The sequence below is a fragment of the Sprattus sprattus genome, assembly GCF_963457725.1.
Source record: "Sprattus sprattus genome assembly, chromosome: 13".
NCBI classification, from domain to species: domain Eukaryota; kingdom Metazoa; phylum Chordata; class Actinopteri; order Clupeiformes; family Clupeidae; genus Sprattus; species Sprattus sprattus.
Window position 1 is genome coordinate 4,550,166 of NC_137911.1, and position 72,089 is coordinate 4,622,254.

The 72,089-nt window shown below is 43.6% G+C and overlaps 3 protein-coding genes across 4 annotated transcripts in view; 1 reads left to right on the forward strand and 2 right to left on the reverse strand.

Moving 5' to 3' along the window:
* Positions 1-674: 674 nt before the first annotated feature.
* prkd3 (protein kinase D3) lies at positions 675-53,960 on the reverse strand. Of its 2 annotated transcripts, none has more exons than XM_080850142.1 (19): positions 53,829-53,960; positions 52,292-53,053; positions 25,774-25,912; positions 16,662-16,793; positions 13,675-13,838; positions 12,073-12,262; positions 11,834-11,911; positions 11,395-11,578; positions 10,938-11,061; positions 10,525-10,602; positions 6,285-6,570; positions 4,510-4,562; positions 4,104-4,176; positions 3,296-3,402; positions 2,932-3,093; positions 1,952-2,050; positions 1,584-1,851; positions 1,100-1,185; positions 675-873 (listed from the first exon to the last, which is right to left on the reverse strand). In XM_080850142.1, exons 2-19 carry the CDS (start codon positions 52,583-52,585, stop codon positions 700-702), a joined length of 2,691 nt encoding a protein of 896 aa, XP_080706268.1. In that variant the 5' UTR covers positions 52,586-53,053; positions 53,829-53,960; the 3' UTR covers positions 675-699. The 2 variants fall into 2 exon arrangements, with proteins under 2 accessions (XP_080706268.1, XP_080706267.1); XM_080850141.1 differs by having other exon boundaries at positions 12,073-12,265.
* An 853-nt stretch (positions 53,961-54,813) lies between these two features.
* On the reverse strand, positions 54,814-62,015 carry mocs3 (molybdenum cofactor synthesis 3). The gene is made up of 13 exons (XM_080850652.1): positions 61,851-62,015; positions 61,539-61,674; positions 61,347-61,439; positions 60,995-61,115; positions 60,687-60,761; positions 60,372-60,489; positions 59,713-59,821; positions 59,496-59,558; positions 59,219-59,382; positions 57,243-57,290; positions 56,661-56,757; positions 56,223-56,330; positions 54,814-55,020 (listed from the first exon to the last, which is right to left on the reverse strand). The coding sequence occupies exons 1-13, from the start codon at positions 61,938-61,940 to the stop codon at positions 54,863-54,865; spliced, it is 1,380 nt and encodes a 459-aa protein (XP_080706778.1). The 5' UTR covers positions 61,941-62,015; the 3' UTR covers positions 54,814-54,862.
* Positions 62,016-62,471: 456 nt separating this feature from the next.
* qpct (glutaminyl-peptide cyclotransferase) overlaps positions 62,472-72,089 on the forward strand; it is a 19,000-nt gene continuing 9,382 nt past the window's right edge. The window contains exons 1-3 of the mRNA XM_080849853.1: positions 62,472-62,584; positions 65,996-66,142; positions 66,345-66,626. Coding sequence (XP_080705979.1) covers positions 62,495-62,584; positions 65,996-66,142; positions 66,345-66,626 — 519 coding nt within the window. The 5' untranslated portion in view covers positions 62,472-62,494. The remainder of the gene's footprint in view (positions 62,585-65,995; positions 66,143-66,344; positions 66,627-72,089) is intronic.

Here is a 72,089-nt window from a genome sequence, read left to right on the forward strand (position 1 = left end):
ATCCAAAGGCAAGGAATGTATGTTTAAATATAAAAATATAGATATATTACAAAAGAGAGGATGAGAAAAACAGAAAGTGTCTTTATAAGTCTGTCCACTGGGGCCGTCATTTCCCCATATTCATTTGCAGCACCTCCTCAGATCCTGGCAACCAAGACCACATGTCTGTTGAGAACAGTGCTCTGAGTCCTGCCTGCGCTGCTCCAAGACCACATGTCTGTTGAGAACAGTGCTCTGCTTCCTGCCCTGCTCCAAGACCACATGTCTGTTGAGAACAGTGCTCTGCCTCCTGCCCTGTTCCAAGACCACATGTCTGTTGAGAACAGTGCTCTGCCTCCTGCGCTGCTCTAAGACCACATGTCTGTTGAGAACAGTGCTCTGCTTCCTGCCCTGCTCCAAGACCACATGTCTGTTGAGAACAGTGCTCTGCCTCCTGCCCTGCTCCAAGACCACATGTCTGTTGAGAACAGTGCTCTGCTTCCTGCCCTGCTCCAGTCCCATGGGCCGACAGTAGCCAACAGAAGGCTATGTTCTCCTGGAGTCCCCTCACGAGCAGAGAAATCTGCAGTCACCCCTCATACTTCCACACACACACACACACACACACACACACACACACACACACACACACACACACACACACACACACACACACACACACACACACACACACACACACACACACAGTCCTCCAGGCCACTAGGGGTCCTCATCCATGTCATCTAGGTTGGGAGCCATGATGAAGTGTTTGGGGTAAAGAAGGCTGTGCAGGTTGGAGTACTCCTCCCATCGTGCGTCATCGCTCTCGTGGGTTATATAGCGCTCACCTCTCCGCGTCTCAAACTCCCTCAGGTCTAACCAGGTCTGATAGTCCTGAGAGGGACCACAGCAAGAGAGAGGGAGAGAGAGAGAGAAAGAGAGAGAGAGAGAGAGAGAGAGAGAGAAAGAGAGGAGACGTTACAGTGACATTCTGTTTGAGGTTAACTCTCTATACTGTATATAACTAGATGAGACACGTGTGTGTGTGTGTGTGTGTGTGTGTGTGTGTGTGTGTGTGTGTGTGTGTGTGGGGGGGGGTAATGGGGAGGTGGTTGCATACCTGCAGCCATGGGTGACTGAGAGACTTGTCCACACTGTAGCGCTTCCTCATCTTCACCTGGAGAAGGTTGTTGATGAGATCTGTAGCTGTTGGATTAACACATGGAAGTTTAGAAGAGCTGTAGCTAAGGGATGTGAGAATATCAGCATGTTTGTTGACAAAGGTCATCAGAGGTAAGACCTATGTGTGAGGAGGTCAACCAGAGGATGACTCATAGATACTTGTCAAAAACAAAGGTCAGGAAGCCACATATGTGCACATCCACTGTAAACCCCAGACGAGTGGGTGGGGAGACTAATCTCATTCTGACCAAATCCCCTGCCATTCAAGGTGAGTAAAATCAGAACTGAAGCACCAGAGCTCTGTCATGACAACACTTCCATGACCCATCAGTTTAGCTGAGCCTGACTTTTAGAGGTTTTCTATTCACACACTGTCATCACTTCCTTCTTGAACTTCCAAACCCTCCTCCACACACACAAACCTTCAGGGGAGATCTCCTTCCAGGGCGTCGGGGGATACATAAACGCCGCGTTCTGGATCTGGTCGTTGATGTCCTCGTCCTCATTAAACGGGAAGGTTCCGCTCAGGCTCACGTAGACGATGACGCCCACGGACCACATGTCCAGCGAGCGGTTGTAGCCTTTACTCCTCAGAACTTCAGGGGCCAGATACGCTGGTGTTCCAACAACCGACCTCCGAAACGACTTCTCCCCGATGATGCGCGCGAACCCAAAGTCACAAAGCTTCACCTGTGAGAAGGCACACATTCAGATGTTTTACTTACTCAAAGGCCCTTTCAAAAGGAGCCTTCAAATCTTAAAACCCCTGACAGAGGGTGAGGACGCGTACCTGAGGGAACGGTTCTGCTGAGGCCAGAAGAACATTTTCAGGTTTCAGGTCACAGTGAACAATGTTCTTGAAATGAAGATGCCTCAGGGCCACCAGGATCTGTCGGAGTAAGCAGAGCAAGCCCACGCTGAGTTCTCAAATGTTTCATGCATATGCACACGCCGCATCCCAGACCCGACAGAATAATAAGCCGTTTACTGCTGATTTACCCCCATCCATAAACAGCCACAATCAGAAGCACGAGCCTTGCCTTTTAAGAAGAGCTCTCTGGGCAACACGGATAATCAATAACATCTCCTTGATAGTGATGGATCTGCCTGTGTCTACAGCCCACGGGCCACATCAGAGGTCTGTCTGTGGCCACTAATTGCAAGCTGCAGATACCGGCCTAATGGACAAGCTCCTGTTCTCTTCCCCCACCCCTCCAGGGCCTTCGGCTTCGGGGGCCCCTCAGCTCCAATCAGCCCACAAACCCTGCCTCTGGACTGGGGGCTCTAATTCAGTAGGAGGGGCCCAACCATGATAGGATCCAGACTACTGTCCCAGTAAATAAAAAGCCTGCTGCACAGACCGCGAGAATAAACACAAGCACATCTACCAGTGGCTAGCGTGAGGCCCACAGAAAGAGAGAGAGAGTGAGGAAGAGTACAGGGGGAGATGGAAGAAATAGAATATCAAATGATGGAAGAGATAAAGGAGATGCCCATACACATGATGTTCCAGTGCAGTCCTATCAACCCACTGAATACTATACAGAATACTATACATGAAAACAAATTCCACTTTGTTATATAAATATAAATATATTTCAATAAAGCTTTGATAATGTATTTATAATTTTTTCTATTTATGTAATTATTTATAGTGCTTTCATCATCTGCACATGGACAGAGCTGGTTGGTATACAGTATGTTCCGAAGTTCATTGTTTTGCCGAGAGAGAAAAAAATCCCTAGATAGAAAGCAAGGGAAAGAACAGACCTGTGTGACAAGGAATTTGGTGACGCGCTCAGGGAGTTTGCTCTTCTCGCTGGACAGAATCATTTCCAGCATGTCGCCGTGGAGCTTCTCCATGACAACGAAGACTCTCTCTGGTGTCTCAAACATGCACTCCAGGTTGACAATTCCAGGATGATGCAAGTTCTAACAGAAAGACACAAGTCATGGTTTAAAAGCACGCAACCATTTGACGAAACATTGTTCTTTACAGTCTACCCTTTATCAGATACCCAGAACCTTCAGTCAGACATAATTATCATCTTTGGATATATAACTGCTCCCATTTAGCATCTTGTATATTGTGAGGCCAAATGTGTGGAACAACAGGCTTCCTTTCTTTGCTCACCTGTAGAATGGCCACCTCATTCCTCAGCTGGCTCTCCTGTTTGGTGGGGAATCTCATCTTGTCAATCACTTTGATGGCCACGTCCCTCCCTGTTTTCCTGTGTTTCCCTGAGAGAGACACAATGCTTTCATTCACCGTTCTTGACTCGAACTTTTACTAACTCATCATTTCGAGATCTTACATACATGTTAAGGTTAAAACTACCAATTTTAAGAGTATTTGATGATGTTTATTGTTTGCACCAATGCACCACAGACATTTCCTGGTAGGTGTAAACCTACTTGGCAGTAAAAACCTTTCTGATTCTGATTCTAATGAAACAATTTGAATTCACATTGGCACCGTATCCATACACTGAATGCTGTGAAAAAAATATCTAGGGAGATTTATAAAAGATCTACAGCCCTTCACTTCCCTTCAAATGTATTTCTAGCTCCTCCTAAGTCCTGACCCATTGCAGTAAGTCTAGTGCAGTAGAGTGGTCAGTGGGGATGACCAGCCTGCTTGAGGATATGATGGAGCTCGCTGTAGTCTCTGTGCTTAGGGAAGTGACACTGACGTGGTGGAGTAGGTTGTGGTTAATGTGAGCAGGGAAACTAAGAAGTGAAAGTAAAAAGTCCAGTGTTTACTGGTGTGTGTTGATTGCAGAGAGCAACATATACAAAGTGGTCACTGCCTTCTCAGTATAACAGGTACTGTATATATACCCTGGCAAGTATCAGGTATTGGGGTTTTCATTTCACAAACTTGACCCTATGAGAAATTATTCTTATAACCAATTATCAAGAAAAGAGCAATCAGACCATACCTCCATAAACAACTCCAAACTGCCCTGATCCCAGCACTTCATCTGCAAAGATTTGGTAGACTGAGCTGATATCCTAGAGAGAAGCAAAGATATGGAATGGCTTCTTTTAAGAAAGACTTTAGACAATAAATGTATGCTCTTAAAAACAAGTATTTCATTGTTGTTTTTGTGTGGACAAATGGATGCGCTAAAGTCCTTAATTGTTTTTGAATGCTGCACACTAGCATCTTCGGCAACAGCAGTATTACATACAAGTTGTACCCAGTACTTAGACTGGATTAAATGCATTTGTCAACTTTAAAGAACACAGAAGTTGTACAGAAAAAGAAAAGAAAAAAAAACATGACAGCTAAGCCAGTGCTGGGAAGTTGTGCAACTCTGCCAGTAAAAAATGCCACAGACTCACCACATTCTCCTGGATTTCACTGTTCGACACGGAGATGCTGATGGACAGCTCCTCTGTTGGAAACATAAAGGCAATATAGGCCATTAGTCTACCTCAGATGGCACCTCGGAACTCTATGGCCCTGCTCAACTAACCCATGCCTTCAAGAGCACTGCACCTCAGGACTCTACCGCTCAACTAACCCATGCCTTCAAGAGCACTGCACCTCAGGACTCTACCGCTCAACTAACCCATGCCTTCAAGAGCACTGCACCTCAGGACTCTACCGCTCAACTAACCCATGCCTTCAAGAGCACTGCACCTCAGGACTCTACCGCTCAACTAACCCATGCCCTCAAGAGCACTGCACCTCAGGCCCTGCTCAACTAACCCCTGCCCTCAAGAGCACTGCACCTCAGGACTCTACTGCTCAACTAACCCATGCCCTCAAGAGCACTGCACCTCAGGACTCTACTGCTCAACTAACCCATGCCATCAAGAGCACTGCACCTCAGGCCCTGCTCAACTAACCCCTGCCCTCAAGAGCACTGCACCTCAGGACTCTACTGCTCAACTAACCCATGCCCTCAAGAGCACTGCACCTCAGGACTCTACTGCTCAACTAACCCCTGCCCTCAAGAGCACTGCACCTCAGGCCCTGCTCAACTAACCCCTGCCATCAAGAGCACTGCACCTCAGGACTCTACTGCTCAACTAACCCATGCCCTCAAGAGCACTGCACCTCAGGCCCTGCTCAACTAACCCATGCCATCAAGAGCACTGCACCTCAGGACTCTATGGCCCTGCTCAACTAACCCATGCCATCAAGAGCACTGCACCTCAGGACTCTATGGCCCTGCTCAACTAACCTCAAGAGCACTGCACGTGGCTCTGCATGGGGAGAAGGCTATTCAACATCCCTATATTCAACATCCCTATTCCCTGAGTCTTCTGTCATGAGTCTTCTATGAGTTTTATGTCATGCATTCTTAATTAAGCTTGTTAACATGATGACTAAAAGCATAGACACTGGGTGCATGGATTCACCTGGGGTGATACATTTCCAAACCATAATGTCATACTCTAGTTCACCCCAAATGTGAAGAATTGTATTATCCTCAGAACGATATTGAAATACTGTGATCCATAATGTAATCATATTGAGAAGACATACATGCATGTTTTACTATGAAGCATATTTCCACACCCACAAGCAGGTTGTATAGTTCTGTCATTACAGGAGACTAAGTTCACAAAAGAGTCTCACTAAGCATCAACCTCTAAAATTGATGAAAAGTAATAGGGTAGAATTGTCTACACGCCACATAGGCTTTAAGGATGATGAGACGAATAGGGTGGAATATTTAATCAGACTGGCAAAAGGATATCTTGAGTCCTGCTTAATTGAGAAAACCTAAGTCATGGGATAAACTGTGCATCTGCACCGACTGGAACATACAACAAGAAGTTAAAGTCTTTCCTTTGTCAATGTTGACATTCATGAAACTGAACAATTGGTTTATTATGAGTTGTTAATTGGCTTGTGTCAACCATCTTTTTCAATGTATTCAATCTTCTTGCATGGGAAGGACAGACAGGCACACCATAAAAATAGATGCAGTGTTATCATCCATGATGTTCACAACACAGCAATATAACGTTGTAAATATGTCACAGATTGGAAGACTGTGTGACCTATTCAACTTTTGACTGATGGCTAGTCATGTCTACGCTATTTTTCCAGCAGCAATATCATAAGATTTGACATTTGAATGTCTCCATTGACTGGTACTCACTGTGGTCTTTGCCCTGTCCAGCAGCAGTGCACACACTAGGCTGTGGTGTGACGGGCATCAGAGCCTGCCTGATGGCCTTCTCCCAGCCCTGGGCTACTTCCAGGCCCACGCCGGATGCAGCGAGCACAGGGTTATGGACGTAAAGGTGAGGGCCCACTGTGTTCTCCCCCACGTAGTAGACCATGGTGGCCGTGATGATCTCAAAGCAGTGGGGGCTCTCACCCAGAGCCAGGCTGCTGAAGTCCTTCACAGACTCCACCTGAAGGATCTCGGACAGTGGAATCTCCTGTGGGCCGGCAGCAGAGAAGGATCAGTCAGTCCGATAACAGCTCATAGTTGAGGAGCAGTCAATTGCTAATTAATAAAAAAAAATTTTTTTAAATCGCCTGGTTCGGTGCCAAGTGCCGACTCTTAGTAATTCCTTACTAGGTATTCAGAGAGTTCCTTTAGGATCCCCATCCATTGTTAGTAAGTCCACAGAAGTGTGAATAATGTCATTTAACTGTACATTTCTTCTGGTGTCAATACAGGTCTCTTCTACTACAAGCTCCAACCTACACACTGTAGGCTACCTCAGCTTGATCACACAGAGAGGTAAACCCCTGCTCAACTGTCACAGTTCCCTCCAAACTTCAAAATGAGGCAGGCCAGCCATCTGGGCAGCCCTTTTAAAAGTCCGCCCTCTGCCTCAACCTCACTCTCAGTCTCAAAGGAAAAAAACTGAACTGAAGGAGTTGGCTTCCACCAATAGGGGCCTGTGTACTGCCTGTGGTCTGCCCAGAGTATCGAATGAAGTGCTTGTGGTGAGCAGGCCACACCACGTGACTCAACCCACTGAAGAGCCTCATGATTACAAGGCAGCACACCAAAGCCTTTATGTATGTGTGTGTGTGTGTGTGTGTGCATGTGTGTGTGTGTGCATGCGTGTGTGTGTGTGAGCGTGCACAAGTCAGCCTGGCACTAGCCACTGAGACACAGTGACTACTGTAATGGGGGTGGCCACTGGACAATGAGGGGGTGGAGGCCCGGGAGTCGTTAGCTGGAGACAGACTTGAAGCCCCTCATACCCCATCAGAGGCAAACACAAACCACAAGTGCAGGGGTCTTATTTTCAAAAGGGAGGGCCATATGACCTCCAAATGAAGGAGACAGAACCCATGCGTTGCCATGCTGCTTGTCACACGACGGTAAGGAGTTCCATGGTTGCATGCATGCGGTGGTCATGGAACACATGCCATGAAAGGAGACCATCCAAGAGATGGTTCAGTAAAGTTAAACTCTTCAGTAGTGGCAGAAGCCTAAAACTAATTTGGTAGGATTATCAAGTCATTTGAAAGCTATCTGGCTTCAGTAAGGATATCTCAAGAGGGTCATAATAAATTCAGAATGGCATTTTTCTTTTCCCAATAGAAGGCAAAGAGTCAAATGTAGAAATTGTGAAAAGACAAAAAGGGATATAATGCAAGCATTGAGTAAGAAAAATCAAAAGCAAAATGTAAAAAAAAAAAATCTAATCAAAAGCACCGAATGTGGAACACCAAGAAACCTTATTTCAGGTGAATCTGACATCTTACTTAGAGTAAGTCGTTTGTGGAAATAGAGCCACAAACAACTCAAATGGGTAATTTTGGCCTGTGCTACAGCTAGCCACATGAAAATAACAAAGCTTACATTTTTAAAACACACAGCTGTCAGAAGCTGCCTGCCACCATAGTGTATGAAATAAGTGTAAATTAATTCAATATTATATTTTAGAAAGACTACATAGCTAAGTTGTTATGACAAGTTAGCTGATTCGCTATCGTGTTGGAAACCTACAGTCTTCACATAATCAACCAGTCACTGCCTCAAACATGGGGGCACTGTAGAGGTTTCAGTGGTGTTGCTTTAATTACATAATTATAACAGGATTATTGTTATATAACATTATTTGTTATATGAACTTAAAATCATTTAACGCCAACCCACTTCAAATTTAACCTCTCCAAGGAGCTTCATTGCTGATAAAAGAAAATTCTTCAATGTCCAATTATCCATTAAGAACAACCTGCACAGTCAAGTCAAGACCGCCTAGAAGTACATCATAATAAAAGTGTACAGGGGCATTCAATTCAATGTTGCATCATAGTGAAGTAAATTACCATGAATAGAAAAGAATGGATTTGTAATTACCCTTATAGGTTACTATTTAAACCTTGTAAATTAAGTGAACCTTACACAATTGAAATGATTCATATGAAGGGGACGGCTTTAATCAGCAAGTGGAGTGGAACAGCGATTGAAAGGTTAAATTCTGTGGAGGTGTGGGGACTAATGTAAATAAACAGGAGATCAATAGTGAGAAGGGTAGGAAAGATCGACCAGTAGATCCTGAAGCACGTTCTCCATCAGCAAACAAGACACTGCTCTGACCATTAACCTCACATTATACAGACAACTTATACTTCACTGAGACAAAGACTTACAATTGACAACAAACTGAATTTTTAGTGAACGATACAATTCATCTGCAGAGTTTAGTTAAGCAGTCACTTCTGACTGTTCAGATGTTTTCTAACCAAAGAGGGAGGGACAGCAGCACCACATAACAAGCACTTTATAGTGAAGGGAGGGCTGAACAGGGACAACACCCAGCCGGGAGAGAGACAGGCCTGTTCAAGCACGTCTACTGCCATTATTCCAAATCATTGAAGACCACCAGACCATTAGGGAAGCTGAACAGAAACAGTCAACACACAAAAAAATCCTCAATTTCAACATACATACACTGTCTGGAGCAAGTAGGAAGGCAGCTCAGTTGGCAAAAGTACCAGAGCTTCTCAAGCTAAATCAAGTTCCAAGCTGCACATAAAACGCCATATAAAATACCCCGAAACACACCCAGCCATGGCACCCAGATCTGTATAAAAGTAAGGGGTTTCCTGCGCAGGGTTTTACGGCTGGGAAAATGGAGGGTGTGTCATACTATTCCCGTAGTGAGAGTGGGGTTTTTGAATTGTAAAGGAACCACTTCTTCAAAGAGCAATGTTCTCTCTTTACCATTCTATCTGCATCCGTCCGATAACATGTTTTGGTGCTCGTGGCGCCGGCTGCGTTGTATGCCATAAAGATTCAAAGTAAACACTTTTTTATGTCCACAGCTAACACTCACAGCTAACACTCACAGTAGCTAAGACTATACAGAGCACTCAGAGGAGCTACTGTACCTGCGTGTCATTTCTGTAACCAGAATCTGAGGAGGCTGGAGAGCTGAAACCCACACACACGGGCAATCACAGAACACACAAAACACACCCACGGATATACCCCCCCCCCCCCCCCCCCCCCCACACACACACACAGGCAATCACAGAACACACAAAACACACCCACGGACATACACCCACCCCCCCACACACACACACGTACACATACAGAGAGAGAGAGAGAGAGAGAGAGAGAGAGAGAGAGAGAGAGAGAGAGAGAGAGAGAGAGAGAGAGAGAGAGATACACTGTATCATTGTAAGACCACATTTGGAAGCTGTTACCCATGTGAAGACCAAGGGGGAGGTCCACACTGCGCTCCAGATGCAGCTCTCTCATTTCTCCCAAAGCAGATCCCCATCGGATAACCAAAGCTTTCTTCCCGACATGATAATGTCTGCTTTTCTCTGCCTTGAATATTCCAGGCTTTCACATGTCACTCATCCCTATGCTGTCTTTTCACCAAATACACCCAGCTTAATAGAATACCATGTAGCCAAATCATGAATCCTCTACTGTGTACACAGTGCACAGGCCTGGCCTTTAGTGTGACCACATGGCAAACGTAAGGGAAGATTCACTGATGAAAATAGTCTACTGAATCTAAAAAAAATGTGTGGTCATGTGTTTGTATATGTAAATACTTTCAATATCATTTGACTAGCTAACTGCGTGTAGGCCACAGTGGACTTTCCACACAGAACGCACATTTACATGTGAATTCACAGGTTGACATCTTCATCTCTGACATAATGTCATGAAGAAAATCACAAGTGATCACTATCGCACCCAACCTTTCTGACAGGGCTGAGATCAAACTGCAAGCTTTATGAACGCAAAAGTGGAGGCGGGGATTTCACAGTCCTAGTCACCAACCTCAAACACACACACACACACACACACACACACACACACACACATACACAGGGACACGAGCCAAATACAAGCCAAACATTCAGTTCACCCACATTAGTGTAAGTGATCTACTCAGTCTTACCTTATAGAACTTAGCCCCGGAGTCATTCTGAAATAAGGTCAGACTCTTGCTGTCCAGCCTCCAGTAGTGCCTCTTCCTCTGCACAATGCGACAGAATGAGACAGAATGAGTGTGTTTGTCCAAGAGGAACTGAGGCTAGACAAACTGTAGGCACCAACACAATCTCAATCTGCAACAACACATTATTTCAAATCACATTAACACAATAACAGTATCTCAATCTGGGACAGACTATTTCAAATCACATTAACACATTTACACTTTTTTTCACAGTGACTTTCAAGATGTTTCCATTTTCTACATTTATATGTGTATATATATATATATATTAGTTGTCTGAGTTCACCCTTCAAAGAAGAACTAAAACAGCCAGCCCTGAACCCCCCCATGTGTGTCAGGTGCGGTGTTCTCACCAGGTTATCTCTGCTGGTGTAGTGCACCATCCAGCCCTCTCGCACCATGGTGGAGCTCCTCCTCTTGGTGTGCTTGATGGACTGCACCACGCGCATCAGAGGGATGTTGGTGCTGGTGGACGTGCTGAGAGGTCACAGGAAAGAGCCCTCTGTAGCGGAGCTGTTGCTCTGCCTTCATAGTCTCTCCTCTACATGCTACTCTGCTGGGGCTGTATATGTTACTAGCTACTAGATACTACGCTGAAAAGGGAAGTGGGTACACTGAAAGTTGTAGTGTAAGCACTTTTGGCGGTTTTTGTGAGTTTTCAAGTTGTGATAAAACAGCAATGCATATTCCCTGCCTAAAAATGCCAAACTGCAAGAGTATTTTGTGCACATTTATATGTGTATGTGTATATGTGTGTCCCATCTATGGATGGGACCTCATAAGCTCCCTTTAATGCCATAGAGCAGGTACCTGATGGTCTTCACAGGCTCCTCAGCCTTCCTGCGGTCCAGGTCTGGAGAGTCCATGAAGAAGATCTTGTCCTCTGGCGTGGACGGCTCCTCAGAATCATCCAGCCCTCGGCTGCTGTCACTGTTCACATCACTGCTGTCCACCTCCATGGTGGTGTCTGAGTCTGGACCGGGACTGGCTGGTTCTGATAATAGAGAACAATCCGTGTAAGTTTTTATGTGTGTGTGTGTGTGCGTGTATGTGTTTGTTTGTGTGTGTGTGTGTGTGTGTGTGTGCGCGTGTGCCTGTGCCTTGTGCGTGTGCCTGTGCATGTCCGTTTCTGTTTGTGTATGTGTGTCTATTTGTGCAAATAACAATAAATGAACCCATATTCATGTGACTGACTTATAAAGAATGAGGACAAGTGAAGTGTAACACTTCTAATGTTAGTCTGCAGTACCTCCATTGAAGATGACTTCACCCAGGCAATCTTTTGGCACCTTTGACGCACATCGTTTGTGGCAATTGAATTTACAGTCTGTATGGGAGAAGTTTGTGAGATGTTAGAATGAAGTAGTTCAGAGGGGTTATCAGAGCTGTGTCATTTGTCAGGCCTCAAACTACTGAAAACATAACGAAAGAGAACTAATAAGAAAACTCATCAAGAGAAAAGAAAGAAGAGAACAGTATAGTGTTCACCTTTACATTGCATTCCCTGGCGGAAGATCCCTTTGAGCAGGCGTTTGCAGAACTGGCAGATGGTGGGGCGTGTGTACGTGTGGATGACGAAGGTGTGTGGCACCTTGACCCGCCCCAGAACCATCTTCTCCATCCAGATTGGCCGTCCGCTCCAGGAGGGGATGCGCTTCCCAGCTTCCTGATGGGGGCGCTGCTGAGAGAACACAGTCCACAGAAAGAGCCCTTCAGCCAGATCACACTGACACTCCTTCATCTACTGCACGTCTCCATCCACAGAGAAGTAGAGTCAGAGAGTTAGTGAGTAAGTTAGACTAGGCGTGGCACATTTGGATGAATGCACGGAACCAGGAGTTTCTGTTCCAACTCGATGCAGGGAAAGACAAATGAGGCCCATTACATTGACAGTGGCCAGACATGTTCTGTGGTAAGAAGCTGTGTAGCAAGCAGGATCACTTATAGGCAGCCAGTCATTATAACTAAGTAAACTCCTTCAGGGTCAAATTATGATGTTCTAATGTTCTCCTAATCTGCCTTGCCATTCTGATCCCTTGTGCTGTGCATTATCTCTGACTTATCGGTGCCTACGAGCTACTGCTGCCTGCAATTTGTCTCCCTTTCATGGTCAAAGGAAGCGTAGAGAGCTACAGATAGCATCTCAAAACTCATGTAGAGTAGTTTTTTTCAAGACGAAATTCAATGTTCTTTCCCAGTGAAACTATTTCAGACATGTTAGCAGAGTTTCAGGTGTCACATCTAAGTCACTCAAGCTGTGCTTTTCTGATGACTGTTTAGCGTGTAACTCATAACCATAAACCATAAAACATAATTTGTCTCCTTTAAAAAAAAAAAGAAAGAGCTGGCCACACACACACGGGAGGGAATCAACAGAGACCTGATTCGATTGACTTAATTCCATTTCCAATGACCTTTCATTATAGGCCAACACAAAAGAACATGTACTGTCTCTGGCTTATGCAAAAATGGTTATGCAAGCTCCGAAAAGGGAAGACGACACATTCTGCCCAATGTTAAGCTCCTTTGTCAAAACCAAGCTCAAAAATATCTACCTGGCAAAAGCTTCCAATTAATATATTTGGATGCAAAGCAAGGTCTTAAAAGCATCAAATTGAGATGAGTGTGTGCTGAGGCAGACTGCAGCCCATGGACTCTTCAATTAAGAATAGTATAATGGGGTCCGCAGAAAGCCAAAGCCTTTCTCCAAAACCCTATTTTTAGAATGAGATGTCAGTTCCGTTATAAGGATTGGTGCATGTCTTACCCTGTACATATGCACATACTTGGCTGCCTTTCACTCAGTTCTGTTCTCTTTGGCACTGCTCTGACTTTGCCTTTGTGTGCTCGAGTGTGGGGCTTGATACCATCAGCAATTTGAATCTGCCACAACATGCCACGTTGTACTTATATGCACTTTCAATGTCTTTGCCAAACGTCTTTGAGTACTGAGGCCTCCTCTACCCTATGTACTGATCACATAATGGCATCCTTTAAGCATTCAAACATTTATACGTATTCACTAGTTGTGCATCTTTGTGCACTATAAGAACTAGCCTAATCTGGGGCCACCTGTATGTAGAGCCTTACCTCCTCCTGGAGCACCTCAGCATGCTCTGCTGGGAGGGGCCGTGGGATGGACAGGGAGAGGGACGCGCCTGGCAGGGACACGTTGGACAGTCGTCTCTTCCTCACCCCACTGCAGTTGTTGGGGATTTTAAAAGCACATCGCTTATGGTAGTTCAAACCACAACCTGAGGACAAACAGAGAACTCTTGTTACATGGTGGGAAAGCATGCTTCAACACTGCCCTCACCATTGTGCAATTGAGTTCAATACATCTGCCTTCACAGGCTGTGGCGTTAGTACCCTTCATGACCACTAGAGGGCTCTGCTGAAATACAACGTTTGGCCAAACATATGGAAAATGCAAACGAGATACCTTGTACGCTGCCAAAAAAAGGAAAAAATACGACTTAGCCAGGAAGAAAAGAGATCCAAGCCTGAGCGCTCTACTCTTTCAACCCTTCTCACCACCCCGATAGAAATACAGGCTGCCATCTTTAGGATACAGCCATAAATGGATTTACAAGCTAGTCCTTCGATACGAGCAACAGTCAATAATCTACTCTTCAGACTCCCCATAAGACCTGGAGACTTGAATGAGGGTCATGCACATCCCTCTTGCACGAGAGCATGTCATCTCCCTGTGTGTGGCCTCTGAGAGTGGACGCCCACGGTAGCTAAGCACCCTCCCTTTGAAGGGCTGGCCCAGCCACTGGCATAAGCGCCCTTGGCTCCATTCAAATTCCACAGATTTTGGGCTTCAAAGCTGGCTCTTCCGTGCAGAAGGAAGTCCAGAAGGACATAGAGACAGACATCCTGCTGCACGCTGAAGCCGACCGCTCCACCTGCCTCAGGGCTGGGCCACAGAGACGGCCAGGGCCACAGAGACGGCCAGGGCCACAGACACATACAGGGCCACAGACACATACAGGGCCACAGACACATACAGGGCCACAGAGACATACAGGGCCACAGACACATACAGGGCCACAGAGACGGCCAGGGCCACAGACACATACAGGGCCACAGACACATACAGGGCCACAGACACATACAGGGCCACAGAGACGGCCAGGGCCACAGAGACGGCCTGTGTAGTTCCGTGCCAGGGTCTGGGGAACACTTGTCACCTTCGCCTTGCCTCCTTGATGTGCACATGATGTAAACAAGCCCTGCTGTTATGTTGTGCCGCTGAGCATACAGTATACATTTCCATCTGTCCGAGCATACCTCCAAGCATGTGCTAGGGGAAGTCTGTCCTGATTGTGTGTCCTAGTGCTAGGGGAGGTCTGTCCTGAGTGTGTGTGTGTGTGTGTGTGTGTGTGTGTCCCAGTGCTAGGGGAAGTCTGTCCTGAGTGTGTCCCAGTGCTAGGGGAAGTCTGTCCTGAGTGTGTAAGTGTGTCCCAGTGCTAGGGGAAGTCTGTCCTGAGTGTGTGTGTGTGTGTGTCCCAGTGCTAGGGGAAGTCTGTCCTGAGTGTGTGTGTGTGTGTGTCCCAGTGCTAGGGGAAGTCTGTCCTGAGTGTGTGTGTGTGTCCCAGTGCTAGGGGAAGTCTGTCCTGAGTGTGTAAGTGTGTCCCAGTGCTAGGGGAAGTCTGTCCTGAGTGTGTAAGTGTGTCCCAGTGCTAGGGGAAGTCTGTCCTGAGTGTGTCCCAGTGCTAGGGGAAGTCTGTCCTGAGTGTGTCCCAGTGCTAGGGGAAGTCTGTCCTGAGTGTGTCCCAGTGCTAGGGGAAGTCTGTCCTGAGTGTGTCCCAGTGCTAGGGGAAGTCTGTCCTGAGTGTGTCCCAGTGCTAGGGGAAGTCTGTCCTGAGTGTGTCCCAGTGCTAGGGGAAGTCTGTCCTGAGTGTGTCCCAGTGCTAGGGGAAGTCTGTCCTGAGTGTGTCCCAGTGCTAGGGGAAGTCTGTCCTGAGTGTGTCCCAGTGCTAGGGGAAGTCTGTCCTGAGTGTGTAAGTGTGTCCCAGTGCTAGGGGAAGTCTGTCCTGAGTGTGTCCCAGTGCTAGGGGAAGTCTGTCCTGAGTGTGTGTGGGTGTTGGTATTTGTCACTACCCACTAGACATCCAGTAGTGTTCATGTCTGCGTGGTGTCGCTCTTCTCTATGAATGCATGTTGTCTTCATAGAGCTCAGGCCAAACTTCTTTTAAGGAAGAAAATGCCGTGCCATACCATGGTTATATTTTTGGTAATTAATTTCATGTTGTTGCTGATAGGATGCTCACATGTTTGTTATTTAGCTATCCCAAAATGTTTCCTTTCATCTGAGATTTTCTATTGTCTAATTCAATACATTCTTGAGTTTTAATATTTGACTGATAGGACCTGCCTCATTACACAATCAATCCATATTTTTCTTTCAGGCAAGATTCAACCATGAGTCATCTCCTGGCATTTGGCACAAAAGTCCTCTGAGCGCAGAGCATTGTAATGATGGGTCTTGCACCAAGAGTGAAACGGACTCATCTTTGACAGTATGTCAAAGTCGGCTGTCTTACCACACACAATGCATTATGGAAATGTTGACGTCAAAAATTAAATAACATCCTGAACATTTGGTACACTGATGTGGACATTTTTACAGACGGTATTTTTCTGTTATTTCCTCACACCTACTATTCAAGACATTTCGTAGGCTGGGCGACATGATTTGCTACTGCCAGCTAAAAAAGGAAAAGGTCTGTAAATATGAATATGTATGTAAAAAAATGGCATATGGCCCTTCAACATGCAAGGTAGGGCATATATAAAACTACTTTTCTACATAACTGTATTTGAGATGGGCCATAACTGGGTGCGTGAACATAGAAATGAACATTACATTTGACATACTTTCCAATATGGGTGGTCCCTGATTTCCCTGATCCCTGGAGTATACATGTAGCATTGGGGCTGTCGTTGTAAAATGTATAAATCAAGTAAAACTAATTTACATAAAACGTAACATTATTTCTCAATTATAACTCAACGTGTGTGTGTGTGTGTGTTTGTGTGTGTGTGTGTGTAATGGTTTCAAACTATACCTTCACATTTAAGGCCTTGTCGGACAAGGCCCCACAGCATCTCTCCACAGTAGTCGCAGAAAGCGGGCGCTTTGTAGGAGTGAACGTAAAGGGCATGGGGTCGGATCTGGAAGTCCTCCACTGTGGCTTGGGCTGCAAGTCAGACAGAACTTACAACACTGAAACTGCAACCAAGGGAAACTCAAACACAACCGACCCACTAACCAAATGAAAGGACAAATGAGGACAGAAAGCACACAGAAAAAAGACAGAAGAAATGTCATTTTGATTTAACAAAACTTTCAAATAACATTGGTCGGCTGCACAGAACCACATGATTTTGACCATAACATGTGTTGCATGCGGACAGACATCTATAGATGGTGGCCCTAAGGGGACATTCTAAACAGACAACACATTATTCATGTCAGCAGTCTCCTTGAGGTTTACATTTTAAATGGGGATTTTGAGTATGTGTATGTTTTGGCTCTGGCAACACAGACAACAACGCTATGGTTTGCTCCGTCACTTGACATCTGAACCAGAGCAGTAGCAAGCACGAGTGGTGCATGGATGTGTTGGAAACATGAGGCTGCAGTGACTGGGAGAATGCAGAGGGGGGCGCTGCTGAGGTGCCACTGGGCACAGAGGGCTGGTGTCGGGTGACATGCACCCTCGGAGCTCTATACAACTCAAGGTGTCCTGACTGTCACCCCCTTTTTCTGGAGATAGAGAGAGCCGAGGGCCAGGCCCTCTGTAACACACCGCTCTTGTTATTCAATCAGCTGAATCACAGTCAGTGACTCACCGCCCTGACTCACATCATTGCTCAGGCAAAGCACCACAACAAGTGCAGATTTGTCGGTTTGGTTTCGATCCGGTGGAAATTGCTTGTCTTGTGCGGCAGAGAGCCACCGATCTCATCACTGTTACTCATCGGGGATAAGTCATAGGCTGACAAAAAGTGAAAAGTGATACCAGCATAGGCAGCTAAGCCACCTAACACTCAAAGTTTCCAGGAACCTGGAGGAGAAATGATTCCTTGAGGGACACAGATTGTGAGAGAGAGAAAGACAGACTGAATCCTTTGAATCCTTTGCCTTGCACCAGGTCCAAGCATTTGTACTTTAATAATGAAGAATGATGACCATTAGCCTGAAGGAAAGGACATCTGGAACTTAATTTGACCTACATGCTCATGTCTGTCTCTGAAGGACCTACATTGTTGGACTGCAATTTATGGCTTTTTAACACACATTTAAAAAGTGCGTGTTTAGGCTGACATTTGGTCATGATAAACCTCCCCCTCAGCTTTATTCATCCCCAAAGGATATGAGGCTCATTTCACATGGGCAAATAGACTCAGTGTCCACCTCCAAGAGACACGTAAAGTGATCTCAAATGAGCTGAACGTCTGGCCAGTTTTCAGCCAGATACTGTTCCAAATGTCTTTTAGGTTTGGTGTAATTGCCAGCCACTCAGTCTATAAAGGAACTGGTGTGTTTATTGTCTCTGATGAGGTTATGAATCAGATGAATGAATCAGATTCAGCCTGTAATTGGCAGAGGGAAACTTAGGCCAACAGGGTTTGGCCCTGGGCCTTTAAGAAAGAGAGTGATACCATTAAAGTGCCTGCCAGCTAAAACCAAGAGAGTTAGGGCCTCTGGTAACGGCAGTCACCTTGTGGGCTGGCAAGTATTTTCTCTGCCATGTCAATCCTGAGTCTGTTGACTGTGGAGATAAATTATCTAATGGATCACTATGCATGTAATAGAGACATGCACAATTATCATGCTGCTAAGTTGGCATACTTATTATGCTGCTGCTTTTACTTGTACTAGTGCGTTACTAAACTAGACGTAATGCAAAGCGTTACAAAATATGACCGCCGAACTGTTCAGTAGGTTTTGGCACAGAATGAGACATGGTTGTCAGTGTGTTTGTGTGTTTTGATGTGTTTTGTGTGTGTAAATTGGTTTGTGTTTCATTATTATGTATTATAGGAATTATTTGTGATAGATTTTGATGATTTGGTTTGATTTGACATCAGTCAGGCATATGTACGCGTTCGGGCCGGATCCAGCGTCCACCCTAAGACATTTTCTCTGGATCAAACAATGTACGCAAGAGTTATAAGAGACTTTGTGTTTTGTGGCAAGCACTGGCAAGTTGGCAAAGTTTGAGGGTCTGCCACGCCCACAACTTCCGACTAATGAGAAAATCTTCTATAACTTTTAGTCGCCCATGGCTGAAGAGTAAACTGACCACATTTCAAGGCGTTACCATTAAATCTGTCGGAGGAGTTCGATCAGATGCGAGGTGTGTAAACGCCGTCAAAACCTTCCAATCTTCCACTCAAAATGGCCGATTTCCTGTGGACCTGCCACCATGGCGTCAAGAGACTTTTTGGTGCGTCCAAGCATGATGAAGACGTGTACCGAATTCCGTCAAGCTACGCCAAAATAACCCCAATGCGCAGGGTTTTTTGCAATGTTCTAGGGGGCGCTATAGAGCCATTTTGCTCCATCCATGGACAAAAACTCTACCGAAGATGGACGGTTACAGGCTTGATGTTCCTGGCAAATTTAGTAATTTTTCGAGCACTTTGACATATATGCGATTGAGTTATAAGAGACTTTGTGTTTTGTGGCAAGCAGTGGCAAGTTGGCAAAGTTTGAGGGTCTGCCACGCCCAGAGATGGGCAAAAATACATCAAAATGTATTTTGATACAAAATACAAAATACCCCTCAAATAAATGTATCAAAATAAAATACAAAATACTGTTGCCAGAAAATGTAACAAAATACAATACATGTATTTTGTATTTTTAAAATACAGGAAATACTTTTTCTGAATTTTCAGTTTTCTCACAATTTGGTATAGCAGAACATTCAGGTTTGGGCTATTCAGTGGCGTAACGTAGTAACCACGGGGCCAGGTGCAGGCTATTATGACGGGCCCATGTCAGTGGTTCCCTATCCTTTCTTTCATGTTTGTAACCGCCGCCACAAGGCTCTCATTGCAATCTCTATGGCTTCCGGGAGGGCTATCCCCACCGTGCTTTCGTCATACGTAATTGCCAGGTAAGGACTAGGACGCGATCTGGCACTCCGCGCCTGGGCGAGACTCTCCACTTTGTGAATGAGGCGTGCCTCACCTAGGACGTGGGTCTGGCACTCCGCGCCTGGGCCAGACTCTCCACTTTGTGAATGAGGCGCGCCTCACCTAGGATGCGATCTGGCACCGATGATACTCTTTTTAAAGATCTTAGCCTACTAAAAACGTTGTTGAGACTCTTACTAAAGATCTTACTCATTCTCACAGAGACAAAACAATACACGTAGCCTACTATAAACGTTGTTGAGATTTTTATTAAGTTGAAAGTCGGTAACAAAACAGAGACAAATAGCTACACGTCAAGCAATGTCATTTATTTCCTAAAATACGTTTTACGAATCCAACTTACATTACCACTGCACACTCACAACCTTACAGATAACGTATAGAAGTTGTACTAGCATTTGTATTCAAAGTTTATACTTTAATCTACCAAAGTACTCACCGTTTAACAATACAACTTCCACAAGTTACAGATTATCTTTGACAACATTGGCGCCCACATGTGATTGACAACACTGGCGCACACATGTGACATCACACAGATAAATGACCGTGTAGCTATTTGTTTTGTCTCTGTGAGAATGAGTAAGATCTTTAGTGCGAGTCTCAACAACGTTTATAGTAGGCTAAGATCTTTAATAAGAGTCTCATGTGCGCCCGGGTCCCTGCCTCTATGCAATGTGGCGCGGAGTGCCAGATCGCGTCCTAGGTGAGGTGCGCCTCATTCACAAAGTGGAGCGTCTCGCCCAGGCGTGGAGTGCCAGATCGCGTCCCGGACCTTAGCTCTAATTGCGTATAAGGACATCACACGACTTTCATCAGGTCACATTTTGTCAAGATGGCTAACGTTCAGTGCAACAACTCGATTCGCTCTTTGAAAGAACCTCCTTTAAGTCGGTGTACTAATGAAGATAAATTGACAAGGATCAAGACAGCTTTCTAAGTTTTCGACCACAACCCTGTTTTGTGAAAAAAATTGATTTAACATGAGAGTCAATGAGAGAGGTCTGGGGTGATTTCCTTTTCGCCCCAAAAAGGGGCGGGCCATAAGAAGCAACACCTTTGGCAAATTGACTGATTCGACAATGACATTCAGAGGCAGATCAGATCAGATGTTCTCGTGGTAGAATCCGACAGAAAAAAAATCTCCTTCTGCCTAAACACTGGAGAAAGTAATTTGAGTATTTTAAATACAAAATTACTCCACTCTAAAGTATTTTGTTCCATATTACATTCAATTTTTTATCGGCCCTATCAAATACAAATGACAAAATACTCAAAAGCAAATTAACTTGTATTTCAAATACAAGTAATTGAAATACTGCCCATCTCTGGCCACGCCCACACCTTCCAACTAATGAGAAAATCTTCTATAACTTTAAGTCGCCCATGGCTGAAGAATAACCTGACCACATTTCAAGGCGTTACCATTAAATCTGTCGGAGGAATTCGATCAGATGCGAGGTGTGCAAACGCCGTCAAAACGTATCTTCCACTCAAAATGGCCGACTTCCTGTGGACCTGCCACCATGGCGTCAAGAGACTTTTTGGTGTGTCCAAGCATGATGAAGACGTGAACCGAATTCCGTCAAGCTACGGCAAAATAACCCCAATGCGCAGTGGTTTTTGCAAAGTTCTAGGGGGCGCTACAGAGCCATTTTGCTCCATCCATGGACCAAAACTCCACCGAAGTTGGACGGTTACAGGCTTGATGTCCCTGGCAAATTTGGTCATTTTCGAGCACTTTGACATATATGCGATTAAAACACCTCATTTTTGCTTTTTAATTTTTAACTTGGTGGCGCTATACATGTAATGACTGGTTATAGTATGGGTTGACATGGCCCCTTAATACAAACATACAAAAGAACAATTTGGCCCTCCTAGGCCCTACGGTTCTCGGGATATTCGAAGAAAACTGTGTCGCGCCACCTTCAGGCCAGTTGGTGTATAACCATATAAATCAATTTATTGCATGCCCCCCCGTGAACGGAATTCCAAGAAACTTAACGTGCAATCAGAAAGTGTCATAATGATCCCACACCTCCGATTTCGTGCAGTTCTGACCTTGTCAACATATAATTAACATTTTTTACAACACTCCATTTTTGCTTTTTCATTTGTAACTAGGTGGCGCTATACATGAAATAAGTGGTAGTGGAATGGTTGACGTGGCCTCTTAAGACCAACATACAAAAAAAATGTGGTCCTCCTAAACCCTACGGTTTTCGACTTATTCACAGAAAACTGAATAGCCCCACCCTCTTTAAAAGGGGTCCAGTCCGACGGGGGTGCAACGGATCAAAACGAAAATCAATGGTTCCACGCTAATCTAGTGGGGCTACATGCCCACCAAATTCCGTGCACCCCGGTGTTTAAGTGTCCCGGGAATCGTTGACAGAAAATCGGCAAACAGAAATAAAATAAAAATAAAAACAGAAACAAAAAAAGTCCGACTTAACCTAATAAGTATGTGATAATGTCAAGCCCGCCAGTCATTATTGAAAAATAAATCCACTACGCACAGGGCCCTGTTCGACCCGTCAGGATTGATTTTTTGATAATGACCGGCAGACCATACATCATCCTGCTTATTATACGGTTATTGCTAAAATTAAAAAATACATTCCTCTAAAAAAGTTTCAGGTGTTGCGCAGCAATGATTAACTTGCTGACTATAAATTACAATGAATTTCCATTACGAAAAGTGAACTGAATGATAAGAAAGATGTGACAAATAGAAACACAAAACCCATTGACAATGGCAGCGGTCATAGATTTTTATCAGCTGCATTTATAAAGAACTATTGGCCCTCTGAATGTTGCGCTGGCCCATTCAAATCATAGGAACATCCTGCAGCATTCTGAAGAGCCTTATAACAAAAGTTGTGTTATTGTTTTGAATAATACTTTTTTTTTAACCTTTTCATCAATGTGAGAATACAAAATTGTGCAACAGACAGATTCAGCAAACACTGTGCATCTGACAGGCTCAACTGAAATCATAAGGGCAGGAAGCACTGACAGGACATTGATATTGTACGTAACAAAATGTTTACCATCTCTTCATACATTTGTGACTAGTGAGGGTGTCTCCATGGAGCCTCTTAGTGGGGCACAGGCACAGTGACTTATCAATTTGGGGAACCATATGGCCAGAACTAACCCTAACAAGCGACAGTAAAGTTTGAAACAGAATAGAAGAGCACTCTTTCTTCGCCTGTTTCTTTTTCCTCTCTTTTTTAAACTTCAAAGGAATGAAGTAGAACACTTTGAATACCAACAAGTTCCATGCCAGAGAGCAGCACAGAACACTCTGGCCCAAACACATAAAAGGGGCATTCATGCTGGGCCCCAGCACATTCATCAACACAGTTGGCTCAACTCACTGCTTAAACATCATCACATGCGCATTAAAACATTCAGCTATTAAGGACATTAACAGTTGGGACATCATAATACATCTGATCATGCAGTGCCTTTCAAGAGGCAAACCCTACATTCATTGGTCATTTATTCTTTTTCTCATTTTCTTCAGCATAACTTAAACTGGCATGCCCAAATCTTTTTGAAAATGACACAAGATAGGATCAGACATATTGCTTAACTCAATTTAGTTTGTTACACAGCTCCTAAAGTATTTATGGGTGATGAAATAATAAATGATAGAAAAAATGAGTTCATCTGTAAATCTGACTTGCTGAGATTTGCTAGTGCAGATGTTGACATATGGCAACACACAAAGAGCCCGTACAAGGGCCTCTTCCCCAAGGACGTCCTCCCCACAGACCCAGGCACTCTGGCCCTTTCAAGAGTTGCTGCTCACATCACGGTTTGCGTCTACAGTCCCCAGATCAACTACCGTCACCTCAAACAGAATAAACAAGCTCTCGCCTTTGAGCCTGACGCCAAGGAGAAGCTTTACTCTCCTCCCTTTCTCAGTCAGGGGCATTCTGTCGAAAATAAACTTTCGTCAAGAGTGAAGAGAAAGACCTGAAGAATGATAGGCCCCGCCAGAGAACCACAATATGTCCATGTTTGTAATTGTGTGTGTGCAAGGTCAAATATATTCCACTGGATCTTTGTGACCCTAAATAATCTATTTCTCAATATTATCTAATGTTTAACCATCTGAATGAACTCTTGAACATCCATTCAGATTCCTTCAGACACAACTGTATACTCATGGCAAAAACATTACACCTAGGATCTAAAGTGCATATGAAGCGAATGTAACATACTTGCTTTTGTGTCTGGGGCACACAATCCAAACACACACAAACCCTTCCTCTTTATAAACTGCTGATTTGGGATCAGCTCAACCCTCAGCAGTAGCAAATGTCTGTTACCAAACTGCAAACAAAGCAGCACAACCAACCTTGAAATCAGTTGCTAAGGGCGCCAATGTGCTAAGGCACCCGCGACAGGAGTCACTGAACCAGCGTGCCCTCACACTGCCGGGAGGATGTGAGAGGCAGGTGTGGTGAAGTGCTCCCCAGTGGGGAGGCAGCAGAGAGAGGAAACCCACGCCTGTTACAACCACATCTGCTAGACTGCACACCAAGCAGGATACAAAAGTCATTTATGACAAGAACAAATGGGGACCGCAGAACACCTGTAAATGCTGAGGCCAACTGTAAGAGCTGGGGAAGAGTCTCAGGGGGAAAGTCACAGGGGAAGAGTCACAGGGGAAGAACCACAGGAGTCACAGGGGAAGAGTCACAGGAGTCACAGGGGAAGAGTCACAGGAGTCACAGGGGAAGAGTCACAGGAGGAAGAGTCACAGGGGAAGAGTCACAGGAGGAAGAGTCACAGGAGTCACAGGGGAAGAGTCACAGGGGAAGAGTCTAAGGAGGAAGAGTCACAGGAGTCACAGGGGAAGAGTCAGTGGGGAAGAGTCACAGGGGGAAGAGTCACTGGAGTCACAAGGGGAGAGTCACTGGGGGAAGAGTCGCAGGGGGAGAGTCACTGGGGAAGAGTCAGTGGGGAAGAGTCACAGGGGGAAGAGTCACTGGAGTCACAAGGGGAGAGTCACTGGGGGAAGAGTCGCAGGGGGAGAGTCACTGGGGAAGAGTCACAGGGGAAGAGTCACAGGGGAAGAGTCACAGGAGGAAGAGTCACAGGGGAAGAGTCATAGGAGGAAAAGTCACAGGAGTCACAGGGGAAGAGTCACTGGAGTGACAGGGGAAGAGTCACAGGGGTAGGAGTCACAGGAGGAGAGTCACAAGTCACAGGGGAAGAGTCACAGGGGAAGAGTTACAGGGGGAAGAGTCAACGGGGAAGAGACCCTGGGGAAGAGTCACAGGAGGAAGAGCCCAGGCTCCATGCTCACTCAATGGTTGTGTGGTTTGTGGTAGAAGCACAGTGGCAGACTATTTTTTTTACAGTGGCTAGTTGAAAATCTCAAACTGTGCTACTGTTTCAGGTGAGATAGAACATAGCGTAGGAATTGATTTGCCTTCAGGAATTGATTTGACATCATAATCTGATTGAGACATTGGATCAGGTTTCCAGAGGCATAAACCACAGGGAATTAATCCCCAAACTAATGCTTGTGGGATTTGTCCTATGGGTAACCTTGAATATGAAATCACCAAAAAACATACAGAACGGGGCAGACACACCTTTTTGGCTTAAGTGGTGATCCACACTCATAAATTATGAGGCCTCAATAAATTCCAGTTACAGAACTGTCTAGTTTGAATAGACACGTTAGCCAATAGTGATGGATGTTGGTGTGTGTGTTTGTGTGAAGTCATATGGAGGGCCTTAGTAGGTAAGGAAGTCTCAGCCATTTCATTTATCTTGTGCTAACTTGCACCACAACTGCATAGTTAGGGAGTGCTTCACTTTCTGCCATTGGATATTGCAGTCCTTGGTGGATTGTGTCTTATAAATATAAATTAATTCATGTCGTACATTCATCTACAGTATAACGCAGTGTTTAAACTCCAGATCATTTCAGGTTAGCTGAAAATCAAGCCCAACAAATGTAAACCCATTGAAACTCACCCGAGAGCACCACCTCTATGAGATCCCCTTCATGAATGTCCTCAGCTGATGAAAGTCTTTGGAGGATGTTTTGGGAATGCAGGTCATGCCGAAAGAGAAGGATCTTGTCATACATTCCAAAGAATCCACACTCTGGGAACTAAGGAAAGGAAAGAGAAATGAGCAAACCCCTGCTCAGACCCCACAGACCCCACCATCTTGGCCAAAAGTCTCATTAAGACAGACCGTTGGCATGTATATCAAAATGTACATTTTCAGGTGATTGGGGTAGTGATTGAACCTATACTTGGTGTGTTCATCGCAATCCTAATCTTATCAAGCAGTACATAAATAAACAGTTAAAACAAAACTTGCAACAGAGTCATACACTAGGATAGAATTTTTTTTTTGCAGTGTTCATCACAAAATGATCTAATGAATAGAAACATGCTGAACTGTCCTTGGCCCTGCCATCTCTGAGTAATGGCCCCTCTCTCTCTCCCTCCATGACATTAGGCAAGCCTGGATGCCTGCGGAGCAGAGGGGCCTGGGAGGATGGATTTGGAAGGAACATTAGCCCCAAGTTTGAGCCTGGTGAAAGGGAAGGGCCTGAAAACATCTGCTTAAATCAGCCTAGCCACAATGAGTCACTGGGCTGTTCCCCACTTCCCCAGGCTAGTGTCAGACGAGCACGTGGTGGGCCTGGGAGACTGCTGACACACTCTGCGCTCACATCAACACAGAGGCAGCGCTTTGTCTCAGCCAACCCTTTACAGAGGCACAGACGTTTGGAGGCCAGTACGTTTGCTGTGCTCGTAACCTCAAGACAAGTTTGCATGAGCCTGCTTGCTGCTTGCTTGTCGCTCCTTGTGTGAGATTTAGCAATAGCTGTTTTTCTAGCCTCTCGTTTTGCTTTGTTTTGCAATTAGCGACCTAGAAAGCATGCTTCTCACCATTGTAATAACACAGACCAAAAAGACAATGAAGCGATTTGAAGCGATTACTTACAATGTGTAACCTTATAATCCAAAATGAGATTCATTCCCCCTGTTAAGTGTCCAGTGTCCCATACGTCAGTCTTTCTGTACCGTTCATTTCCCCAGAGGGTGGACAAAGAGGATCATCTTTCAAAAGAAAAACATATCTTCCTGGGTATTGTAGCTTGACAATGGGAAAACTGATGACATTAGTCTTGTTTCATGGTAGCATTTGAAATCGGCTGAGGTCAAGGTTCTTTCTAGTAGCAGTAAGGTGACAGTGACTACAGGGCCATGCTCCATGTGCAGAGCTAAGCTAATAACCCAACAGGCCAGTGGAAAGCAAGTAAAGAGGGTAAACATCCTGAGGGAGGAGAGAGAGAATATGTGGGCTCCTGTTAATCCTGCCAGGATGTGACTGTAGTCAGTACTGACTCATTTCCTCTGACAGATAGCTACCAGAGGCTCATCATTTCATGTGCAGCTGAATAGGTCGTATCAGCAAGTGGATCTACTTTTCTAAGTAGAAGCACACAAATAATTGTAAGAGAGGCAAACATCCCCCAGAATCACTGTTGGTGAGTTACAGAAAACAGTAGCATCCTCCGGTTACCGACTCTCCAAGACTACCATCAGATGCCACCTCCATGTCAACATGTCAACAGCCTTTCCTGCCATTTCACGGCAAACGTAAGCACCTGGAGTTTGCTAAGCGCTACTGGGTGTCATGATCTTCAAGCGACACAGAGACGTTGGTTGACACAACTTAATGGAACCAGCCGGCACGGGGGGGGGGGGGGCACAGGAGAACAAACGGGGATTACACAACCGTTGTTCACTGGTAATACAAACAATAGGGAATAAACACTTAAACCACACTTTATAGTGGAGTGACAGGTGATTGTGATCAATACTCAGGTGATTGGGAATGTGACGCCGCTAGGTGAGTTGTAGTCGGAGGAGGCGTGGCAGGAGCAGGACTCAGCGCTGGCGTGACACTGGGACTTTGACTGGAACCGTGTACTATGGTCAGATGAAACCAAAATTGAGCTTTTTTTTGCAACAAACACTCCAAGTATGGTGCCGCCACCGTCTGTGATCTGTTGCAGGGCTGTTTCTCCTCCAAAGGCTCTGGGAACCTTGTGAGGGGCCATGGCATCATGACCCGGACATTTTAAATCAAAATCCGGCTGCCTCTGCCAAGAAACTTAAGTTGGGTCGTCGTTGAATCTTCGAACAAGACAATGATCAAAAACATATGTCCAGATCTACACAAAAATGGATTGAATTGAAGTGATTAAACCAAAGGAGTAGTGGTTTGTCACTGAGACAGAGTTTGATTGTAGGGTGCAACAGTAGCCACTGGACACTTAGCGTGGTTAGCACAGACTGTGTTAGTTACTCCATCACAAAGGAAACCATACCTTGGGCCTGCCAGGAAAATCACAGTGCTTATTTTGTGGAGCAGAGCACTCCCTTTCTTCACTGATTGTGGAGGACACACGTGTCTTGAACCCTGCCAAAAGATATCAGTGGTGGGGAGTTGAAAGCTGACATGGAGGAAGAGACAGGCCTGAATGTATGAGGGCCAAGCTGATCAAAGTTGGCCCCAGACAGAGAGTCCTGACAGAGTGAGCCCCAGTGCCAACCAGCCAGTCTGGGAAGTCCGTCAGCCACAGCTGTTTCCCCAACGGACCGCGTGCACAATGTCAAATGAACAATGCCAGCCACGATGCCAGGGCCAATGAGACTCACAGGCACTGGATCTGGCAACCCCCCTCACAGCACCTGCAGCCCCCCCCCCCCCATCACCCTCCACCCCATGGACCTGCGATGGCTACATGTTGACATCACACAAGGCCACTCAGCTGAGTGCCGTGCCACCACACAAAACAACTCTCATGCTCTGCTGTCTGTCTGAGAGAAATGTGGGGAAAGGAAAGCATGCTGTATCATGGCTGTTTCAAAGGGCCAATGCATTTCTCAGTTACACAGCCTGCAGGGATGCCAGTATTAATAAAAAAGGCAGTACTTTAAAGCTCAGGATTAAGAGGTTTATCTCCATGTACCACAGTATGGATCTAATGATGACACAATGGGACCCAGGCTGCAGTTACTGCTAATACAAAAATGGCTTATCGTACAATAACTGGCTTACAGCATTGCCCCTTATTTGTGTAAGGCTGTGGTCTACATGAGACTCCAGAAAGCAGTGACCAGTTATTTCTGCCCTTAAATAACTCCCACCACATGCTCTTCTGTGAAGTCACAAACTAGCTCACTCATGCTCTTGAACGATGCCATACTCCAGTTTTCATATATTCCCAAGACAGATGAAACTCTCTATTTGTTAACCGCCTTACATAATCTCCATCCAGCCCAGTTGTGCACTACCTCTAATCTGCAGAGGACGTCTGTGCCATTAGCCATAGGAGATGAGTGTGCACTTCCCACTGGGTGAGTAATCCAGTCCTGCACAGAAACCATACCAACAATGAATACTCTGTGTGGACTCTCTTCCCCTGACTCTCTAGGCTGTCAGATAAGGCAGCAGATGTGGTTGAGAGCAAGGGGTTTAAGGAGAAAGGGCGCAAGATTCTGGACGGAGAGAAGCACTTGACAGTATCAACTGAGCTTGCTCCAAATACATGGTGTCATTCATAGTTATGCATGTTCAGGGGCAGGAGATTGGACGTTGAGTGTTGTTACTTCATACAACTGTATGTGCTGTAGTGAGCTAAGAATGTGCTTGTGTTCAGCTGGTGGAAGAAATAGTCTCACACTACACTATAAAAAATAACTGACCCTATTTACTCAAAAAAATTGTGGTAACAATTTCCCCCTACCTTTTTCAGGTAATTTTTACACAGATTCCCCAAATATCCTTTACTACAATATATCACGTAAAGCTTACAAAGATTTTTTAGGTAAATATTGGCCTTCAATTACACAGATTTTTTAGGTAAAGTTGACCTACAAATACAGATTTTTTTATAATGCCCTTACTAAAATAAATTATTGGATGGGGAGGAGGATCTAGTGTTCGTAGGGAACGTAGAATTCCTTGTGTTCATAGAGAGTCAAGTTTATTCTGATACCGGTGGAGCCTTTCAGTAACCTGGGAGATGATTGCCTCTTGTGGGTATCGGACCTGTGACTTTTAAGTGACTTAGAAAACCTTACACTCGGCGGGTTGTGAACCTGTGCTTCTCACATTCGTAACGCTGTGCCCTACCCGCTATGCTACCGTGATAGTACAAATCTAAGCAGTACGATATCGTCAATCCGCAAACCCTCGAACAAGTACATTATTGACGATACCGTACTGACTCGAGTACCTTATTGCTTTTATAACACGGTTGCCAGGAACATTATACATATTAAGTACAATTAAATTATAAATAGTAAGCTGCCTTTCAGCACAAAAAAGTTGTAGCCTCCAAACATTGTGTATCGCATTTTAGTAGGCTAGCTAGCTATTGTGTGTTTTCAATGGAGTTTTGGTCTAAGGGTTAGCAGCCACCTACAAATAATATTCGAGACTTTCAGTGAAGACTTACAATACTCTTCAACATTCGTGTAACACAGAAACAACTAACCGACTCAATGTAGACATATAAAAAGTCGTGTAGATAGCTTAATTGACATGAAACATTTCCCACTAACAAGCTTCAAACACGTCGCCATCTTGGTTCGCATTTTATTTTTTGAGTGCGCACTGGTTGAGTTCCAGTGTCAAATGCGCATGTCTATTTAATACTAAAAAAAATTGTGTACATTTCACTGGGCACTTGCATCAATACTCTTTGCCTGCACATTCTACATAATATCTTGCATGGAGTTTACTAATAAATAACATGTGTTGTCCTAAGTATTGCTTTACACAATAAAATTAGGTAGTTCAGTGTAGTTTATCTAATATTATTGTGAGATTGACAAAATGTAGTAATTTCATGTATAATAAACACATTTAACTAAGGCACATTTACAACACCCCAAAATCATTTTTTACAGTGTAGGGTCAAACCAAAAACCTCAGGCATGGGAGGAGAAAAGAGACTTAAAACTATGGAGGATAGCATCAGTCGCCAGCATGTCTTCAGTACACTACACTACAGGCCTATGTGAAAAAACATAACGTCAGGAAATCGATTGTAGCAAAAAGCTGCACTCAGCAATAAGGACTGATACCCATCACATCACATTGTCTTTGGGCCATCTGTCCAAGAACATATTACATTTTACGCAGAGCACAAAATGTCATGAGAAGTAACTTGACCTAGCATTAGTGAGCGTGGAGTTATTGTAATCCTGTTGCGTAGACTGGTGAAGTTTCCTCCTGATGTTTAAATAGCTTGTAGGGCTCTATAGGTTATGGAAACCGCCTATAATGTAGACTTGGCCTGGCATCAATAGATACCTTACCTAATTATACTAATGAAGAAGAAATGCAGGCTGAGATAATCAAACACATGGCATCAAAACAACAGTACACTTACAATTAAGCTTCACTTAAGCAGTGGAAAAATGCTAAACAGAATGCAAACATCAGGCTGTGCTCTAGTGCAGGTCCCAGAGCTCCATGGGGCAACATATTAGGAGTTCAGTTCCTTTCTAGAGCTCCATGGCGCAACCTCTTAGGAGTTCAGTTCCATTCCTTAATACATTCTAGGACACACAGCCAGTCCAGCTAAACTACTAAACTACTGCCAGGCAATAATAAAAGCCTTTCCTGTTTCCCGCTCCAATCAGGTTTTCAGTCCAGGGACCTTTATGCTAACTGTTATGCCAAAAGGAGCTGTATTAGTAATGCCCATTCCCTGCAAGTCAAATGTATATTATATTCGCTAGGGTTTTTGTTCCAGGTCACTCCATGACAATTTCAGATAATTTCTTTATAGAGATTAGGCATTTAGGAAAACATCTTCTAAATCTCTGTCTGCGCTTAAGTCTTGCTCGTAGTCTGGACAGCATATGTTGTTGCAGACTTTCTTTATACTTTCTTTCTGACAGCGATGACACAGTGAAGCTTCCCTCTGTTCACATCCCAAGACCCATCAGCCCTGACGTCAGACCATACTTAGCACACTCCCTACGGCTGCCCAAAAGGAGGGCAGCACCTTGACGTTGGCACACCCTGGCCTGCACACTTTCCACCCGACGGAGAGAGGCCAACCACTTATCACAGAGATACCAGGAAGCTGCTAGATGGGAAGAGGGGTACGTTTCTAAAAACTATCTCCAGTCAGATAACATGAGTGGCGGAGACAAGGAGGAAGAGTATGTGTTGTACACACTCACAGATGGGAGAGGGTGAGGTGTAGAAATGATTAGTGGATCGCAGTGGCTGATTGTCTAGTTCTGGGAAAGTTAGGTTACAGTTTAGACCTGCTCCAAGCTTGGTTCTGGATTATGAGATAGTTGAGAGAGGACTCATGGGCGACATTTTGAAAGGAACAGTGGAGAATTAAATAACCTTGCTGCTGAATATACCGCCACTATTTGCCGAGTTAATGGCTGTGGTAAGTGGAACAGTTTGACGCATGAGGGGAGTGATCTGTGGGCAGTTAAGACTGTGGCTTGCATCTTGACACCTCGCCTGCTTCGGTCACACTTGCTTAACCATCAGGATATAAAGTGTGTTTACAAACCAGAGAAGTTATCACCAGTTCTTTTCTGGCAAGTGTTACATTTAATACCCACCATTAGCCAGGAGAGCGTCGGTGATAGAGATTATTTCCAAACACGGTTAATGACTTAAGAATAATAATCAAGTGCCTTGTATTAATATATTCCTTGTATGAATCATGTGCTTATGAAAGCAGGAGCATGGCTTTTCTCTGTGTGTGTAACTAGAATATTAGGTGCCACTAAGTCTGCATATGAACAAGAGCATGTTTAGACCAGAGGAGATAAGAAAGGAACTATGCTTCTTCCGACCTTGTGCAAAACTGCCATCCTTGCAAGACAGGGAGCCTCGGACGTGAGAAATCCACCACGTGATCAACCCTGCTGAAAGCTAAACTTCTGACTATATAAACTTTGTGCGACGGGTTTATCAGGGCCTTCACTGTCAGCCTCGGCTGGGAGGGGAGCCCGATTGCAATTGTCTTTGTTTGTTTGTCTAATAAATATACTTTCATGCAGCTCCGGAGTCCTGAACTAAGTAGGGTGAATTTTCACCTATCAGTCGGAGTGGGTGGAGATGAGCTTAAATGAGGAACAGATTGGCTGCTGGTGGGTAGAGGGAGGGGGGAGGGAGGGAGGGGGGGTTCTGGAGTGCAGAAACAGGGCTCAGGGCCCAGACATCCATTGTGAATCAATGCCTAGTTTTTCTTTTTTTCCAGTGTCAGGACTTAACTGGAAGCAGTCGTGCGTGTCGTAAGAAGAGCGTTGCAGTCCCACAAAGCCAAGCGGTCGGGGGCCACACACACACCAAAGACATCAGTGTGGCAAATCTGAATGTGAGGTCTGCTCGTCAAGTTTTAAAGCACAAAAGGGCCTGGTCTCGGCCACTATAATATTCTGCTAATGAGATTACTCGACATGGATATGGTAAATCCTGTGAGACCCAACAGTGGTATGGATAATGGGACATGTCACATCACTTTCTATTGAAGAGACGGTTCAATGCAGATAGATGGTGCACTATAAAAGTGCAGACTTTAGTTATGTGTAATCCATGACAAACATGGCTAGTATGGTACAGGATGATATCAAAACCTAAAAACTAAATTGTTCTTTGAAAGTTAAATTCTTTCTTTCTATGAACACTCATTTTCTACCAGCTAATGTGTCTACTTCACTTTAAAAAAAAACCTTCACAAAAGACTACCAGTTAATCAGAGTCAGCAGTTCCCTGTATGGTGTAGAGCTGAATCTTGAATGTCTGTGTCTACCAGGCCAACTCAAGCGACCAGAGGGCACAGCTGCCACTGCAAAGGGAGGGTGTTAACAAGGAGCCTGACAGAGGCTGAGTGATGGGAGCTGGTTTGGCCTGAGGGGACTGTGCTTGTGACCCAGGCTGACTGATATCTCCTCTAGAGTGAATTGCTTCTGTGAGTCTGTGCATGAGGTGATAACTGACACAGACATGTTACAAGTTGTTTTTCTAGAGAAAGAGAAGGATTCTGTTTATCCCACTCCTTCAACTTTCTCCAAGCGTGCTGCTCTGCCTCAGCAGCATCAGTTCCTCATGAGTCTGTCTGCTGTAGTAAAGTAGAATCAGTTCTCCATGAGTCTGTCTGCTGTAGTAAAGTAGAATCAGTTCTCCATGAGTCTGTCTGCTGTAGTAAAGTAGAATCAGTTCTCCATGAGTCTGTCTGCTGTAGTAAAGTAGAATCAGTTCTCCATGAGTCTGTCTGCTGGAGTAGAATCAGTTCCTCATGAGTCTGTCTGCTGTAGTAAAGTAGAGTCAGTTCTCCATGAGTCTGTCTGCTGGAGTAGAATCAGTTCTCCATGAGTCTGTCTGCTGTAGTAGAGTAGAGTCAGTTCTCCATGAGTCTGTCTGCTGGAGTAGAGTCAGTTCTCCATGAGTCTGTCTGCTGTAGTAAAGTAGAGTCAGTTCTCCATGAGTCTGTCTGCTGTAGTAAAGTAGAGTCAGTTCTCCATGAGTCTGTCTGCTGTAGTAAAGTAGAGTCAGTTCTCCATGAGTCTGTCTGCTGTAGTAAAGTAGAGTCAGTTCTCCATGAGTCTGTCTGCTGTAGTAGAGTCAGTTCTCCATGAGTCTGTCTGCTGTAGTAAAGTAGAGTCAGTTCTCCATGAGTCTGTCTGCTGTAGTAAAGTAGAGTCAGTTCTCATGAGTCTGTCTGCTGTAGTAAAGTAGAGTCAGTTCCTCATGAGTCTGTCTGCTGTAGTAAAGTAGAGTCAGTTCTCCATGAGTCTGTCTGCTGTAGTAAAGTAGAGTCAGTTCTCCATGAGTCTGTCTGCTGTAGTAAAGTAGAGTCAGTTCTCCATGAGTCTGTCTGCTGTAGTAGAGTCAGTTCTCCATGAGTCTGTCTGCTGTAGTAAAGTAGAGTCAGTTCTCCATGAGTCTGTCTGCTGTAGTAAAGTAGAGTCAGTTCTCCATGAGTCTGTCTGCTGTAGTAGAGTCAGTTCTCATGAGTCTGTCTGCTGTAGTAGAGTCAGTTCTCCATGAGTCTGTCTGCTGTAGTAAAGTAGAGTCAGTTCTCCATGAGTCTGTCTGCTGTAGTAAAGTAGAGTCAGTTCTCCATGAGTCTGTCTGCTGTAGTAAAGTAGAGTCAGTTCTCCATGAGTCTGTCTGCTGGAGTAGAGTAGAGTCAGTTCTCCATGAGTCTGTCTGCTGTAGTAAAGTAGAGTCAGTTCTCCATGAGTCTGTCTGCTGTAGTAGAGTAGAGTCAGTTCTCCATGAGTCTGTCTGCTGGAGTAAAGTAGAGTCAGTTCTCCATGAGTCTGTCTGCTGTAGTAAAGTAGAGTCAGTTCTCCATGAGTCTGTCTGCTGTAGTAGAGTCAGTTCTCCATGAGTCTGTCTGCTGTAGTAAAGTAGAGTCAGTTCTCCATGAGTCTGTCTGCTGTAGTAGAGTCAGTTCTTCATGAGTCTGTCTGCTGTAGTAAAGTAGAGTCAGTTCTCCATGAGTCTGTCTGCTGTAGTAGAGTCAGTTCTTCATGAGTCTGTTTGCTGTAGTAGAGTCAGTTCTTCATGAGTCTGCTGGCAAGATTGAAAGAAGGCTAAATGCACACGTTTGTCCTTTCCAAAATGTTATCTGAATATTTCTTTAAGAACAACTGTATTCCTCAGCATGACTCTTTTCACCCTGTTGCACAATAATGGCTATAACTGGTAACAGCTAGATGCAAGGGTTTCTCTGGCTAAATTCTACAGTAAACTGATGGCCTCTTTAGTGCCCTCTCTTGAATTAATCTCTGAAAATGTGGAAAATGTTCTCTGAGCACCATCTAGCCAGCAGCCTGCTTTTATCTGAGAGGCATTTGGATTCAACCTAAAAGAAACCACTGCACCCAGAATGTATCCAGGGTTTGTTTCTTTTGTATGATTCTATATATGAGAAATGGGATCATATTCTTTTTTTAATTCCCTATATTATGTACTGCGACTTATCACTGACAGAATGCCCTAATCCTATAAGACTGGATATCTAAACCCAAAGGTTGTCTTCAAAATCAAATCAAATTATAGAATGACCATCCTTTTGCTTGGGAGAAGGACATGCATCTCAACACTTCTGATTTTTTTATTTTACACCAAGGACTCATTTTATGATGGATTAATGTCCAGTTTAAACTGGAGCAACTGTGTGTTTAAACGTCTGCCATCTGGCTGAAGCGAATGAATGCATGATTCAATCGGCAGCATTACCATCTACCGTTGAAAAACATGATTTTTTTTGTCAGGCATGTGTCATAAAATGTAACACACCAATGGACTTAAGTAACACCCTGCCCATGGCATTCCTCCAGAATAACACCAGAAAGCATAACCCTTGCCCACAGCAGGCTATGAGGTCACAGAGGACCAAAGTAAGGCTTTTAGATCTAAAAATATAATTTCGAAGCTAAGTCCACGTGGATAAAAAAAATCAGAGGTGGAGAACGTCTCCAAACTGAGTGTGTGCTTAATGAACAGTTTTGTAATTTAGCGTCCGCTGTGTGCCACTAAAGAGAGAGGGCGGGGGCACAGCCCCTTTGTTCTGCTCTTCTACTGACATGTCTTGTGTGGGGACTGTCAGCATACCATATTCAGGAAGACCACACAATGATCGATTTGCCATTATCTGTAAGAAACTCTCAAATCTGGTACAGTGTGTAGAGTTAAGACAATTGAATGTAAAATATGCATATTCTGGCCATGATATTACTGGGCTACCGTTTTACACAATGAAATTGATTAAAAATCTGCTTATGTAGGGGATGGTGATGCCTCCATACCCTTTAAACACTGGTAATGGCCCTACTTGCACACCCAAACACATCATGCCATAACAGATCAGTCGGATTCCCTGATGAATGCTCATAGTTTTCATGAAGCACTTTTTCATTTTTTAAAAGCCCCCACAATCCTTGACCTCCAGAAGGATTAGTGGACATGGAAGTGCTCTTCACGCTAATGATAATCGAGCATGATCAATGTAATTAGTTTACATAATGCAGAACACTGTTTAATCAATTAAAAGCATACACTAGGGGAATGGAAATACTATGTATTTGGCCTGAATGTAGTATTAAATACAGCCTCCTTTCAGTGTGTGCTCCATTTATTTCTGAGCCTCAGAATAGTGGTGTTGAGTGGGCTGTGGATTAGCTGGAACGTCTTTACACTGTTTAAAGGTCAAGTGGTGTTTGTGCAGTTTATGCTGCCTAGAGAGGTGGCTTTTTTTTTACAGAAATCGTGGAAGCTCCATTCATGCCGGTGTGAACGGTACACATCCTGTTTCGGTGTCGAGCATGTTGTGTAATGTTCCGTTAATCTTTGAAAAAAAAAAATGCTTTCCATTAAACAGCACTCTCTAAAACACCTTACTGCTTGATAGGGGCGCGGCTGCTAGCTACCATGATGAAATCCCATAATCTCCATGGCCCAGTAACAGCCTAGAATGTACCTCCTGTCCAGGGGCTGCTGGAGTGGTGTGGTACAAGAAATAAAGAGGAAAAAGGAAAAGATTTACCCCTTCAGTGCATTACATACAACTGGATAGAGTGCAGATAGCCGCTATGCTACCATGACCCTGCCAATGGCTCATGTCTCACAGGCTGGCTGCTAAAGAGCAGTATCATTAGCCGCTATGCCAGTATTGCCAACATTGTGGTGTGCCAATCTGTACTCAAAGGTTCCAAAATTAGTATTTTCCCCAGTAAATTAGTATTTTTCCTGAAGTGAAATCCAGGGACGTGCACAGGAATTTTGAAGGGCAGTTGCTCTGCTCTGGAGAAAAGGGGCAACACAATATTTTTTTCACCACCGCTGCCACGCCCCCTCCATGTAATTGCAAATTTTCCAAATATCATTTTAAACTGTCACTTACCGCGAATGCCATGCCCCCTCAATGTAATCGAAAATTTTCTAAATATCATTTTGAACTGTCACTTACCCCGAATGCCACGCCCCGGCCATGTAATCGCAAATTTTCCGAATAGGATTTTAAACTGTCACTTACCGCGACTGCCACGCCCCCGCCATGTAATCGCAAATATTATTATTATAAAATATTTCCTAAGGAGGGGCAACTTATTTCCTTTGGAGGGGCAACTTCCGTCGAAGAGGGCAAACGGGCAGTTGCCCAAGCAACCTTAGCACACTCCTGTGCACGTCCCTGAAATCTGTACTGCGTTAATGGGTGCCACAGGCAACATTTTGATATGTCCTTGTAAAAGAAACAATATTTTGGCATTCAGCCTACAAATGTAGACTTATTTGTAGTCTGTAAGATCACTTTTTAAAAGGGTCTCTTTTCTTCATCACGTGAATTTGTGTCATTGTGTATTTTGGCAATTTGGTTATTTGGCATAAAATAAAATCAAGGCTGAACAGGTGACTTTTTCAGTCAGGGTCATGCCACTGGACTGGGTCTCAAAACCCATTTACAGCAGACTCTTATTCCCTTAGACTTGGGTGCTGGCTGTTTTTTGTTTGATGGAAGACATGTGTGTCTTAACATCATAGAGTCCATAATGGGCAATGCTAAATGTGGACCGACATATAGTGCAAAATGCATGACTAGTAGACACAGGACTTTAACTAATAGAAGTGTATTCCAGGGTATAACTTTGGAAGAAAGTCCGTTTCCTAGGAAATGGCTTCTTTTTTTCAGCCATACATTTAGATTATAACGTTTGCATGCTATATTAAAAAACATATAAAAAATGAGAAATTGTTCGTCCACAACAGAAAGATTGAGCTAAATGAAAAGACTCAGTAAGGCAAATTGAGCGAAGTAAGAAAGGAGTTTGATTCGACAGAATACCGTCACGTGGAAAGTACTGCTCGACAACGACCAGAAGAGCAGTGACAGCAGCAGTGCTCGTGTCAGTTTGTTGCCACGGGGATGACAACAAATGCTGTCTGTTCCAACTTCAGTCTCTTGCCTTACTGAGTCTTTTCATTTAGCTCACTCTTTTGACAGAAATATACCTTGATTCGAATGGAAATTCTGCGTTAACCATTCGTATGTGTTAGAAAAATATATCGCTCGAGTCAATAAAGTTTTATTCTTGATCATTAGTTTAATATTGTTTGATTGGGGTTTCATATTAAGCAGTAGTTGATTAAAAAAGAAAACATCCCAGAAACGTACCCAAATCTGTTGGTGGCGGCCATTTGTAAACTAAGAGCAGGGTACTATTCGGCGACACTCGCTAAGCGGTTTAGCGAGCTAAATTCCAGGCTAAAAAAAGACAACACCGCTTTAGCGGATTCGGCGTAGCAACTTTTGCTCAATTTCCATGGTAATTAATCGCTTAGCCCTAGCCTGCTCCAGGGCAGGCTAAGCAAAGTTTAGCTGGCTAAACTTGCCACACCCACGCAAAAAGGAGGGACCCCATTGACAAGGAGTCATAGTTTGATTCATTAAATAATATTCGAAGTTGACCCTAAGTTGACGCTATGCTACCATGACCCTGCCAATGTCTCACATGTCTCACAGGCTGGCCGCTATGCTATCATGAACCTGCCAATGGCTAACATGTCTCACAGGTTATGCTACCATGACCATGCCAATGGCTCACATGTCTCACAGGCTAGGCTGGCCGCTAAAGCCCTGGCCAGGAGTCAGTCATCTATGTCATCTGTGTCTTTCTCTTGCTCCTTCTGTCTTTCTTACCACACAGCCTTTCTCTCGTTCGCTCATGTTCTATTTTCCAACTCTTTCCCTCAGAGACTCTATGTTTTTCTTCTAATTTTCCACCTCTTTCATCTTTCTTCCACTCTTTCTGTCACTCTCTTCATCACTCTACCTCACTTCTCTAACTCCAGCTCTCTGTTCCTCTCATTTTCTCCTTCCTCATCATTCTCACACATACATATGCATATGCACGCACGCACACACACACACGCACGCACGCACGCACGCACGCACGCACACACACACACACACACTCACACACACACAAACACACACACACAAACACACACACACACACACACGCACACACACAAATATGCACAAACACACGCACAGACACACACAGACAGACACAAACAAACACACACACACACACACACACACACACACACACACACACACACACACACACACACACACACACACACACACACACAGACATACACACACAAACTCCCTCCCAGCTGCAAGTCTTGGTGGCTAATCTCCACTTCCAGAAAAACCAAAAAGAACATCCATCACGTTTGGATACCGGCTCTGGCATTCTGTTGTTTTGTTTTTAACTCAGTTGCTCAAAAATGTCTCGCCATCGCAAGAGAATGTGCTTCCTTTTCATATAACATTTCCCAGACATCCTTAATGTGTTAACAATCACAGATATTTAATATCAAATGGATCACTCAGCTAATCAGATTGTTTCAACTCTGCATGTTTGGTGGGAAGCATCAAGACCTAATTCAGGGCAGCAACACCGCTCAAGTCGCAGACTTTTCACAGTGCTTAGAGGATTAGAATGTAAAAAGCACAAATCAGACATGCTCCTTCTCTCTGTGCTCGGTACTGTGCCTGTTCTTGTCTTATTGAATGATGTTATGCACAGCCGCATAATTAATACCTACTGAATAAACCGGCTTATATAAGTGAACACACCATTTGTGATGTATGCTTGCACATCCCACATGTAGAGAGTGCTGTTGATATGAAACAGTGCCAGCTGCTGCTGACTTGGTGAAATCTCGGCGCTAACCACTGCCCTTGTGGTCTACCTCCAAACCACTGAACAGGGCTGTTGTAGTGAAATATATAGGAGCTGTCAGATACCTGCCAACACAAACACACCTCAATTCAAAGGAGGATATGATGAAACATATTGCTATTGGATTAAGGCCCTTTCCTAGTGTGTATTTAGCATTCACTCTTGAGTGAGTCCTCATCTGGTCACTACTGATAGACTGGGGAGATTGAAACCACAAACACAACCTGAATCAGCATTCCAACACAATGGCCAAGGAGCCACAGGGCCACGGGGCCCCACCTTTTCAGGTGAAGAGTTCTCAGACCTCTATTAGTTGTATAGTTCTGCTTTTGGCTACTAGTGGCTTACTTCTGCTTAGATGTATTTGTATATGTATAAAGACAACTTTATTTCATGTGTTATTGCTACAATGTTAAGTGTCTTGCTAACATTTTCCGTTATCTGAAAGATTTTTACAGATAAACAAAATGCTATATTTTTAACTGGTATATTTTCATTGGAGGTAGGCAATATTTCACCGGAGGGCTGAGAGCAGAAACCCATTCTCCCTTACCTTGGCATAACATGTTTGCCTGTGACAGCACTAACACTCCCAAAGCTTGCATGCAAACAGACCATAGCTTCGGTGATGATGGGCGGGCAGAACCACCATTTGCTCAGCGCACCACGGTACATTGAGAATGGAGTGAGCCCTTATATATGGGCCATTCTACCAAATTCGTGTAATATGCAGTCCCTCAACAATAAAAACTATTTACAAAACAATTAGGTATTTAGGCATAGATATTTAATTAGAAAATGTTATGGTCTATATAAAACCAATGCATTACATGAGATAGTGATAAGCTAAATATATACAAAATCATCATTTATAGGGTACTTTCTATTGGGAAGTAGCTGTCCCCAACCCTGACATCTAAATTTCAATGCCTTTAAATAACACTTTTCAATTTTTTTAGATTTTTTTCAATGATTTAATTTCAAAGATCTTTATGATTGGGTTGAAACAGAACTTGGAATATTTAGATTTATTGTGGGTTTAATTTTTAAATCAATTTACTATACTCAAAAAATCATGTCCCTAGTTTTCATGTCACTACCGAAACACAAGAGTTTTAGTCCATTGGCTGAGCCTGTGTTTTAGCCACCACCCTGCATTTTTGACCATGCAGTGACACTGCATCCCTGTCCCTCATGGTTGAATGGTAAGTAGCTAAATCCCATAGTTTTTATATAAATGTGTTCCAAAGTCTGAAAATCGACGTGTAACCTTAAGAATTGTCACTACCGAAACGCATGTTTTCTTCAATTAAGTAAACCTTTTGGGGTTTCATGGAAAATCTTATGTTTGTATGTGTGTTCACCTCTTCAAAGATGTGTTTGCAAGCCGTGTGCTTGCTAGAATTCTTTATTTATGCTTAAAGTTAGCTAGAATTGTCACTACCGAAACGGTCACTACCGAAACATATGGTAGTGACCAGATGATTTCGGTAGTGACAAAATGAAATGGTAAGTAGTTCAATCCCATCATTTTTAAATAAATGTGTTGTGTGGACTAAAGGGCGGCCCAGAGCACCTTTTGGATGATTTTGGGAGAGAAATGAACATCCATCCAACAGTGCAGTCACTACCGAAACAGTGCAGTCACTACCGAAACAAATAAATTGAACTTGAAAATTTGGTAAAAAATCAATTTCTATGGATTTCATTGTGAAAACCTTCAAGAAATATTTGTAAAAATACTCTTCAGAGAAGGGAAGGAAACACAATCTGAACAGGTCAATAATAATACTTTTTTACTATAGTAAATGTGATGTTTCGGTAGTGACAATTTTTGGAAGAGGAAAAACATTCCAACACATTCTGAAAATACCATATAAAACTTGACTGTTCTTTTACTAATTATGTGTACTTTAGATATGGTACAATATACATAGGGACAAAGTTTTGGGAATAAACCATAAAAAAATTCAAAATGTATCCGACATGACTTTGCATCAATTCGGTAGAATGGCCCATATAAGACATTAAAAACAGACTCAAGGTTTTTTTAATATATGACAGAACACTCTGTTCTCTACCATTGACCACTGGGCATTAAACATCTGGAGAAAACCGGGAAAAGTACTGAGAGAAGCTTTTTGTAATTTGGCCGGGAGCTTTCCAGATTTTAAAGAGTGAAGGGCTGGTATCAAAAGAATTATGAATGTACTTCTGTTCTCCTGGATCTGTTAAAGGCAGAGAATACAATTTTTGATCATATAATTCAGAGCAATTATGGTGAATGAGAGTGCAGAGCACTATGCCTTATTAAAACTGAAACCAGAGGGTAACTGGCATCAGTAAAGGCTGGCCTGGTTGCTCGGTTTCTGTGGCCATGTTTTACTTCCTTGCTACCAGGTTATCGCTATGGCAGATCACTCACCGGGCGGACACGGAGGAAAAGCAAACACAGCTAAAGAAAAACACCTCAGAACAGTGCTTGGTCAATCGGTCGATAGCGCTTGCGCTGCTAGGGGAGGAAAGAAGCCGAGCTCCATATGGTTTTCATTGTATGAACCTGCCTCTATTAACATAATGGGAGGAAATCTCTCCGTTTTTGAGTGCTAACAGTGACTCCATTGTTGTGTCTCCGTGACATCTGCGCATTTTGACCCCTTTTTTCACAGAGATGTGGTGTCATTCCGCTTAAACTGTAAAGTTAAATTAACCAAAAGCCGAACTCTTGACTTCTCCCTTCTGCTTGGGACAATGAGGGGTCTGAACTTGGCGCCATTCCAAGCATCTGCATGTACTCTTAACCAATGTCATGGAGTAAACTGTTTATGTACGGTGCACAGACCTGTCTTTGGCCTCCACACACAACATTTATGTGGGCCCAGAGACCCAGTAGCAGCGTCACTGAAGGGGACTGGAAACACACTCAACCAGGTGTGAGAGCTTTCAGGGCACCATTCATTAGAGCCTAACATTAGAATCTCTCCTTAATTCAGACCACCCTCCTCCCTTTGTCTGACAGTCACACAACAGGATATGGGGCTCCAGAACAATTACATTGCAGGAACTATTTATCTAGTGAATAGTTTTTTGTGTAATCATGCACTCTTCTCAAAGTGATATAATTGATGTGTGCTGGGCAGACTAATGAGCTCCTGCAAGGGGAAGAGAGGAAAAAAGAACAGCCCTGTGTAGAAGACTAGGAGCTGGATTTCAGAAGAGTGAGCTCATCGTTGCCCCATGGCTATGAAGCTTTGCTGAGGCGTCATTGGCTGAGACTCATCTGTGCATGGCGTTACGGTCAACAATAGCAGTATGCACTGGAAATGATTGTTTCTGACATCAAGCACAAACACAGAAAAACAAACACTCAGGCTAAGCACTGGAAGGGCTGAAGCGTGAGGTTCTGTGCGCGGCGGCGGCGGCGGTCGCGGAGCAGAGTTGTTTGTGTTGAACTGATTATCACCAAGGCTGCTTCATCAGCTCTTACACATTTCTCTCCTATTGTAGCATAGCATCTCCCAAAATGGCTATGGCCTTGTCCCAGGCATGGTTTTAGCGGCTCTCTGTTCAAATTGTTTATTCATGCCTGTATGCTTTTCATTACCACTTTGCATGCTATTAGAGCCCCTTAATGGCCTGTCATTGGAGGCTGTGTGTGTGTGTGCGGTGTTTGGGTTTGTTTACTCTGGGCTCCAGGGTGTCCAGCAGGGAGCCCTTTGGATGCATGATCCCACTTTCCAGCCCTGCCACTCAGAGCTACTTACAGCCAGAGCAGCCTCAAGGGGCGGGCTGATGGATCCCTTTCATTCACATCCAGCACGCAATTGCACAGAGAGTCCAGATCCAGCTGAGCCATGGTTTTGTTTTCATCCCAATGCCATTTCCCCTTTTCCACTTCACCTTGCTTTCACTGTGACATGCTAACGTGGCACCCCTCCCCCACCAGCCACCGCTTAGAACAGCGACCACACAGGTCAGAGGAGCAACACATACACACCAGCACAAACTCAAACAGAGCAGTCAGTCCACAGACGTTTGATGGAGCAAGGATTCAAAACATTCCTGAAAGACCGATATTAGTCGCTCAAAAGACAATCCCCTTGGCGCAGCGATGGCTCTCTGAAGTGCCTCCGCTGCCGGCGAGGAGGCTGAGAGACTTTTAGTGGCGAAGAGTAGAGTTGACCCTGGGTCCATTCCCACCGTCCAAGCACCCGTATCCCACACACGCTGCCAGTGGAGGAGGCACCCACGAGGCTGTGGTACATTCCATGGCTGCCTCTCACCCCAAGCACACCCCAGTGTACCCGCGGGCAGTGCCCAGCCACACAGAGGTCACCCTAACCCACACACACGCACGCACGCACACTCGCACGCACGCACGCACGCACGCACGCACGCACGCACACACGCACACTCGCACGCACGCACACTCGCACGCACACTCGCACGCACGCACGCACGCACGCACGCACGCACGCACGCACCCTCGTACTTAAAGACTCATGGATACCCACACACTTTAAACCACATGCTCACAGAAAACTCACACACATCCTACCACATGCATCCTCATATTTAAACACACACACGCCTACACACTTTCAACCGCATACTCTTACAAAGACACACATACTCACACATAGACTCACATTCTAAAGCTTCTACCCTTTCCTTCACACACCCATAAGTTGAAACCTAGGCTCGTGCACACACACACACACACACACACACACAGACACAGACACAGACACACACACAACACACACACACACACACACACACACACACACACACACACACACACACACACACACACACACACACACACACACACTAAAGTGCACACTCTGTGGGATGCCTGCACTTGATGAGTCATGGTGCTGTGTTCTGTCATTCGGGGTGTCTCCTGCAGGCCCTATGGAACCACTCCAGCAGGCAAACATGAGAAAGCGAAACTGCAGATGGGAGACATTAGACTGCTGTCTTAGCTCGAGAGCGCTCTAGCTCACGTAGAACACTTGGCAGCAGCAGCTCCAAACCTGAAGAGCACGTCTAAAGCTGCTAGACCTACTTCTCCTGAACTTCATCACAATTCTGGCCACCGCTACGTGTTGATTTAAGGGGGCTGCACATGTAGAAGACATTAGAAATGTAATATTGGACTAAGAAGTGTGGTGTCAAACTCTATGTTAAAATCAGGGCCCTGTATTCTGTATGTTCAGGGTTCTGTATTCTGTACTGTTTCACAATATACAACGTACTGAATGCCTTTAACTTGTAACCATGTGTGGTACAACACCCATATTCTCATAATCAAAGCTAATTAAGATTTATTTGATCAAGCAAAAACGAAAAAAGATTATTATAAGATATTTGCACTCTCTTGGCACTGTGGATCAATTACGGTGTAATAAATGGTACCTGCATGGATCAGTAGCATTTGTAGAAGTGGATGGTTCGCTGTCCATCAACTACATTTACTGTGTTTTAGTGTACATGTGTCTCAATCTGGGTTCAGGCCCTTTCTGCAGGGAGAGAAAGACTTTTATTTCCTGTACATTTCGCAGTTAGTTTTGGCCTGCAGGAGCAGAGCTCACTCCAATTTCCATCTGTCCTCCCCCCCCCCCCCCCTCCACTTTCTCTCTCTCTCTCGGTCCTCCCTCCCTCTCCACTTTCTCTCTTTCTCTCTCTCTCTCTCTCTCTCTGTCCTCCCTCCTCCTCTACTTTCTCTCTCTCTCTCTCTCTCTGTCCTGCCTCCCCCTCCACTTTCTCTATCTCTCTCTGTCCTCCCTCCCCCTCCACTTTCTCTCTTTCTCTCATTATCTCTCTCGCTCTCTCTCTTTCTCTCTCTATGTCCCCCTCCCTCTACTTTCTCTCTTTCTGTGCAACACAGCCTGCTCCAAGACCACGGTTACCATAGCAACATTTTAACATGTTGACAACTTCCCTCCTGAATCTGTAAGAGAATGATAAAGTGAGGACTGTTACTGAGCTGAACACCGTTTTTCTTTTCTCCCCCTTTTCTCTCCTGGACATCCTTGTGATAAATCTCTGACAACATTTTCCATGGAAAGTCAAATGTGAGCGGGGTCATTAGAGCTATTAACATGTAGCTTAAAACCCCTCGCCACAGCAGCAGCAGACATCCAGCACCGAACTGGAAAGAATGTTTCCATAGGAGGACCAGGCACATGTGCTCGATGCAGCTCTAAAACACACAGTCGGTCCACAATGGAGGAGCCATTTGTGGGCCATCTGCAGTGGATTAGAATCAAACAGAATCAGACAGGAACAGGTATGACTGAGCGTTTACCGACAGACAGACAGACTTATCACACCAGTTAAATGCCCATTGCTGCCCTGAATGGCCAGAGTGTCTGTGCTGCTGTGATTCAAGGGGCAGCTGTGGAGACTTAACCTTGTGTGGAAGGGAGTTGCTGGCCTCCCTCACCACCAGGAAGGCTCCTTCACCCTGCTCTGCTCTGCTCTGCTCTGCTCTGTGAGTTACACCGCCACATCTGACCATACAGTGTTTCCAGCTGCTGCGATATTCCTGGGACTAGCATGAAGGTAAAATGTTCATAAAACTGTCTTTTGAGGAAAAGTTTTATGCTTTTTTCCGAAGCGTTTGCCAAGAGGACTGCAAACTTTCTTCCAGCACCAGCCCCAGCTTTATCATCCCCACTGAGAAAGAGGGAGAGAGAATGAGAGCAAGAGAGATTGACTTGGACATACACAGCAAGCTATCAATTTTATGTCCAAGGCCAATAATGAAGGTATAGGGAAGAGGACAATGTTAATGATTCCTTTTACCTTGGAACACCATGTCAGACTCCAGCCCTACAACTCCACTCTATCGCATGTAAGGCCCGCAGTAAAGAAACTCTGACCTAATCTGGCAAAAATGCGACCATAACATACTTGGTTCAGTGTCATTTGCCAGCAGTGGACCTCACCCTCTTTGTCGGAAGACCTCATCCTCCAAAAATGTCTGATTGAGGAATGCCGATTGCATGTCATTCCCAAAGTCCTGACCTTTTTATCCTGTGACTGCTCCCTCAGGACGGGAGGGCAAGGGCAACAACACAACAGGAAGCGCTACACTATCGATGTTTATTCTCCCTGCTTCACATCACCCTAGAGTGTTCATTATACGAACTAGCAGAGAGCACGACACCATTGAAGGCGGTGTGCACAGGCACACAATGGCCCAATAGACTAGGAGGAAGTTGAAGCAGCCTCTAAATTTTCATTTAAAAATGCAGCCATTTTGTAAGCAGCACTATAGCTTAGAGACCTACTCAATTTATCATTATTTAAGCATACATTCATTTTTGGGGGATATTCTCCAATGTAATAAACACATTGATATTGACACAGGGCACCAATTTGTACTGCCATGCACAAAAGACCCTTTCAGCTGCCTGTGCTGTGCAGATAGCGCTGGTACCAGAATGTCAGAGAAGCCCAAATTCCTGATAACCATCAGTGAATACACTTGCCAGGATCATGAAGCCATCTCATTCACTCTTCCTGTCTCTATCGCCTGGAAAAGAGAACTAGGGGCCAAGCGTGCTGAATCACAGCCAAGTCATGTGCTTTTCACATTTTGCCGTCAGATAAATGAGTCCTGTGTGGTGGGCTCTATGCTCCTCCATTATAAATAATTGCAGTTCGACTTTGACTGTAGGTATATAAGAGTAAGGGTCATCCGGGGGCTAACATGATACTGCAGAGACACAGACAGAGGTTAGACACAGTTCAGTTCAAACCACAGAGCGTTTTTGAAAGGGACTAAGGAAAAAAAAACACAATAAAATGACAGTCTTTCAGAAGATGCTTTCAGTGCCTGTGTGGAAAAATCCGCTCTAAATCATGTGTGATTTTTCTGTATCTGATACATGAGTGTATGAGACAAATGTTGGGGAAGTAGCCTGTATAATACAGTAGAGTGCGTACCCCAGTTACAAGCGGCAGTATTGACATGTAGCCAAAGTGAAATACAAAAGAGGGCCTCTGGCTTCTGCTCTTGGGCATGTTTCACAGAGTTCATTGTCCTGAACTTTCAGTGACATTTATGTTATCCATATGCATCTACAGTATATCTTCTTGGCAAAGTATTAAAGCCAACATATGAACCAGACGCTTGAACTTTTAAGGGGTTAACATGCACACGCCATACTTTTACATTTCTCAGTAGTGCTTTTTGGATATGGTACCCTAGCTGGACAACAAGGACACGTATTTATTAACTTCTATATTTTCTTAGCTGAGAAAAATACAAAGCAATCCATATTCATATTAGTATGGACACATACACACACACACACACACACACACACACACACACACACACACACACACACACACACACACACACACACACACACACACACACACACACACACACACACACACACACACAACCACAGACACGCACACATTCACAAAGGCCATTCCCCAGGATGCTAGGCTGGGGAGCACAGGCTCTCCAGAGCAAGAGTTCCATCCCCAGCATATCTAATGAGATATCAAGCATAAAACATTTTTCCTGTCCTGATCCATCCCCAGCATATCTAATTAGATATCAAGCATAAAACACTTTTCCTGTCCTGCTCCTTCCTTGTTGACTCAGAAGCCCTGCTTTCTGCTGAGCTCAGGCATTCATGCTTTGCGGAGGCAGGTCGGGAGCTCCCCAGCTGAGAGCTCCGTGAGTGGGCAGAGAGGCCTCGTTGTAAGGGGCAGTGCCCTCTGGCGCTCAGCTGAACTTCAGTCACAAGAGTGTGGAGGACAGCAGCCTGGACGAAGGGAAGCACAGAGCCACAGCCTGTCATGGCCAACTCCCTGATGACTGACGCCCCAGCAGGATACCCAGCATTGCTACACAGAACACTTGATGAAGGAGTGATTCCTACGTTCATCTAGAACATCTGATAGGGCAGTATCTGATACGAACATTTCTTACAGCAGTAGACAATACTTGCTTAAATCTTATAACAGGATTCAAACTCTTGATTTGATTCAACATCAATGTGGATTTTCAGAAACAACCTATGCCCCTTTCAGGTGGAGAGAAACTTTCAAAGAAGACAGTAACTTATGTCTAACTATTGTCTCTGTCCTTTCCTATTTATGACACACCTAAATGACTTAATATTTAGCTTACTTGCACATTCCTTCTTTGTCTGCATGATACTGTTTTGTACCTCACCCGCATACCTACGTTATCACAAGTACAGTAAAATCTATTTTTTCCACTCCAACAAAGCAAAGCTAGATTGCTGCTCAGCCGGCACTAGTAGGCCTTATAAAGAACAATAGAATTACACTGGTCCAAAGGAATGTGTACTTGACCTCAATTGCACCCAAATTAAAGTACACAGACAGCAAAGTGCTGTGAGTTATTAACCCAATCTGTACAGTTATGTTACAAATTGGCTGTGTACACTGCTGGCCTACGGTGTGTTTGAATGCCATGTAATGGTTAGCACTCTCTTCTTGCTCATGGGCCACTCTGGCTTTACTCAACAAGGCCGCCTTGTCTCTCTGTGGACAATGACAAGCTGTGCAGCAAAATATTACAGCGTTTTTCTGCAGTGGATTGAGTTGGTGGGCAGCTGTAAGAGGTGAGGATTTATCCCTGATCTTTTGCATGAAGAGACACAATGAGAACAATGGCCCCTGTAGTCAGGCACAGAAAAAGAGCACATTTAGTAGCAAGTTCTTGAAATGCCTCCCCAGAGTCAAAACTAACTGAGAAAATGAATACTAATACTCTATCATTTAGGCAATTAGATGCAGTTTGGTAGATGGTCAGTAGATAGATTACTGAGTGATTATGGAGACGTCTTCATATTGACTTTGGATATCTGGTTTGAGCAGTTTAAAAAAGCATTCAATTAACTGTTTCAATACAATCAAACTATTTACGTAGACAAACACACACACACACACACACACACACACACACACATACACACACACACACACACACACACACACACACACAAACATGCGTACACAAGGGTGTAGAATTTACATCGTCACTCACGTGTACCTCAAAGTGCCTCACAAGCGAGAAATATAACAAAAATGATTTAATTATCCAGTGCTAAAACCACTTCAATGCCTTTAGCATTCATTTCAGTCCAAATACCAGGTTGTTCAACATGTTATATGGTGTCCGTGGTTATTTCATGTACTGTAGCATATTTACTGTACAATAAAATACATTTTTCACAATTTCTCTGTCTGTTATAGGAATGTCAAAAAAGATTGACTGCAAGGGCTTTGTTTAATATATTTCTGTGGCTATTTCAAATGGCCATTGTCACTGAAGAGCATAATAACATGAATGGAAACTGTCAGACGGTAAGATTCGGAAAAATACAGGTGCTAGAATGCAATGATTTAGTACACTATCTTCTGTAACATCTCATGAATAGGTCAATCATACCTCTAGAAACAAGTTGAAGAATAACTGGGAAAAGTGTTGAGATGATGAAGGGAACTTAAAGCATTGCAATTTATGACATTTTATAGTTTTATGTTTCAGCTCTGATCATGAATGAAGCCATCCTGAGAAAAGACACCTAGTGTGAACATCGCTTTGGACACAATCATCCGAACAGCAACAAAACTTTTCAAATGCACACTCTAACATTTCCTCAACTTCTATTGCAAAAAGAGTTCAGTGGGTGCTCATTTAAATGTCAGGGAATATTCAGGCAAAATCGGGTGCCTAAGGACTGTGTATAACCATAACAATACAGCCTCCCTAGACTTTTCATTCATGTCCAATTAGATGAATTGAGTGTGCTAGATTAACTGATGACCTGTGTGACTGGTCTCATAACAGATCCCACAGAATGAGAGAACTATGGAGACAGGAGTAATCAGCTGGAGTAGTCTAGAGGGCACTGACTGGAAGACAGCAGCCTTCTTCAGTATGACCGGCACCACACTGCCTGACCTTAGCACTTCCCTGAAGCAATGACTGGGGGCCAAATAAGATACAAATCTTGACTTTCTTTGCAGCACACAAGAAACACCTCCCCTTGTCCAAGAACACGTATGTGTAATAACACAGAACAAGGAGGACAGAAAGCAGAAGAATCTTCCTGTTTGTATGATATATTACTTATACACCATTGAAAAGTTAAGAAACTAATTATGCCCCAATACTGTTTCCATAGGAATCCCTAAGGAATTAATGCAAAAGCCAGAGACGACTCACTGCAAACAATATGAATTAAGCAAATCCTAAATCAGAGAAGAAAATGGATATCGGCCAAATGGGGAAAAAAAAGCAGAAGAGGCCGACCCAGACCTGAGAACAGAGATATTGAGTTCAGTTCTAATCGGCATTGTAACATGTCCAGCAGGAATTAATTAGGCTACAAAGTGGATCCATCAAAAAGAGAAACATGAGAACAGTGACAGTATACCAAAATTATTTCAACTATCTTAATGATGAGGATGTTTTATTGTCCATCCATACCATATTATTCATGAAAGGGGGCAGAGTCTATATGAATGGTGTTTCAGTGGTGTGTGTGTGTGTGTGTGTGTGTGTGTGTGTGTGTGTGTGTGTGTGTGTGTGTGTGTGTGTGTGTGTGTGTGTGTGTGTGTGTGTGTGTGTGTGTGTGTGTGTGTGTGTAATATTCATGATGTTGATGTGGAGTTCAGTACGCTATATAACATGTACTTACCTTTTGGTCGACTATTGAGCAAACAAGGTCCTTCACAGCAGATAATGACAGGTCGTTCGGATCCAGGTTAACTGTTTCACGAGTGAGTCCAATCTGAAGAAGAAATGAGACCCCATGGAATGAGCTCCTGGAGTTCGTTGGACTTGGAGCATTCAAACTCCCGTTGGAGAGACGGCTGTAGAGCGCGACTGGAGGACTTGGGGACTGGGAGGGAGATGGTGGCGCGGGTGGATGTTGAGAATGGAGGTAGGCTTTGGGCAAGGTCGGAGGAGTCGTACTGCTGCAGGTAGACATTTGGGTGTCCTCCAGCCACTGAGATGATCGCTGTTTAAAAAAACGAATTGTGGTTTCAATGAACCAACCACAGTAGCCAGTCTAGTGACCAACTGAACTGTGCAAACAGGCTACGTAGGTGAGGCACCCAGTCCAACAAGAGAAAGTTCCTACATGAGTTTTCTCAAAGTTTAGAGGACGTGTGCATTAAAACGCCAAGCCTCATTAGGAACCACCTCTCTCCAACTCTGACGGAAAGGCAGACAGCGGCCGAGTAAGGTGCTCCCAAACGCATCTTCCGGTGCATGAAGTTCACTTGTTTGTTTGAATCCAGTTCTTGCATGGAAAGATGACTGCTGAGCCAACACCGCAGTGTGTCCGACACGTTTGCACGCCCGATCAGCTTTCGCGGCTCCAGTACTCTCCGAATTGAAGAGAGTCCGTATTGGGCTCTGTTGCAAGAGAAGAGTGCTGTCCTCTGGTCAGAAACTAGACAGAAAACAGACAGAAAAAAACAGCTTACATTTACGTTACAGGAAAGGCATCAAAATGATATCTCAATCAAAAGCGTAGGCCTACAATTCAAGGTGTATTTCTCTCCAGGTGACAACTCAAGCTATCTCAGTTTAGCTTTAGCCCAAAATCTGAAGTTTAGATCACTAGCCAGCCTATGTATTGTTTGATGCGTGATGGGTAGATCGGTCCCAGATAGCGGCCACATCTGGAGAGGACCTGGGCCGTGTCCACTGCATAGTGATCCGCTTTCTGGAACAGCCCTCTCCGATTCAATCCACTGCTGCAGATTTAATGCTTATAGGCCTACATCATATTAAACACATACACCAGTAACCCAACTCACACACACTCTATCACATTACATAAACCATGGAAACAGATCCATAATAACCTCTATGTAGGCTAATATGAAATAACTCCTACAATACAAGCTAAAGCTAGATGTTCCATTACCTCATTTGCATAAGGTTTTAATCATAATCAATGTTTTCGTTGTATTTCTTACTTGTTTATCTATGTCTGGTCACCAAGTACAACCAACATCTGGAACCACGGCTGCCCTAACATCTGGACCCTCCCACTCCCGACTGGAGAGCTGGCAAAGAACTGCACGAGTTCACAAATGCCCGCAAAACAAGTTATACAATAGTTTGTTTGTCTTCTAAAAACACGTCGAGACACATTCTATTCTCATATACAAGATATCGTGGCAGTACGTAATGCATGCTTAGGATATGGAATACATTACCTCTAGCCTACTTTCTTTGAAAAGGACGTCTATTTTATCCTGGCAAGTGAATTGCAAAAACTTGTAATTCCAACAACCACTCAAGTAACGGAGATTTTATGTGAACTACCTCTCCCTTTCTGGTAATTTGGGCAAACAGCCCGACAGTAGACGTATTGATTCACTTGAAAAACAAAGCCGCCACTGGAAGTGGAGACCTGTCCTCTCTTTGAAAACTTTGTCTTATCTTCTATTTGCTGCCAGATACCTACTTCATGCGCATCTTATCATCGCTCCAGCTGTGACTTCTCCCCCATCCCCGCTAAAAAGACGAGAAGCGCTCTCTGGGTGTTGAAGTTCAGGCGACAGAAGAGTTTGGCTTTCAAAAATATGCGGTTGACTACAGCTACACAAATGCAACGGATTTTTTTCCTTTTGACGGTGCGCATGCCTGTTCCATGCACACGGTTTCCGTTATGTGGGTAGACACGCCTTATACTTGGGATATTCGCGACATCTATCGGTCCACAGCTCTGTGAGCTTGTCAGACCAATAGATGCTCCACGTACAGTTGGACAGCATTCATATCTAGCATTCAGAGCACACATTCATATCTAGACGGGCATATAGATTAACTCTCACATTCATATCTAGACGGGGCATATCGATTGCCGAGGTAGCTTGTCCATGTCTATTTTTACATTTTTTTTTTTGTCTTTTGCCTGCTGTTTAGAAAATAAAGTGTACGAATGTAGTATTAAATCTAAAAATACTTTCATTTCTAACATGTGATTGTGTGTGTACACCATTAGGACCATACTTTCATATCTGCTGGCCCCATTGATCATGAAAGGCTAGATGACTACATGGTTACATGGCAGTTATTAGCCGGTAAACACTGGCAGTTGGCATGTTATAGGCCATTAAAGTACTACAACTACACTGATGTCAAATTAAGTGCACTCATAGCAATGTGTTATCCAAAGACAGGCTTGTAATGACAAAGATTTATTGACATGGCTAAAAAAACAGACAGGGTGAATTGTGAACAGTCTCTAATACTGTGGAAATGAGGGTTCAATCTTCTGGGCCCAAGCCATCAGGCCTCCGCATATATCCTTCACGCTAATGCAGTCTACCTCTGGGCCAGACATCTTCTCCAGGATCTGAACGGCTTTCTGGGAGTCATTGCCCTGTTTGCAAACCACATACACTGGGGGACAGAAAAAAGGACATTCATCAATAAAAACAACAATCTGATACTAATGTATGCCCGAACAGAAAATAATTGCCAGGGCACATATTAAGTTAGTGTTGTATGTATTTTGTCATGGCCTCCTCCGAAGTAGAAAGAGGAGATCAGTGGTTTAAAGATCTTGAGACTAAACCCTACCAATTTACGATTATGCAGACAAATCTTAGTGTGCCAACTTCCAAAGCCTTTCAAAATAGCAAACGAAAACAACACATCATTAATATAGTACACATTAACACCCTGAAAGTATACCTCCCACCCATAAAGTCTTCATTATTCAAGAGTGGGCCAGCTGTTCACCAAGATATTTCTGTGTTGGAAAAGAATTGCCTAGCAACACAGTCACCTCCACGGTCGCTCTGCCATCCGAGACAGAATAATTATCTGGCAAAAGCGCGTCTATAAAGGCTGTATTAGGTGGAGGAAACTCCGATTACACCTCTTTTGTGCTCTGAATATGGAGCTGCAATGGGGCCTTGGCGGAGCAAGAGAGTGCAGGTATTGGCATTAGTGTGGCGCGGTGGTTGTTATGTGCACGTGATGCAGCCGCTTTAACATGCATGGCTCAGTGACCGTGTTCTGCAGGAGCTCAACAGACTCTGACCCTCAGAGGGCTCACAACCTGCTGCCTCATACTTACTTAGGAGATGAGAGAGAGGCAGGAGGTGATGTCTGGTGCTCTACTTACATGATTTAGCTAGCTCTAAAATATGAATTCACACTGCATCTATGATCATTGAAGGGATCAACTAACCAGCCTGTAGTGGAGTACCCTGCTTGGTCTATACACACAGTAATATTATTCACCATGACCTTTTACCATGTGACTCCATACTGAGTTAAACTGAATTTAGTATGCACCGCTGTACTTCAAAGTGTGAGCAACTCCAGCCTCACAGGAACCCAGCTGAGCACTGGCCCCTTCTTACCTGGTACCTTTGACTGAGCACTGGACACTTCTTACCTGGTACCTGTGACTGAGCACTGGACACTTCTTACCTGGTACCTGTGACTGAGCACTGGACACTGGACACTTCTTACCTGGTACCTGTGACTGAGCACTGGACACTTCTTACCTGGTACCTGTGACTGAGCACTGGACACCGGACACTTCTTACCTGGTACCTGTGACTGAGCACTGGACACCGGACACTTCTTACCTGGTACCTGTGACTGAGCATCCAGCTGCTGTTTGAGATCTCTGATCCTCTCTTTGAGCAGGTCAATTTTTTCCGCTTTCCTGTCCTCTAGGCTAGCAAGGGGAATGTCTTACAGTTGTATAAGGAAACACAAACTTCAATAACAGAAGGCAAAAATGCACAGAAGGAAACATGTACAGCTGGTGTAACTTGGGCTAAAGGAGTTATTTTGTAATGAAATATCTGACTGGATTATCAAATTAAAACAGCTGGCACAAAAGAATGCTTAAGATCCATAACATGAATCAGTGGTTGCAAACTTCTTATGGCAAGGAGACAACCCTGCGACTCTCCCAACACCCCTCACCAAATAGGTTAGTTCCAGCCATAGTTGGTCGTTTGGGGTTCTGGGTTCCAAAGCAGGAGCGACTGCTGTAAGGACACCGTATGAGAGGATACTGAGGGACGACGGCAGGTGGCATATGTCCACTTCCACTGGTGGCCGGACATCAAGCAGGATGTGTGGGGCTGAACTGTCCACTATGGATTTATAGTCCTGTGGGAATAAATGGGCTGACTGTGCATTTTTATATAGTCTACTGGCAAAAACATACATACTCATTCTAGTATTAAGTACATGTGAATACAATATCTGTCACTTGGAATATTGTAAGCACTGAATAATATTAGTTGTCTCTACCACAGAAATATATAGCCAATGATGCACTTCTCAGTTAAGAGTAAAATGGAATCATGCAAATGGTTATGATGCATTTTTTTCTCAGCTTGAAATTATTGATAACTAGCATTTCTCTCAAATAAAAATTCTAATATGCCTGATAGACATGGCCATATATCTTGGCGCATTTTTCTGATGGATGGTTTCTTATTTAAAATGAATTGCAACCGCATGGATGAACAAATGAATGAATGAGGGAATGTATGAATGAATGAAAGAAAGAAAGAAAGAAAGAATAACAGTTTTAATATTAACTCATCACCTGCAAATTAGTGTTACAGTTTAAACTGTAGAGGTCATACCTGTACAGTGATCCTCTGTTCTTTTGACAGAAGGTTCAGTCTTCTACACTAAAATTTCAGAGGAGGAGAAACAGGGTGTTTAGAAATCAGTCAGGTAATGTTTCATTTACTCATGCAATGTATAATTTAAGCACACAGTTAAATTAGGTTACAGCAGCCTGACAGAGAGCCCTTTTGAAAGTACGGTAAGGATCAGTTCACACCCAAACCTGTTTCAGACTTCAATCATCTGACAACAATGGAGGGCTTGTTTGGGAATGCGAACATTACTGGCAAGCAGGGATGCCCGTCACTATCTCCCTTGATTCATTTCCGTAAGGATTATCAGAATTTAAAACTAGTGATCTCAAACATAACAAAGGTATCTTTTAAGGCTAAAAGTAGTTTTAAATAAACATCATATTCCCTCAACATCGTAAAAATAACTATGCATAATGCATAACTATACAAACATCACACCAAATTAGTACGTATTGCATTTCAGTGCCTGAGGAGATGCCAAGACAAATAAAACCACCACAGGAGAGGCACACACATAGCTGTTTTCAGTGGGTCTACAGTGTCCTCTACTGGGCATGGGCTGACCTGCACTTTAATTGATTGATTTTGTGTTCTTTTGTGACCAGTAGACAGGCACGTGCACAGATTGACCCCAAGTGGTGCTCAAGCACCAGCCCTTGTGCCCTGGTTGAGAAAAAGTGCCCTTTTTGCTAGAGCCCAATTTTGTTTTCATTCATCAATATTTTTAGAATACAAATTAGTCTGTCATCAATTTCCCCGGATGTGTTTTGATATCTGAGGGGGCATTTATTTCAGTTATTGTGAGAATTTCGCCCGACATGCTCCGCGGCATAGACATAGAACACGTATTCTATGCCTTTGCTCCACGGTGCTCACAAGCCCCCGCCGCTCCCCTCCCTCCTCATCCCCCACATCAGTGCTGAGCGGTAGGCAAAACCAGTGCAGCCTACTTCTTCACTGACCTGCAGCATCAGACAAACAGGTTTGTGCAATCCCCCGACGTTGTTTGTTATAAATTAACAACAACATTAGTGCTGCTGAAAACATTACGTCTGAAAACATAACTGGTCCGACGTTTCCTAAAAAAATAAACAAACAGCTAACTTGATTTCAAAGCATTGTCCAGCTGTTTACTGACGTTTGTCATGTTTAATGACATTATTTGTCTGAAAGTGCATATTTTGTGTTGTATAAATGCCGTTTAAACATTTTCGAAAGTATGTTGAATTTATGTTTATAAATGTCACGAGAATTCACAGCTAGAAAATACCAGGTAAACTATGCTAGCTCTCGATGTCGTGCTATCTTTGTCCCACATTGTTTAACGTGATATTTGTGTATCTCTTCGTGTTGCCCGTTTTACAACGATCAAACTTGTATGAGTAATTGCAGAGGGTGAAAAAGAGTAAAATAAGGGAAATGTAATCTAGCTGTCTAATTCTGCCAAGAGGAAACACAGGTTGAGAACAGCATAATTAGTGTAATGCTGCTTATGCTTTTACCTTCAGAAGTACAAATTATTATCCACAACATTGATTTATCTCATTCAAAAAATGTGCAGCATAATCCCAAAAAAGACAGACAGGGAAGGACAGGGAACTGCAGCAAGCTGCTCAGAGTAGCCGCTCACTTTTAACTTGGATTAGGCCATCAACGAGCCAATCAAATGAGGGAGAATCAGTTACCCTACTAATATATAAGTTGAAAATATCCTTCTGTTTTTTTTTAAATTATTATTATTATTATTCTTAATTTCATAAATCATTTTGGCGATGGGTGCCCTTTTTTTTTTTGAGCACCTGCCCCTCAAAATGTCTGTGCACGTGCCTGCCAGTAGACATAAGCAAACACTTGACAGAGTACCTTAAATACCGCTGTCTAAAAAAGTGGCCAAGTAAAAAGAATACAAATAGCTGACAATGAATGAATGTAGCCCCAAAGCCCTCTTCTCTAACCTTGTCAGTGGCTGCAGAGCCACAGAAGGTTTCATAGTCCTGCAGCTGAGTTACAGTTGGGTTCTCACCGCACACGGCACAGCCAGCCTGCTTGGGCCGCAGACGGATGGAGCGGAAGCGAGATCCTTGACCATCGAACATCAACAGCTGCTGCCCGTATGAAGCTGATGTGGCTGTTGAGGAAAACTCTCACAGACTTTTTCATTTCATTTTCATTGTGTGTGTGTGTGTGTGTGTGTGTGTGTGTGTGTGAGTGGTAAGGCACTCTGAAGGATACAACCCTGGCCAGAAGCAATTTTAAGAACTTCCAATGCCTGGAGACATCCCATAATTCCTGGTACTGACACAACAGAAAACACCCATCAACACCCATCAGTTCTCACAATATCTGACTTAAACAGCATGGACAAATGATGTGTAAATCCAAAATAATATATTATACAGAATATAAATACAAATACAGAGATTCAAATTGTTTACGGGGTCAAACTCACCCACACCAAGGACGCCGCCATCTGAGCAGTTGGTGACTGTCTCTGGAGGTGGAGGGACAGGGTACAGGCACCGGTAGCAGGGACCACCATTGTAGTTGTACACAGTGAGCTTGAAATACAATTGAGAATGTCTCGTACCTCCAAACTATTTACCACACCATGGTACTACTTATCCATGCCATTTGTGTCATGAGTTGTGTTGTCACATGTATGTAGTCAAAAGAGAATGTATTGTCCATAACAAGAGATGACTACCAGAACAGCACGGCTTTAGAGTAAACAAGTCAACTGTGTGTCTGTAAAGGATTTAACGGTAGAGTCTGCCATTCTGGCAATTGTTGAGCTCAACAGCCAATCAAATTACACCAGTCCCGTGTGTGCTTTTGAAGAAACGTGCTAATTGGCTGGAACTGTTTAGGGCTCAGTCTGGGGCAATATGTTTGTTTTCCCGTTTACAGAGCCAGTGCTGTGTACAAACACCAGAGTCTTCTGAGTGCACACACAGAACGGACAGCTAGAGGACTACGAGGAGCAATTCTCTGAATTTGACAAAAAGTGTATTGGATAAAAATCGCAGACTCCACTTGTAATGGTAAATTAAAGTTCTGGAGAACAAGAAGGAAAAGGATGATGGCTTCCATAACAGTTGATCAGCTCACCTGTCCTTCCATGCGCAAGGCACTGGCTGACACCAAGGGCTTCCCACTGAGCACACAGGCATCATTCACCAGGTACCTCGTGGGGACGTTATCTGAACAGTCAGCCACAATGTCATACATTTTATACAGGGTTAAGAAGTTAAATAACACAAAAAACACAACATAACCAAATATAGCCACAAATGCAGTACACAACACAATGAGCAATGAGTTAAGACTGGATGTGTGGATAGATATACTGTTTCACAATACAGTTTTATAAGTGTTTCATGGACCCTTCTTCCTCTCACTGTAGTTAGATAGAATGAAGGATACTGTTGTATGAGCTGTAAGGCGTTCTCAGAGGAAAGCTGGAGATTGTAAGGGACACACTGGACTGTAGAGTTCAGCCTACCATGGCAGAATGCACAAGTAAGACAATCATGTAAACAGAACAAAGTAATGACCAAACTAGATATTAAAGTTCACATATATTTATATAAATATTGGTTGTATTACAACAAGTAACTCCTTAAACTTAAAATGAAGTTGATGGTTCTTACAAACCAGGTCTGCATATAATGCACTACCATGATCAAAATGTCCCACTTTAAAACAATTTATTAAGTATGATCCACGACTACCTTCTGATGGCCTGAGCCGCAGAGTGGGATTTGGGCTGACCCTGGGTCAGTTCTGAGTGGAGGACCTGACGGTGCAGATTGCTGAGCTCGACCTCGTCATGGTCCAGCAGGCCAAGACGCCCTACAGATCAACCAAAGCGACCATTAGTGTCTCTGAACTTTTGCATGAGACTAAATATATCCACATATGTGTATCAGGTAGATTTCATTTATAGGTTGGTTAAGGTTATTGTGTTCTCAGTGTGCAATGCTCTACCGTGACATCATTTCAATATCATATACAGTACAAGGTTAATAAAACACTGGAATAACTACAAAACTCCAAGTGAAAGAGTGGCATATATCATCAAACCTATTCCTGCAGCTGCCAAATACTGTGCCAGTGGGCAGCCTAGTCCTCCGCAACCAACGACCAAAACCGACGTCTTCGATAATTTAAGTTGGCCTACCAAAACACAGCAATCATTTTGATTTAGCATTATGGGGCAATATACTGTGGCGTCATGCAGATAATTAAAATAAGGATTACGAATAAAGGGATCACCTTTTACACCAAGTTCCGGTAGTAGAAGTTGTCGACTAAATCGCATGATGTCTTCGTTAGTTAATGATGTTTTTGGTGTAACTGGGGCTAAAGGAGTTATTTTGTCGAGAAGATCATCCGTTGGGAAATCAGACAACTGCTACGGTAAAAGAGAAAGATCAGTCATTAGATCATTGAAGAGAGAGACCATTCATCAACATACCCTGTGGAGCAAGACCATCAATAGTCAATAGCAACAAACATCTGCAACATTGTTGCTGCATGTATGACACGCATCTAGTAGGCTCTCCATGAACAAAATGGGACCGTTACCTTTTCTAACTGAGCAAGTTTATTCCTCAGTATGACTAATTCTCTTTCCTTTTCCTGAAGTTGCTCCTTCAACTGCAAAACCTCCTCCATATTTTCAGTAGGCTAGCCTACGAATGAGAACAATATTTGGCATAATAGTAAGAAAACTGTACAGAGTCAGACATAAACAACTCGACACTCAGGGCAGTTCTGCATTTCCTGGTTGTACTCCCCACACCCACGTGGACTATTACCACGTGTATTACATCACATGACCAGAATGCGAGCGCGCGAGAGAGAGGGAGAGGGATAGCGTTCTTTCATACGATACTTTCTAACTGGTTTTCCATACTGTTTTTCACACTGAATTCACAATCACATAATTTCTTCTTATTTATCTTAAATCCAATTAACATTGACATTAGCATCCTGGGTTATTTAGGGTACACTTGAGAAAATGTAATACACTCTTACAGGCGTTAACCAAAAATACCTCGCAACATGTTACATCGTGAGCGAAAGACTCAGTGCAAGTGTGACGCATAGCGGCCGAATCGCGCTGTGCTCCTCAGGTCCTCCCTCATGTTCCTCACATGATCTTTGGATGAAGCCGAGGAGCTCACTAGGAATGTAGACTGAAAAGACATCGGAGAACATTTACAACCATGCATACTCTAGCAGTGATCTGCGTGTATATTGCAATAATCGACCACATCAGTGCTCAGGACGGCTTAATTCCTTGGACTCAACAGAAGGTAAGCTGTTCAAGTTTACATTCACAATATCATAACACTGCAGGTCTAATGTGATTCTATATGCATCGGCTTGTAAGATTGTTGCGAAATACACTGTAGTTCGAGTTGAGCTTCTGGACATTTTTGAAGAGTTCCATCATGTTCATATAATGTTTGATATGATTTACCAAAATTACCTCATGTATTGTAATGGGATTACGATTCAGGTTTTTATCAGGCTGTTATTCGGAGATCTGCCATTTACAAACTGTGTAATGCTTCAAGAGTAGGATGTGTTTCATGTTTTTTCAATTCGTACGAGATTTTTTTGTAAAACTTAATTGAAAAGCATTTGAAAACATGTTATTTCAAGTATTCCTTATTATGTAAAATATAAAAAAAATTATGAATTTGTGTTATCTGTTAGAAAGTCCATTCCAGTGTTCTCAAGATCAAGCTATACTGCATCTTAAACAGATTCAGTAGCTATAGACCCTGCTCATGTTATTCAGTCTCCTCAAACCCTTTTGTCCTGTTGCCATGGTAGCACACTCATCATTATTGAACCACCAATTGGAGATCTTTATATTTATAGGTTGAGAACGCTGTCCCTTTAACTCCATCTTTTTCATCGGTCAAATCCTCTTGGAGTCTTGGATTTATGTATAGACTTAATTGCTGTTCCTACTGATGATTCTAAGGGGTGACTGTATGCCTTCAGGCTATGTATGATATTTTGCATCACTACTTTCATATGAGTGCAATTTTGGGGTTTGCCAAATACGAAAAAAAGAGGAAGAGACTAACTATGGACAAAATATTCATTGGCCATCTTTTAATCACGATATTTGCTCTTGCATGTTGGTGGTTGGTGCCTCTCCGGTCTCCTTCCCTTGAGCTGTGATGTAATTCCCAGAGACAGATGAGTGTGAAGTAAGGCGAGTGCCTTGTGTCTGTGGTGCCTGACCTTTTCATTCTGAAGTCCCTCCAGACCAGGAGGACATGCTCCTCCATACATATCTGCCATCAGAACCTCTCCCTTCAGCTCCCTCATTCATTAGCTGGGACTCAGCAATTATCCCCAAACCAGATGGGGCCCTACTGCACTGCCTCTTGTGCAACTGGTTGACTGGTGATGCATTTGTGGAAAGTTTTGCTCCAGTTTTCTGCCTCCTAAACGTCAAACTAACACAAGCTTCCGCAAAAATCAATTTGAAAAAGCAGGTTGAACTTTGAAACCAAACAGAAACGATCTGATTGTCGTCAAGCTCGATCAATTCACACGTCTTGTCAAGAAGACTAGTGCGCAGTGCCATCTCCCATTCAATTTAGAATGTAGATCGTAGTTCTGTTCTGAGAATTTTTTTTGAATTCAGACTGATTCTATGCATTGGGTGCCATTTACAAAAAAAATATGGAATTCAATAATAACGGTAGCATAAATAAAGTATAAATAAAATGTGAACTTGCAATCTTTCATCAAATTCGGTCATTATTCACATAGACTGTGGGATCTCATGTTGTGCAGTGTGTGGTAAAAGGTTTTGCCAAGTTTTTTTGGCAACCAGGCTCTGAACCTCTGGCAAGTAGTATTGGCAGGATTACTCCACATTTATGAGGTTTGAGCAACTCTTATTTGGAAAAATAGCTGTGTGTATGCTGAATGCTATGCAGATCATTTTGATATGGCACAATCACGTACTATTCAACCTCTCACAGCGGCACATAGCACACATGATATTGTGTAACAGATTGTTAGAGCAGTTCACTTGCTTAGCCTGAAAGACATCAGTGAAGCATTGTGCAGTCTCAGATTCAGTACAAAACACTTACTTTGGGCACAATGTCATTCTGGACAGACATGAGTAGCCTCATGTTGGAGTACTGTAGGATTGAATAGACCTGATCCAATAATTATACTGCAGGACTCCATCCAAGATCACTTAAATGAACACCAATACATCCTAGGCTGAAAAGGTATCAGTCATGATAGAGTTAACAGAGGAGGTTGAGGCATTCCAGTTTCATTTTGACCATAAGGGGTCATAAAAAACACAATGTATTTTCAACATTTAAACTGAAAAAAAAGGAAAGCACTTTGCTAATCCCACTAATCTCACTAATTATTTTTGTCACGAATGTAAGAATTGTGAGACTGTGACTGTAGATGATGTCTGGAACTGTTATCTGGAACTGCTATTCTCCAGCCATATTTCCATTCATAGATCGCTGGATGTCAGCGGTGTTGGTCTTGGGGGTGCAGTGGATTGAGCTTTGTAGTCACACAGTTTGATTCCAGATAAACCAGCATAGGGATGATATGATTTACAATTGAGACCTTCAAGCACATGTATAGCAGTAGTGAATGATGTCTCTGGAAGACTCATCACAGTGTTACATCTTCTGTCAGGGCCATTACAGCACCAAAGGAGAGATAGAATGCTCCTTTATTGATGCAGGATTTTTATGTCGGTTTTGGATGTAGGCCCTATATAAAGTTATTAAGATAAAGATGATGAAATTAACTTCTCTGTCTCCTGTATTGGATTACATATGGTTTGGGTTCTTGGTTGTTATAAAACTGTCAACTTAAAAAAAAAATGTATAGCTATTTCATTGCCATAAAATGTACATTTGAAGATAATTACATGAGTGCAATAGTAAAGTAATAATAATTGATTTCCTGAATAATTCACATCAGTCATGATTATAGTTGGTTATATACTATCCTGCCATAGATAGTCATTGTGAATATGACTTGAATATGATCTTTTCATTTAGTGGACATGGACAGCATTGTTTGTACTGTCAGCATTGCTCAAGCTGTAGATCTGAAATCGTGTTCGTTGATGCAGCATGCCAGTGGTTATGTAGAAAGAGGAAGCAGTAAGTAGTTCCTCATAAATACTCTCCCAAATATCCTCTTTAGTGAATGGCCATATCAACTTGCAATTGAAATAACATTCCTACATTAATAGGTTAATCAGATGGAACATAAAATAATCCCAGAAAGAGGGCTCTTGGATATCCTGCTGGAATCTTCATTGCGTCTGTGTTCTAGTCACACTGAAAGAGTACAGAGATGTCTTTATATCAGCTCCTCAAAGTGGCCGACCGGGAATGTTCTCTTGCGCTTTAATAGTGTTGCGTTGTGTTGCATTGTTTTTATTCTGAAAATACAGAAATGTTTCTCAACATGATGAAAATGCTATTAACAGACAGTTTATATTATAATGGGAAGTACTATACCATCTTTTCACCCAGAATCACACCGTTGCAGTAGATCAAGAAACAGTGTAGATAATATGAATTGTGTGTACAACATATATGGAGATGATATGGCTACTGTATTGTGTACATTTTTGAGCTGGCAGGTTGAGCTGGAGTTATTTATTCCATCCATGTGGACATGTTCTACTTGGCATCCTGCAGGTGTACCATAAGCCCAGCACACTGAGCTCTGATGACCTGAAGAAAGTACTGGCCCACACTGACCTGACAGGCATGTGGCAGAAGGACCTGCAGCCCCTGCTGGTCACTCGCTACCCAGGCTCAGCTGGGAGCCTGGCAGTGCAGAAGGTGAGTCATGGGGACGTGTGAACTAGCCTCCCACTCAGTCACTCAATGGGATTGAATGCACAGTAAGTGAACCACAGTTTAAGGACACCTGAGGCAATATAGGTGTTACACTGTTCACAGTAGGGCCCAGGGTTTCATGGTTTCTTTAGGGTGTTTGCCATAAGGTCCCTAAACATGTGTGTTTGCTCGTGTCTGTGTCCAGCACATCAAATCCACTCTGAGTGGCCTCAAAGCAGGTTGGGATGTGAGCGAGGACTCCTTCCATGAACAGACCCCTTACGGCCGGATGCCCTTCACCAACATCATTGCCACGCTAAACCCTTCAGCCAAGCGCCGTCTGGTGTTGGCGTGCCACTTCGACTCCAAGTACTACCCTCCCCAGTGGCATGGCAGGGAGTTCCAGGGTGCAACCGACTCCGCTGTGCCCTGTGCCATGATGCTGGAGCTGGCTCGTGCCCTGGACCAGGAGCTCAAGTCGCTGAAGGTGAGGGGGTTTTGTTTCTGAATACAGAATAGAACCTTTCTAAATAAACCATAAAATGTAATCCTGTAAGGTCTGTTTCAGTACACAAGTGCTATGTGTTCATTTTTATTTCAGTTTTACGCAGGAAAAGATGTTCAATTCATTGTGCTATTGGTTGGGGAATTCTCACAGTGGCCAAACCTCTCATTGTCACATGCAAGTACTCATACCCAACAACCAAAGTATTATAAAAACAGGCTGCACTATAACCATCATATCCATACTTAACAATACCTCACAACAACAACAAAGATGCTTTTGTGATCCTTTCACTGAGGTTGTCAAGTGCACAACATCCTTTGTCCGTGGTTCATTGAATTAGGCCGATGCAGCCGCGTAATGTAGTTACGACAGGCCCTAGTGCATGCTAGTTGCTATTCATGAGGCGCACACACACAACATTGGCGTACATATATTTTAACAACAATGTGTTGGATTTTACCGTCGAATTAGTTACTTTGGCTATTGTATTGGCAAAGTAGACAACGAGAAAGCGATCAGAAACACGGATAGTGCTTTGACTCGCGTTAACTTAAACAGACTGTCAAAGACTGATGAAAGGCATAATTTAGTACGGCAGCACACACAGCAGCTTTACCCACATCTGAAAATCACATACACAATAAAAAAGGTGCTCGGCGACGACCTGACTCTTTGAAGGATAGGAGCTGTGCCTGTTGTGGTGGTCATTAGCTCGCAGGCAATGATGAGCTATATGACTAGGCAAAACATCTGTCTGACCACTACGTTTGGTGCACAACTCCTATCATTCAGGGTCTGCTTTAGAGCAGAGATTGCTTAGTAGTAGCAGTCTCTCAATATGCCAAGATGCTGACTATGGATGATCACTCCGTGTGCACTGCCCTGATATTGTTTCTGACAGCAACAGCCGAGCGTCCCTTTTCCAAATTGAAACTCATTATAACCTACCTGAGGAGCAGGAGCGGCTGAATGGTCTGGCTATCTTGTCCACTGAAAAAGCAAATCATGCATCACCACTTTTATGTTTGAAAGTCATAGTTTCGGCTTGCAGGTGTGCCTCAATTTAGACCTAAATATGTCTCTGGGCTACGGGCCCCCAAGACCCACAAGCCCAGGTGCGACCGTACCTGCTGCCCCCATCTATAGTTACTCCCCTTAGCCCCCTATAGTTACGCCCCTGGGCCCATGGCATCTCCTGAAGGCTCAACAGTTTTGTCTGCCGTCCCAGACCTACCCCCTCCATACTCACGATGGGTACGGACACATGCCAGCACCAGGGACAAAAACAGTTCCACCTCAGGACACACCTTGAGCCGTACCAAGAGACTTCCCCATAATAACCATGAGTGAAAGCCAGTCGAACTGGGTTCTTCAGCTACACATAGGCTCATTCGCTGGTAGCTCTAAGTATGCTATCTTCAGCCATAAAGAAAAGTGGGGTAAGATTAGCAGTTTTTTTTGCTGAAGTCGACCTATAGCAAAGGGAATATGAGACAGGACTAAATTAATGCAACACAAGTTCAGGATGTGTTCCATCGATTGAATCCTTAGCAGTGTGCCTAACTCAATTAGACAACAAAATAAGGGGTTATTCATTTTTAGGATGCAACCCTTATTTCAACAGAAAATATCTTTACTTATTATCCTGTTAACTTGAGGGGGTAAGATGAACCACCCTGTGAACTTGCCCCAGATTCTGGCTGTGTGTCAAATCGAGTACTTTATGAAGTACACTGCAATACACTGTGTAGTGCGCACAACGCACTTACATCTGAAGTGCGTTCCGTCATTGATTAGTCTTGTCTCAAATGGAATACTTGCCGGGATTGACAGACGCAAATCTGCCAGCCTTTTAACAATAGATCAGTGCGCCAGCTTCCTCCGGCCACCTGGAGATTTTAAACAAAGATGGCGGACTAAACTCTGCTGACGGCCGTGTTTTGTATGTAAATGTACATTTTTGGGTGTTTTCTCGCTTAGATATAACTGAGAATTAGACACTGTACTATCTGATAACACAGTTATTGTAACCAGCAATAATGGTTGAAGTGATTCGCGAGGCGTCATTCAGCCAACTTTCCAAACTGAAAAGCTGGCGAAAAGGCACCTCCTCTCCCTCTACGTAGCCAAGATGGCCCCTGTTTAGGGCAAGCAGTGTCTATCGTTTCACACTGCATTTTTTGACCGTTGGCCGGGCGCAATCCAGGTACTTTCAGTGCCCTAAATTCTGCTGGTTTTGTGAGTGTGAACGCCCTACGCCCTGAAAGTCAGTGTTTGAAGTGCGCAAGTATGCAATTTGACACACAGCCTCTTAATCGTGGTGCCCCACAGCCACCATTTTGGATACAGTGCTTAGTCTAGCAACCCAGTGATACACTTCTGCTAATTCACTTACATGTTTTTAGACACTGGCACCTAGTCAGCATATGATATAACCTTTTTAATAGAGATACATTACTTGTGATTTGAGACTGATTATACCCTCAACAAAAGCTTTGACAGAAAAAAATCAACATTGGTTTTTCTTCCAAATGTGTGCCCTAGGTATGCCAAAAAACTGACGTTTAGCATGCCAACTTCCAGAACATCCTTTGACAACAGGCTTCTTCACACAATACAGATTATTTCACATGTCCCCAAGTAGTCTGTGAGTGCCTCAGCCATAACCACTGACTTGCTTTTTCAGCAGCCTCAGACAACTACCAAATACCATATCCAACAGAAATGTTGTGGTTGATTTAGCTACAAATCCTCTAACATGTATCTCCTCCACTGGTCTTTTATGTGCTTACCAACCTTGTTTCCTAATGTGAGCTACCAGTTCAGCTTCATCCTTTCAAAGACTTCCCTTAATTGCATCTTCAAAGGGAGTTGTAAATAAAGTAATGATTATAAAGTAAACAATGTGCTCACACTCAGAATACAACACTATATATGGTCTCATAGCTATCACAACCAGGGGCGGCCCTAGCACATTTGGTGCTCTAGGCGAGCTTCGCTCCTGGCCAATCAGCCCAGTAGCCTACACCATGAGTCGTCAGCAGCCAGCCCCAAGACCAATTCTGGCCCACCAGCGCTTTTTTGGAAAAAAGGAAGTTTCTTTTGTGGTTGATGCAGCAATCTGTCTTCCAGTAAAGTGCGCAATCTTTTTTCCAGTAAAGTGCGCAATATTTATTCCAGTAAAGTGCAGTAACGAAGCACGTGCAGATCTGAAGAGAAAAAAAGACTTGTGATTTCACTTGAAATTCATCATCTTTGAAGCTTAGCTGTGTTAGCTAGCTGTCTAGTCCTGCAAGGTAGCAAACGCAGTTTGAAGAAAGCATACAGAGAGAGAGGGCAATAGGGCCAGAGAGCAACTTTTTCATGTCCCACCCCTAGGAATTACTCTCTGAAATGTTACCATGTATTGTCCCCCCCTACAAAGAAATGGGATCTCCGCCTCTACTCCGGCCACGCCCCCCTGTTCAACTGTTTATGGACACACTCACACCTTCACGTCATCTTCCCAATCGCTTGCAAATAATGTTTTCTTATTCTTCTAAAAGTGAATCTAAAATGATAAAACAAAAGTGTTCACGGAAGTACGAAATATTTGTTATGGCCTTTTATTACTAAATATTAAACACAACACAATGTCAAAATGGCACGGACTTTATGCCCTGCTACAGGTTATCTTGAACATACTGTGTTACCGTCACACACCTGTATAAAGTCAGTCCAGACAGAGAACAGCGACATGCAATAAGAACAGTAAGGAACATTGTTAGGGAACATTGTTGAGCGCTAGTGCATCACTCAAGGAAAAGCATGCGCCCACCGCAGGGCATTATGGGGCAACTATGCCGGCACGTTACAGTATGTATCCTATATCATTATTTGTTAAATGTAGCTATTATGTAGTTATCAAGTATTTTGGTGTATTTGGACAGCCTGACATACTTTTTTCATTCCAAGGAGCCATAGCTCTTGATTAGTTAAATCATGTCTAATTGAACTGGCTAGCTCGCTCACACTATATTTGTAGTGTTGTTGCACTGGCTATTGGCTTTATAAGCGATCCCTATTTTATTCATGTCTTTTTTGTATAATGTAGAATAAATGGACATATCATTTTTTGATATAGCCTATACCGCCTCTATAGAAAGCTCAAAAAACTATGTGACAGGGAGTAGGAAAACTTTCAATGATAAGGTACATCTTTTCTTCTTAACTCCACTAAAGTACCCGGGCAATTCACGCATTCATTAACGTTTTCTTATCTGGAATTCATTCTAGGCTAGGAACAGGATTTAAGGATTTACCTTTGTCCTTGGCACGTTTTTCATCTTCTTCCTTTCTTTTCTTCTTAAATTGCGCCCCGGATGGCTTTAGCTTCTTCATTATTTCGTTATTCAAAGTTTCTTGAACACACACACACACTCTAACCAAACGCCTCACTGTGCTAGCATGTTCTGACAACACCAAGGAAGAATGTACCCCTTCCGTTTTCGATTTTTGGCTCATTTTACCCTAATGTTAGATTTATTTTTTAATGTAAAAAAAATGGTTGGGGATATAGAAGGGGGAGTTTTTTTGTTTTTGCTGGCCGCAGGTTTTTGCGCCCCCTCTGAGTGGCGCCCTAGGCGACCGCCTATACCGCCTGTAGGAAAGGCCGCCCCTGATCACAACAATACACTGTGGAACTTGAAGTTGCCTTCCACATCAGCCAGCAATCTCTAATCTCCTTTCCCAATTTGCCAACATTGTTTGTTCTGTTTGCCTAGTGTTCACTTTTCTGTGACTCACACAAAAGACTTTCTATTGCCCCTGTCATTAACTGCCAAAGAATTACTGGTAAACTCAACTCATCTATTCTCTAGAAACACCCCAATGATTTAAAATCTGATCATATCTCCAGGTTTAGCAACCCTGGGTCAAGCTAGGTTTCCTAGCAGACAGAATGTTACTGTAAAGTATGTTGGCAAAGCTGATATACCTCAGAACATTCACTTCTGTTTTCTTATTTTATGCTGTGTACTTGCAAAATATAAGGATACGTAAACGACTGATGATAAGAATGGTGAATTAGAATGTCCATGACCTGATAAAAGTTTTCATGTCAGTGCCTCATGATAGGGGTGATGCATCACTTGTTCAGATAATTGATTACATTTAGGAAGGAAACTGACCTCAGAAGGATGTCTATGGAAATAGCCTGTCTCATGAAATAGAAAGGATTTCCCCTAGTAATCAAAGTGTATTCAATGGGGTTATGCTCCATCAGGCTTGACCCACTGCAATTACCCAGAGAGAAGCAGGCACTTGTAAATGTAAGCTGGTAAATCTTAAACATTCACCACTACTTACTGCTTTTAATGGGATGTGAACAGCACTCGTATTTTTTCTTTCTCATATTGGGCTCAGTCATTTCATTGTAAGAAGAGGAAATGTTTCATACAAGCT

What these genes read in the sequence shown, in the direction of transcription:
- prkd3 (XM_080850141.1), bottom strand. Translation starts at nt 52,585, where the DNA reads ATGTCTACCTGCAGCAGTACGACTCCTCCGACCTTGCCCAAAGCCTAC. An exon ending in CATAGAGGTGGTGCTCTCGG is followed by an intron (nt 16,794 to 25,773) that starts GTGAGTTTCAAT and finishes TCTGACTTGCAG; the next exon opens with CCCAAGCCACAGTGGAGGAC. An exon ending in TGGACAGGGCAAAGACCACA is followed by an intron (nt 4,563 to 6,284) that starts GTGAGTACCAGT and finishes TGTTTCCAACAG; the next exon opens with AGGAGCTGTCCATCAGCATC.
- mocs3 (XM_080850652.1), bottom strand. Translation starts at nt 61,940, where the DNA reads ATGGAGGAGGTTTTGCAGTTGAAGGAGCAACTTCAGGAAAAGGAAAGA. An exon ending in AACTTGCTCAGTTAGAAAAG is followed by an intron (nt 61,675 to 61,850) that starts GTAACGGTCCCA and finishes TTACCGTAGCAG; the next exon opens with TTGTCTGATTTCCCAACGGA. An exon ending in CCTTGCGCATGGAAGGACAG is followed by an intron (nt 59,822 to 60,371) that starts GTGAGCTGATCA and finishes TTGTATTTCAAG; the next exon opens with CTCACTGTGTACAACTACAA.